General features: G+C 52.8%; 19 non-coding genes across 19 annotated transcripts; all 19 read right to left on the bottom strand.

Moving 5' to 3' along the window:
• Nucleotides 1-2,127: 2,127 nt before the first annotated feature.
• On the bottom strand, nucleotides 2,128-2,220 carry LOC130847123 (small nucleolar RNA SNORD116). Its single transcript, XR_009051915.1, has one exon. It is a non-coding gene; the product is annotated as a small nucleolar RNA SNORD116 (small nucleolar RNA).
• Nucleotides 2,221-4,933: 2,713 nt separating this feature from the next.
• Nucleotides 4,934-5,026, bottom strand: LOC130847121 (small nucleolar RNA SNORD116). Its single transcript, XR_009051913.1, has one exon. It is a non-coding gene; the product is annotated as a small nucleolar RNA SNORD116 (small nucleolar RNA).
• A 2,713-nt stretch (nucleotides 5,027-7,739) lies between these two features.
• On the bottom strand, nucleotides 7,740-7,832 carry LOC130847120 (small nucleolar RNA SNORD116). The gene has a single exon (XR_009051912.1). It is a non-coding gene; the product is annotated as a small nucleolar RNA SNORD116 (small nucleolar RNA).
• A 2,712-nt stretch (nucleotides 7,833-10,544) lies between these two features.
• On the bottom strand, nucleotides 10,545-10,637 carry LOC130847119 (small nucleolar RNA SNORD116). Its single transcript, XR_009051911.1, has one exon. It is a non-coding gene; the product is annotated as a small nucleolar RNA SNORD116 (small nucleolar RNA).
• A 2,711-nt stretch (nucleotides 10,638-13,348) lies between these two features.
• Nucleotides 13,349-13,441, bottom strand: LOC130847118 (small nucleolar RNA SNORD116). The gene has a single exon (XR_009051910.1). It is a non-coding gene; the product is annotated as a small nucleolar RNA SNORD116 (small nucleolar RNA).
• A 2,713-nt stretch (nucleotides 13,442-16,154) lies between these two features.
• LOC130847200 (small nucleolar RNA SNORD116) lies at nucleotides 16,155-16,247 on the bottom strand. The gene has a single exon (XR_009051992.1). It is a non-coding gene; the product is annotated as a small nucleolar RNA SNORD116 (small nucleolar RNA).
• A 2,712-nt stretch (nucleotides 16,248-18,959) lies between these two features.
• Nucleotides 18,960-19,052, bottom strand: LOC130847117 (small nucleolar RNA SNORD116). Its single transcript, XR_009051909.1, has one exon. It is a non-coding gene; the product is annotated as a small nucleolar RNA SNORD116 (small nucleolar RNA).
• A 2,713-nt stretch (nucleotides 19,053-21,765) lies between these two features.
• LOC130847116 (small nucleolar RNA SNORD116) lies at nucleotides 21,766-21,858 on the bottom strand. Its single transcript, XR_009051908.1, has one exon. It is a non-coding gene; the product is annotated as a small nucleolar RNA SNORD116 (small nucleolar RNA).
• Nucleotides 21,859-24,570: 2,712 nt separating this feature from the next.
• LOC130847115 (small nucleolar RNA SNORD116) lies at nucleotides 24,571-24,663 on the bottom strand. The gene has a single exon (XR_009051907.1). It is a non-coding gene; the product is annotated as a small nucleolar RNA SNORD116 (small nucleolar RNA).
• Nucleotides 24,664-27,374: 2,711 nt separating this feature from the next.
• LOC130847114 (small nucleolar RNA SNORD116) lies at nucleotides 27,375-27,467 on the bottom strand. Its single transcript, XR_009051906.1, has one exon. It is a non-coding gene; the product is annotated as a small nucleolar RNA SNORD116 (small nucleolar RNA).
• A 2,713-nt stretch (nucleotides 27,468-30,180) lies between these two features.
• LOC130847113 (small nucleolar RNA SNORD116) lies at nucleotides 30,181-30,273 on the bottom strand. The gene has a single exon (XR_009051905.1). It is a non-coding gene; the product is annotated as a small nucleolar RNA SNORD116 (small nucleolar RNA).
• A 2,712-nt stretch (nucleotides 30,274-32,985) lies between these two features.
• On the bottom strand, nucleotides 32,986-33,078 carry LOC130847112 (small nucleolar RNA SNORD116). Its single transcript, XR_009051904.1, has one exon. It is a non-coding gene; the product is annotated as a small nucleolar RNA SNORD116 (small nucleolar RNA).
• Nucleotides 33,079-35,789: 2,711 nt separating this feature from the next.
• LOC130847110 (small nucleolar RNA SNORD116) lies at nucleotides 35,790-35,882 on the bottom strand. Its single transcript, XR_009051902.1, has one exon. It is a non-coding gene; the product is annotated as a small nucleolar RNA SNORD116 (small nucleolar RNA).
• Nucleotides 35,883-38,595: 2,713 nt separating this feature from the next.
• On the bottom strand, nucleotides 38,596-38,688 carry LOC130847199 (small nucleolar RNA SNORD116). Its single transcript, XR_009051991.1, has one exon. It is a non-coding gene; the product is annotated as a small nucleolar RNA SNORD116 (small nucleolar RNA).
• A 2,713-nt stretch (nucleotides 38,689-41,401) lies between these two features.
• LOC130847109 (small nucleolar RNA SNORD116) lies at nucleotides 41,402-41,494 on the bottom strand. The gene has a single exon (XR_009051901.1). It is a non-coding gene; the product is annotated as a small nucleolar RNA SNORD116 (small nucleolar RNA).
• A 2,712-nt stretch (nucleotides 41,495-44,206) lies between these two features.
• Nucleotides 44,207-44,299, bottom strand: LOC130847198 (small nucleolar RNA SNORD116). Its single transcript, XR_009051990.1, has one exon. It is a non-coding gene; the product is annotated as a small nucleolar RNA SNORD116 (small nucleolar RNA).
• A 2,713-nt stretch (nucleotides 44,300-47,012) lies between these two features.
• Nucleotides 47,013-47,105, bottom strand: LOC130847108 (small nucleolar RNA SNORD116). Its single transcript, XR_009051900.1, has one exon. It is a non-coding gene; the product is annotated as a small nucleolar RNA SNORD116 (small nucleolar RNA).
• Nucleotides 47,106-49,824: 2,719 nt separating this feature from the next.
• LOC130847107 (small nucleolar RNA SNORD116) lies at nucleotides 49,825-49,917 on the bottom strand. The gene has a single exon (XR_009051899.1). It is a non-coding gene; the product is annotated as a small nucleolar RNA SNORD116 (small nucleolar RNA).
• Nucleotides 49,918-63,546: 13,629 nt separating this feature from the next.
• LOC130847276 (small nucleolar RNA SNORD109A) lies at nucleotides 63,547-63,613 on the bottom strand. Its single transcript, XR_009052057.1, has one exon. It is a non-coding gene; the product is annotated as a small nucleolar RNA SNORD109A (small nucleolar RNA).
• Nucleotides 63,614-70,269: the final 6,656 nt, after the last annotated feature.

Here is a 70,269-nt window from a genome sequence, read left to right as displayed (position 1 = left end):
AGTGTGTTAGTCTCTGCGCAAAAGGGCGTCTAAGCGGCTTTCTGCGTGGGGCCCTGTAGGTGTGCCTGGGTCTCTGATTGTCTGTGTGCCCCTCTGCAAAGTCCTTGAACAGGCGAAGGCATGCCTGGAACACAGGGCCCTTGCCTCGGGATCCCCCACAGAATGGCAGAACACCCCTGCCACCTTCAAGAGCCCTCAGGCACACCCTGAACTTGAAGGGCTGCTGCAACCAGCACCGGGCTCCCGATCTCCAACAACCTTGCCTTCTGACCAGAGCACATAGACTCGATGGGGGCCGGCCTCTCACCCATGGGAGTGATGGCCCCAGAGTCGTGGAGACCCCGCCAGCTCCTAGCACACCTGATGTGCCCTTGACAGCCAGAGCCCATGCCACTGGGGACAACGGTACCTCGCACATGAAGGCCTTTGTCTCCGCCCTACACATGGCTACAGGGAAGATGCAGCCTGCCTTCTTCTCAAAGGCACTAAAGGACTTCAAGGCCAGGTGCCTCTTCCAGCCAACTAAGCCAAATTCCTATCCAGAGACGCGTGGGAAAGCTGACTATGGGAAGTGGTGGTCTTCAGACACCATGACCGGGAGTCGAACTCCTCGGACACCAGCCTACAGTCCCGGCCAGGTCCAGGCAGCTCCACGGCCCACCGGATCTACAGCCCTGACCCCCGAAGAAACGCTCAAACGCTCCAGCCCTTGTGCAAAGTTCCCATCTCCTGCCCGCAGGGCGACTCACTCCGACAGCAAACCTCAGACGCGATGCCCACACGGGGCACACTGAGCACCAGGGAAGACAGTCAGCAACCATGGCGGTGGCGACGAAGTCCACCGCATGCCAGGTGACCGCACGCCTCTTCTCCTACATAGCAACACCCCCAAGGACCTCACAGAGATACAAGGTGCCAACCAAGAGGACGAGACACACACTTCAAACAGAAGCCCACTGCCGCGCAAGCAGACCAGGAACCCTGCGCAGGGAGCAAGTGGCTGTCCACGGCAACACACCTGGCACCACAACCACTGCCCCATCTCAGCCACACCTCCGGGCTTCCTCCCGTAAACTGAGGGCCCTGCAAAAGGCCTCGGGGCCACCAAGGACGGCCATGTCGTGCCCTCCGGGAGATACACTTTCGCCTTGCCAACTCCCTGACCAGGGGCCAAAGGGAAGCTTCGCAGATTTCACCTTTCCTTAAGCTGGCCGGCCCCACTACTGAGCACGTAGATCTCTTCGAGGCGCCTGGAAGACATTCTTTGGTGTCATTCCTCTGGCATGGGGCCCCCAGGCCTACACCAAAGGCACCAGCGCAGCGCGTCCACAGGGACCGCCAAAGCCCTCTTCTCCGTAGCCAGCCACAGGCAGCCCTTCAGGGACTAGAGATCTCCTTGAGAAGCCGAGGACAGCGCCTGCAGCACCATGATGACAGCCCGTCCAAGAAGTCACACTGCCCCGGGCCTCGCCATGCCCATACCGTCCTGTCTAGGCCATAGGCCATCTCACAGGATTCAATGTAGCACTCAGTCCTCGGCACAGTCCACAGTATCCCGATCGGCGCCACCACTGTGCCAGCAGTTGCAGTCGAGGACCTGCCAAGGGAACCACCGAGGCCTAATTCCTCAACCCCTCCCACCGCCACCTAACAATCCCGCCTCCCGGTCCCCACCGCCCTGACCCCGATCCCACCCCGTCTGCCACTCAAGAACCTCACCGAGCCAAGTGAGCAAGCGACAGGTGCCTGGCCTCCGGCTCAACTCAGAAACCACCCAAGCTTCCTCTCTTTGGCTTTGAAAAGCACCCTGCTCCCACAAGGGCCCCATCCAATATGGGAACCCGGCAAAAACACACCTCTCCAAGCCTCGAGCTCACTGGGTCTAGGCCAGCACATGCTCCGACTCATACCACCAGCAGGCAGCCTGGCGGCCTCGCCATCCCTCACTGCACCGTCACCAAGCACCTCGCAGTCGTGGATGAGCCAGCCAATGCGTGGACACGGGCCGACCCTCAGCCGCGAGCCTCTCCAATACTGCCGCCCTGTGTGCTGTTTGCATGCGTGTCCACAAGGGGAAGCTGGCCCTCACCCCTGACTATCCCCTAACCCCAGGGGAGGCAACGTGCTGGACCTCAGGTTCGATGAGGAGACGGTAGTGAGTGCTCACTCATTTTGTTCAGATTTTCCAAGGAATGCATATGAGGGGGTCATCATCGATCCGAGCACGTGCTGGGACGCCGCAAGAACCCAACAGCACAGGCTGGGCGGCTGCGAGGAGGAGCCAGTGACCTCGACATCATCCAACAGCATGGAGAATCCACAGCCCCCAGGCCACTCAGCAAGAGAAACAGCCCATCCACTCTGGAGCTCCTCGGCGGGTCCGAGGAACCCCTGGTATGCAATGAATGACACGTGTTGGGCCAGGGGAATGCGTACCATCCGTAGTGATCCCTGGCCAAGCTCAGCACCCTGGGCCCGTCGCACTTCTTCCGGGATTTCCTCGCACATCCAGTCTTCACACCACGCCAAGAAGGTCTGCCCATCTCAGCCGACGGCCAGCCGTGCCTGGCGACTGCACCTGAGAAGTGGGCAGCAATCACAGGCATGCTTTAGAACGCCACCCAGGTACTCAGAGAACAAGACCCAGGCCAACGGTACCCTGGGGGTGGGTAACGTTACCCTGCACCTGCTTCCCAAGGACCTTTGTCCCTTGGAGAAGACTCAATGCGGGCATGACAGACAACTCTTCAAAGGTACACACGTACCAGTGCTTGTGTGCGTCAGGAGGTAAGTGAGTGGGCACCGGAGTGTGTTAGTCTCTGCGCAAAAGGGCGTCAAAGCGGCTTTCTGCGTGGGGCCCTGTAGGTGTGCCTGGGTCTCTGATTGTCTGTGTGCCCCTCTGCAAAGTCCTTGAACAGGCGAAGGCATGCCTGGAACACAGGGCCCTTGCCTCGGGATCCCCCACAGAATGGCAGAACACCCCTGCCACCTTCAAGAGCCCTCAGGCACACCCTGAACTTGAAGGGCTGCTGCAACCAGCACCGGGCTCCCGATCTCCAACAACCTTGCCTTCTGACCAGAGCACATAGACTCGATGGGGGCCGGCCTCTCACCCATGGGAGTGATGGCCCCAGAGTCGTGGAGACCCCGCCAGCTCCTAGCACACCTGATGTGCCCTTGACAGCCAGAGCCCATGCCACTGGGGACAACGGTACCTCGCACATGAAGGCCTTTGTCTCCGCCCTACACACGGCTACAGGGAAGATGCAGCCTGCCTTCTTCTCAAAGGCACTAAAGGACTTCAAGGCCAGGTGCCTCTTCCAGCCAACTAAGCCAAATTCCTATCCAGAGACGCGTGGGAAAGCTGACTATGGGAAGTGGTGGTCTTCAGACACCATGACCGGGAGTCGAACTCCTCGGACACCAGCCTACAGTCCCGGCCAGGTCCAGGCAGCTCCACGGCCCACCGCATCTACAGCCCTGACCCCCGAAGAAACGCTCAAACGCTCCAGCCCTTGTGCAAAGTTCCCATCTCCTGCCCGCAGGGCGACTCACTCCGACAGCAAACCTCAGACGCGATGCCCACACGGGGCACACTGAGCACCAGGGAAGACAGTCAGCAACCATGGCGGTGGCGACGAAGTCCACCGCATGCCAGGTGACCGCACGCCTCTTCTCCTACATAGCAACACCACCAAGGACCTCACAGAGATACAAGGTGCCAACCAAGAGGACGAGACACACACTTCAAACAGAAGCCCACTGCCGCGCAAGCAGACCAGGAACCCTGCCCAGGGAGCAAGTGGCTGTCCACGGCAACACACCTGGCACCACAACCACTGCCCCATCTCAGCCACACCTCCGGGCTTCCTCCCGTAAACTGAGGGCCCTGCAAAAGGCCTCGGGGCCACCAAGGACGGCCATGTCGTGCCCTCCGGGAGATACACTTTCGCCTTGCCAACTCCCTGACCAGGGGCCAAAGGGAAGCTTCGCAGATTTCACCTTTCCTTAAGCTGGCCGGCCCCACTACTGAGCACGTAGATCTCTTCGAGGCGCCTGTAAGACATTCTTTGGTGTCATTCCTCTGGCATGGGGCCCCCACGGCTACACCAAAGGCACCAGCGCAGCGCGTCCACAGGGACCGCCAAAGCCCTCTTCTCCGTAGCCAGCCACAGGCAGCCCTTCAGGGACTAGAGATCTCCTTGAGAAGCCGAGGACAGCGCCTGCAGCACCATGATGACAGCCCGTCCAAGAAGTCACACTGCCCCGGGCCTCGCCGTGCCCATACCTTCCTGTCTAGGCCATGGGCCGTCTCACAGGATTCAATGTAGCACTCAGTCCTCGGCACAGTCCACAGTATCCCGATCGGCGCCACCACTGTGCCAGCAGTTGCAGTCGAGGACCTGCCAAGGGAACCACCGAGGCCTAATTCCTCAACCCCTCCCACCGCCACCTAACAATCCCGCCTCCCGGTCCCCACCGCCCTGACCCCGATCCCACCCCGTCTGCCACTCAAGAACCTCACCGAGCCAAGTGAGCAAGCGACAGGTGCCTGGCCTCCGGCTCAACTCAGAAACCACCCAAGCTTCCTCTCTTTGGCTTTGAAAAGCACCCTGCTCCCACAAGGGCCCCTTCCAATATGGGAACCCGGCAAAAACACACCTCTCCAAGCCTCGAGCTCACTGGGTCTAGGCCAGCACATGCTCCGACTCATACCACCAGCAGGCAGCCTGGCGGCCTCGCCATCCCTCACTGCACAGTCACCAAGCACCTCGCAGTCGTGGATGAGCCAGCCAATGCGTGGACACGGGCCGACCCTCAGCCGCGAGCCTCTCCAATACTGCCGCCCTGTGTGCTGTTTGCATGCGTGTCCACAAGGGGAAGCTGGCCCTCACCCCTGACTATCCCCTAACCCCAGGGGAGGCAACGTGCTGGACCTCAGGTTCGATGAGGAGACGGTAGTGAGTGCTCACTCATTTTGTTCAGATTTTCCAAGGAATGCATATGAGGGGGTCATCATCGATCCGAGCACGTGCTGGGACGCCGCAAGAACCCAACAGCACAGGCTGGGCGGCTGCGAGGAGGAGCCAGTGACCTCGACATCATCCAACAGCATGGAGAATCCACAGCCCCCAGGCCACTCAGCAAGAGAAACAGCCCATCCACTCTGGAGCTCCTCGGCGGGTCCGAGGAACCCCTGGTATGCAATGAATGACACGTGTTGGGCCAGGGAAATGCGTACCATCCGTAGTGATCCCTGGCCAAGCTCAGCACCCTGGGCCCGTCGCACTTCTTCCGGGATTTCCTCGCACATCCAGTCTTCACACCACGCCAAGAAGGTCTGCCCATCTCAGCCGACGGCCAGCCGTGCCTGGCGACTGCACCTGAGAAGTGGGCAGCAATCACAGGCATGCTTTAGAACGCCACCCAGGTACTCAGAGAACAAGACCCAGGCCAACGGTACCCTGGGGGTGGGTAACGTTACCCTGCACCTGCTTCCCAAGGACCTTTGTCCCTTGGAGAAGACTCAATGCGGGCATGACAGACAACTCTTCAAAGGTACGCACGTACCAGCGCTTGTGTGCGTCAGGAGGTAAGTGAGTGGGCACCAGAGTGTATTAGTCTCTGCGCAAAAGGGCGTCAAAGCGACTTTCTGCGTGGGGCCCTGTAGGTGTGCCTGGGTCTCTGATTGTCTGTGTGCCCCTCTGCAAAGTCCTTGAACAGGCGAAGGCATGCCTGGAACACAGGGCCCTTGCCTCGGGATCCCCCACAGAATGGCAGAACACCCCTGCCACCTTCAAGAGCCCTCAGGCACACCCTGAACTTGAAGGGCTGCTGCAACCAGCACCGGGCTCCCGATCTCCAACAACCTTGCCTTCTGACCAGAGCACATAGACTCGATGGGGGCCGGCCTCTCACCCATGGGAGTGATGGCCCCAGAGTCGTGGAGACCCCGCCAGCTCCTAGCACACCTGATGTGCCCTTGACAGCCAGAGCCCATGCCACTGGGGACAACGGTACCTCGCACATGAAGGCCTTTGTCTTCGCCCTACACATGGCTACAGGGAAGATGCAGCCTGCCTTCTTCTCAAAGGCACTAAAGGACTTCAAGGCCAGGTGCCTCTTCCAGCCAACTAAGCCAAATTCCTATCCAGAGACGCGTGGGAAAGCTGACTATGGGAAGTGGTGGTCTTCAGACACCATGACCGGGAGTCGAACTCCTCGGACACCAGCCTACAGTCCCGGCCTGGTCCAGGCAGCTCCACGGCCCACCGGATCTACAGCCCTGACCCCCGAAGAAACGCTCAAACGCTCGAGCCCTTGTGCAAAGTTCCCATCTCCTGCCCGCAGGGCGACTCACTCCGACAGCAAACCTCAGATGCGATGCCCACACGGGGCACACTGAGCACCAGGGAAGACAGTCAGCAACCATGGCGGTGGCGACGAAGTCCACCGCATGCCAGGTGACCGCACGCCTCTTCTCCTACATAGCAACACCACCAAGGACCTCACAGAGATACAAGGTGCCAACCAAGAGGACGAGACACACACTTCAAACAGAAGCCCACTGCCGCGCAAGCAGACCAGGAACCCTGCCCAGGGAGCAAGTGGCTGTCCACGGCAACACACCTGGCACCACAACCACTGCCCCATCTCAGCCACACCTCCGGGCTTCCTCCCGTAAACTGAGGGCCCTGCAAAAGGCCTCGGGGCCACCAAGGACGGCCATGTCGTGCCCTCCGGGAGATACACTTTCGCCTTGCCAACTCCCTGACCAGGGGCCAAAGGGAAGCTTCGCAGATTTCACCTTTCCTTAAGCTGGCCGGCCCCACTACTGAGCACGTAGATCTCTTCGAGGCGCCTGTAAGACATTCTTTGGTGTCATTCCTCTGGCATGGGGCCCCCAGGGCTACACCAAAGGCACCAGCGCAGCGCGTCCACAGGGACCGCCAAAGCCCTCTTCTCCGTAGCCAGCCACAGGCAGCCCTTCAGGGACTAGAGATCTCCTTGAGAAGCCGAGGACAGCGCCTGCAGCACCATGATGACAGCCCGTCCAAGAAGTCACACTGCCCCGGGCCTCGCCATGCCCATACCGTCCTGTCTAGGCCATCGGCCATCTCACAGGATTCAATGTAGCACTCAGTCCTCGGCACAGTCCACAGTATCCCGATCGGCGCCACCACTGTGCCAGCAGTTGCAGTCGAGGACCTGCCAAGGGAACCACCGAGGCCTAATTCCTCAACCCCTCCCACCGCCACCTAACAATCCCGCCTCCCGGTCCCCACCGCCCTGACCCCGATCCCACCCCGTCTGCCACTCAAGAACCTCACCGAGCCAAGTGAGCAAGCGACAGGTGCCTGGCCTCCGGCTCAACTCAGAAACCACCCAAGCTTCCTCTCTTTGGCTTTGAAAAGCACCCTGCTCCCACAAGGGCCCCTTCCAATATGGGAACCCGGCAAAAACACACCTCTCCAAGCCTCGAGCTCACTGGGTCTAGGCCAGCACATGCTCCGACTCATACCACCAGCAGGCAGCCTGGCGGCCTCGCCATCCCTCACTGCACAGTCACCAAGCACCTCGCAGTCGTGGATGAGCCAGCCAATGCGTGGACACGGGCCGACCCTCAGCCGCGAGCCTCTCCAATACTGCCGCCCTGTGTGCTGTTTGCATGCGTGTCCACAAGGGGAAGCTGGCCCTCACCCCTGACTATCCCCTAACCCCAGGGGAGGCAACGTGCTGGACCTCAGGTTCGATGAGGAGACGGTAGTGAGTGCTCACTCATTTTGTTCAGATTTTCCAAGGAATGCATATGAGGGGGTCATCATCGATCCGAGCACGTGCTGGGACGCCGCAAGAACCCAACAGCACAGGCTGGGCGGCTGCGAGGAGGAGCCAGTGACCTCGACATCATCCAACAGCATGGAGAATCCACAGCCCCCAGGCCACTCAGCAAGAGAAACAGCCCATCCACTCTGGAGCTCCTCGGCGGGTCCGAGGAACCCCTGGTATGCAATGAATGACACGTGTTGGGCCAGGGGAATGCGTACCATCCGTAGTGATCCCTGGCCAAGCTCAGCATCCTGGGCCCGTCGCACTTCTTCCGGGATTTCCTCGCACATCCAGTCTTCACACCACGCCAAGAAGGTCTGCCCATCTCAGCCGACGGCCAGCCGTGCCTGGCGACTGCACCTGAGAAGTGGGCAGCAATCACAGGCATGCTTTAGAACGCCACCCAGGTACTCAGAGAACAAGACCCAGGCCAACGGTACCCTGGGGGTGGGTAACGTTACCCTGCACCTGCTTCCCAAGGACCTTTGTCCCTTGGAGAAGACTCAATGCGGGCATGACAGACAACTCTTCAAAGGTACGCACGTACCACTGCTTGTGTGCATCAGGAGGTAAGTGAGTGGGCACCGGAGTGTGTTAGTCTCTGCGCAAAAGGGCGTCTAAGCGGCTTTCTGCGTGGGGCCCTGTAGGTGTGCCTGGGTCTCTGATTGTCTGTGTGCCCCTCTGCAAAGTCCTTGAACAGGCGAAGGCATGCCTGGAACACAGGGCCCTTGCCTCGGGATCCCCCACAGAATGGCAGAACACCCCTGCCACCTTCAAGAGCCCTCAGGCACACCCTGAACTTGAAGGGCTGCTGCAACCAGCACCGGGCTCCCGATCTCCAACAACCTTGCCTTCTGACCAGAGCACATAGACTCGATGGGGGCCGGCCTCTCACCCATGGGAGTGATGGCCCCAGAGTCGTGGAGACCCCGCCAGCTCCTAGCACACCTGATGTGCCCTTGACAGCCAGAGCCCATGCCACTGGGGACAACGGTACCTCGCACATGAAGGCCTTTGTCTTCGCCCTACACATGGCTACAGGGAAGATGCAGCCTGCCTTCTTCTCAAAGGCACTAAAGGACTTCAAGGCCAGGTGCCTCTTCCAGCCAACTAAGCCAAATTCCTATCCAGAGACGCGTGGGAAAGCTGACTATGGGAAGTGGTGGTCTTCAGACACCATGACCGGGAGTCGAACTCCTCGGACACCAGCCTACAGTCCCGGCCAGGTCCAGGCAGCTCCACGGCTCACCGGATCTACAGCCCTGACCCCGAAGAAACGCTCAAACGCTCGAGCCCTTGTGCAAAGTTCCCATCTCCTGCCCGCAGGGCGACTCACTCCGACAGCAAACCTCAGACGCGATGCCCACACGGGGCACACTGAGCACCAGGGAAGACAGTCAGCAACCATGGCGGTGGCGACGAAGTCCACCGCATGCCAGGTGACCGCACGCCTCTTCTCCTACATAGCAACACCACCAAGGACCTCACAGAGATACAAGGTGCCAACCAAGAGGACGAGACACACACTTCAAACAGAAGCCCACTGCCGCGCAAGCAGACCAGGAACCCTGCCCAGGGAGCAAGTGGCTGTCCACGGCAACACACCTGGCACCACAACCACTGCCCCATCTCAGCCACACCTCCGGGCTTCCTCCCGTAAACTGAGGGCCCTGCAAAAGGCCTCGGGGCCACCAAGGACGGCCATGTCGTGCCCTCCGGGAGATACACTTTCGCCTTGCCAACTCCCTGACCAGGGGCCAAAGGGAAGCTTCGCAGATTTCACCTTTCCTTAAGCTGGCCGGCCCCACTACTGAGCACGTAGATCTCTTCGAGGCGCCTGTAAGACATTCTTTGGTGTCATTCCTCTGGCATGGGGCCCCCACGGCTACACCAAAGGCACCAGCGCAGCGCGTCCACAGGGACCGCCAAAGCCCTCTTCTCCGTAGCCAGCCACAGGCAGCCCTTCAGGGACTAGAGATCTCCTTGAGAAGCCGAGGACAGCGCCTGCAGCACCATGATGACAGCTCGTCCAAGAAGTCACACTGCCCCGGGCCTCGCCGTGCCCATACCTTCCTGTCTAGGCCATCGGCCGTCTCACAGGATTCAATGTAGCACTCAGTCCTCGGCACAGTCCACAGTATCCCGATCGGCGCCACCACTGTGCCAGCAGTTGCAGTCGAGGACCTGCCAAGGGAACCACCGAGGCCTAATTCCTCAACCCCTCCCACCGCCACCTAACAATCCCGCCTCCCAGTCCCCACCGCCCTGACCCCGATCCCACCCCGTCTGCCACTCAAGAACCTCACCGAGCCAAGTGAGGAAGCGACAGGTGCCTGGCCTCCGGCTCAACTCAGAAACCACCCAAGCTTCCTCTCTTTGGCTTTGAAAAGCACCCTGCTCCCACAAGGGCCCCTTCCAATATGGGAACCCGGCAAAAACACACCTCTCCAAGCCTCGAGCTCACTGGGTCTAGGCCAGCACATGCTCCGACTCATACCACCAGCAGGCAGCCTGGCGGCCTCGCCATTCCTCACTGCACAGTCACCAAGCACCTCGCAGTCGTGGATGAGCCAGCCAATGCGTGGACACGGGCTGACCCTCAGCCGCGAGCCTCTCCAATACTGCCGCCCTGTGGGCTGTTTGCATGCGTGTCCACGAGGGGAAGCTGGCCCTCACCCCTGACTATCCCCTAACCCCAGGGGAGGCAACGTGCTGGACCTCAGGTTCGATGAGGAGACGGTAGTGAGTGCTCACTCATTTTGTTCAGATTTTCCAAGGAATGCATATGAGGGGGTCATCATCGATCCGAGCACGTGCTGGGACGCCGCAAGAACCCAACAGCACAGGCTGGGCGGCTGCGAGGAGGAGCCAGTGACCTCGACATCATCCAACAGCATGGAGAATCCACAGCCCCCAGGCCACTCAGCAAGAAAAACAGTCCATCCACTCTGGAGCTCCTCGGCTGGTCCGAGGAACCCCTGGTATGCAATGAATGACACGTGTTGGGCCAGGGGAATGCGTACCATCCGTAGTGATCCCTGGCCAAGCTCAGCACCCTGGGCCCGTCGCACTTCTTCCGGGATTTCCTCGCACATCCAGTCTTCACACCACGCCAAGAAGGTCTGCCCATCTCAGCCGACGGCCAGCCATGCCTGGCGACTGCACCTGAAGTGGGCAGCAATCACAGGCATGCTTTAGAACGCCACCCAGGTACTCAGAGAACAAGACCCAGGCCAACGGTACCCTGGGGGTGGGTAACGTTACCCTGCACCTGCTTCCCAAGGACCTTTGTCCCTTGGAGAAGACTCAATGCGGGCATGACAGACAACTCTTCAAAGGTACGCACGTACCACTGCTTGTGTGCGTCAGGAGGTAAGTGAGTGGGCACCGGAGTGTGTTAGTCTCTGCGCAAAAGGGCGTGTAAGCGGCTTTCTGCGTGGGGCCCTGTAGGTGTGCCTGGGTCTCTGATTGTCTGTGTGCCCCTCTGCAAAATCCTTGAACAGGCGAAGGCATGCCTGGAACACAGGGCCCTTGCCTCGGGATCCCCCACAGAATGGCAGAACACCCCTGCCACCTTCAAGAGCCCTCAGGCACACCCTGAACTTGAAGGGCTGCTGCAACCAGCACCGGGCTCCCGATCTCCAACAACCTTGCCTTCTGACCAGAGCACATAGACTCGATGGGGGCCGGCCTCTCACCCATGGGAGTGATGGCCCCAGAGTCGTGGAGACCCCGCCAGCTCCTAGCACACCTGATGTGCCCTTGACAGCCAGAGCCCATGCCACTGGGGACAACGGTACCTCGCACATGAAGGCCTTTGTCTCCGCCCTACACATGGCTACAGGGAAGATGCAGCCTGCCTTCTTCTCAAAGGCACTAAAGGACTTCAAGGCCAGGTGCCTCTTCCAGACAACTAAGCCAAATTCCTATCCAGAGACGCGAGGGAAAGCTGAATATGGGAAGTGGTGGTCTTCAGACACCATGACCGGGAGTCGAACTCCTCGGACACCAGCCTACAGTCCCGGCCAGGTCCAGGCAGCTCCACGGCCCACCGCATCTACAGCCCTGACCCCCGAAGAAACGCTCAAACGCTCGAGCCCTTGTGCAAAGTTCCCATCTCCTGCCCGCAGGGCGACTCACTCCGACAGCAAACCTCAGACGCGATGCCCACACGGGGCACACTGAGCACCAGGGAAGACAGTCAGCAACCATGGCGGTGGCGACGAAGTCCACCGCATGCCAGGTGACCGCACGCCTCTTCTCCTACATAGCAACACCACCAAGGACCTCACAGAGATACAAGGTGCCAACCAAGAGGACGAGACACACACTTCAAACAGAAGCCCACTGCCGCGCAAGCAGACCAGGAACCCTGCCCAGGGAGCAAGTGGCTGTCCACGGCAACACACCTGGCACCACAACCACTGCCCCATCTCAGCCACACCTCCGGGCTTCCTCCCGTAAACTGAGGGCCCTGCAAAAGGCCTCGGGGCCACCAAGGACGGCCATGTCGTGCCCTCCGGGAGATACACTTTCGCCTTGCCAACTCCCTGACCAGGGGCCAAAGGGAAGCTTCGCAGATTTCACCTTTCCTTAAGCTGGCCGGCCCCACTACTGAGCACGTAGATCTCTTCGAGGCGCCTGTAAGACATTCTTTGGTGTCATTCCTCTGGCATGGGGCCCCCAGGGCTACACCAAAGGCACCAGCGCAGCGCGTCCACAGGGACCGCCAAAGCCCTCTTCTCCGTAGCCAGCCACAGGCAGCCCTTCAGGGACTAGAGATCTCCTTGAGAAGCCGAGGACAGCGCCTGCAGCACCATGATGACAGCCCGTCCAAGAAGTCACACTGCCCCGGGCCTCGCCATGCCCATACCGTCCTGTCTAGGCCATCGGCCATCTCACAGGATTCAATGTAGCACTCAGTCCTCGGCACAGTCCACAGTATCCCGATCGGCGCCACCACTGTGCCAGCAGTTGCAGTCGAGGACCTGCCAAGGGAACCACCGAGGCCTAATTCCTCAACCCCTCCCACCGCCACCTAACAATCCCGCCTCCCGGTCCCCACCGCCCTGACCCCGATCTCACCCCGTCTGTCACTCAAGAACCTCACCGAGCCAAGTGAGGAAGCGACAGGTGCCTGGCCTCCGGCTCAACTCAGAAACCACCCAAGCTTCCTCTCTTTGGCTTTGAAAAGCACCCTGCTCCCACAAGGGCCCCTTCCAATATGGGAACCCGGCAAAAACACACCTCTCCAAGCCTCGAGCTCACTGGGTCTAGGCCAGCACATGCAACGACTCATACCACCAGCAGGCAGCCTGGCGGCCTCGCCATCCCTCACTGCACAGTCACCAAGCACCTCGCAGTCGTGGATGAGCCAGCCAATGCGTGGACACGGGCCGACCCTCAGCCGCGAGCCTCTCCAATACTGCCGCCCTGTGTGCTGTTTGCATGCGTGTCCACAAGGGGAAGCTGGCCCTCACCCCTGACTATCCCCTAACCCCAGGGGAGGCAACGTGCTGGACCTCAGGTTCGATGAGGAGACGGTAGTGAGTGCTCACTCATTTTGTTCAGATTTTCCAAGGAATGCATATGAGGGGGTCATCATCGATCCGAGCACGTGCTGGGACGCCGCAAGAACCCAACAGCACAGGCTGGGCGGCTGCGAGGAGGAGCCAGTGACCTCGACATCATCCAACAGCATGGAGAATCCACAGTCCCCAGGCCACTCAGCAAGAGAAACAGTCCATCCACTCTGGAGCTCCTCGGCTGGTCCGAGGAACCCCTGGTATGCAATGAATGACACGTGTTGGGCCAGGGGAATGCGTACCATCCGTAGTGATCCCTGGCCAAGCTCAGCACCCTGGGCCCGTCGCACTTCTTCCGGGATTTCCTCGCACATCCAGTCTTCACACCACGCCAAGAAGGTCTGCCCATCTCAGCCGACGGCCAGCCGTGCCTGGCGACTGCACCTGAGAAGAGGGCAGCAATCACAGGCATGCTTTAGAACGCCACCCAGGTACTCAGAGAACAAGACCCAGGCCAACGGTACCCTGGGGGGGGGTAACGTTACCCTGCACCTGCTTCCCAAGGACCTTTGTCCCTTGGAGAAGACTCAATGCGGGCATGACAGACAACTCTTCAAAGGTACGCACGTACCACTGCTTGTGTGCATCAGGAGGTAAGTGAGTGGGCACCGGAGTGTGTTAGTCTCTGCGCAAAAGGGCGTCTAAGCGGCTTTCTGCGTGGGGCCCTGTAGGTGTGCCTGGGTCTCTGATTGTCTGTGTGCCCCTCTGCAAAGTCCTTGAACAGGCGAAGGCATGCCTGGAACACAGGGCCCTTGCCTCGGGATCCCCCACAGAATGGCAGAACACCCCTGCCACCTTCAAGAGCCCTCAGGCACACCCTGAACTTGAAGGGCTGCTGCAACCAGCACCGGGCTCCCGATCTCCAACAACCTTGCCTTCTGACCAGAGCACATAGACTCGATGGGGGCCGGCCTCTCACCCATGGGAGTGATGGCCCCAGAGTCGTGGAGACCCCGCCAGCTCCTAGCACACCTGATGTGCCCTTGACAGCCAGAGCCCATGCCACTGGGGACAACGGTACCTCGCACATGAAGGCCTTTGTCTCCGCCCTACACATGGCTACAGGGAAGATGCAGCCTGCCTTCTTCTCAAAGGCACTAAAGGACTTCAAGGCCAGGTGCCTCTTCCAGCCAACTAAGCCAAATTCCTATCCAGAGACGCGTGGGAAAGCTGACTATGGGAAGTGGTGGTCTTCAGACACCATGACCGGGAGTCGAACTCCTCGGACACCAGCCTACTGTCCCGGCCTGGTCCAGGCAGCTCCACGGCCCACCGCATCTACAGCCCTGACCCCCGAAGAAACGCTCAAACGCTCGAGCCCTTGTGCAAAGTTCCCATCTCCTGCCCGCAGGGCGACTCACTCCGACAGCAAACCTCAGACGCGATGCCCACACGGGGCACACTGAGCACCAGGGAAGACAGTCAGCAACCATGGCGGTGGCGACGAACTCCACCGCATGCCAGGTGACCGCACGCCTCTTCTCCTACATAGCAACACCACCAAGGACCTCACAGAGATACAAGGTGCCAACCAAGAGGACGAGACACACACTTCAAACAGAAGCCCACTGCCGCGCAAGCAGACCAGGAACCCTGCCCAGGGAGCAAGTGGCTTTCCACGGCAACACACCTGGCACCACAACCACTGCCCCATCTCAGCCACACCTCCGGGCTTCCTCCCGTAAACTGAGGGCCCTGCAAAAGGCCTCGGGGCCACCAAGGACGGCCATGTCGTGCCCTCCGGGAGATACACTTTCGCCTTGCCAACTCCCTGACCAGGGGCCAAAGGGAAGCTTCGCAGATTTCACCTTTCCTTAAGCTGGCCGGCCCCACTACTGAGCACGTAGATCTCTTCGAGGCGCCTGTAAGACATTCTTTGGTGTCATTCCTCTGGCATGGGGCCCCCACGGCTACACCAAAGGCACCAGCGCAGCGCGTCCACAGGGACCGCCAAAGCCCTCTTCTCCGTAGCCAGCCACAGGCAGCCCTTCAGGGACTAGAGATCTCCTTGAGAAGCCGAGGACAGCGCCTGCAGCACCATGATGACAGCCCGTCCAAGAAGTCACACTGCCCCGGGCCTCGCCATGCCCATACCGTCCTGTCTAGGCCATCGGCCATCTCACAGGATTCAATGTAGCACTCAGTCCTCGGCACAGTCCACAGTATCCCGATCGGCGCCACCACTGTGCCAGCAGTTGCAGTCGAGGACCCGCCAAGTGAACCACCGAGGCCTAATTCCTCAACCCCTCCCACCGCCACCTAACAATCCCGCCTCCCGGTCCCCACCGCCCTGACCCCGATCCCACCCCGTCTGCCACTCAAGAACCTCACCGAGCCAAGTGAGGAAGCGACAGGTGCCTGGCCTCCGGCTCAACTCAGAAACCACCCAAGCTTCCTCTCTTTGGCTTTGAAAAGCACCCTGCTCCCACAAGGGCCCCTTCCAATATGGGAACCCGGCAAAAACACACCTCTCCAAGCCTCGAGCTCACTGGGTCTAGGCCAGCACATGCTCCGACTCATACCACCAGCAGGCAGCCTGGCGGCCTCGCCATCCCTCACTGCACAGTCACCAAGCACCTCGCAGTCGTGGATGAGCCAGCCAATGCGTGGACACGGGCCGACCCTCAGCCGCGAGCCTCTCCAATACTGCCGCCCTGTGTGCTGTTTGCATGCGTGTCCACAAGGGGAAGCTGGCCCTCACCCCTGACTATCCCCTAACCCCAGGGGAGGCAACGTGCTGGACCTCAGGTTCGATGAGGAGACGGTAGTGAGTGCTCACTCATTTTGTTCAGATTTTCCAAGGAATGCATACGAGGGGGTCATCATCGATCCGAGCACGTGCTGGGACGCCGCAAGAACCCAACAGCACAGGCTGGGCGGCTGCGAGGAGGAGCCAGTGACCTCGACATCATCCAACAGCATGGAGAATCCACAGCCCCCAGGCCACTCAGCAAGAGAAACAGTCCATCCACTCTGGAGGTCCTCGGCGGGTCCGAGGAACCCCTGGTATGCAATGAATGACACGTGTTGGGCCAGGGGAATGCGTACCATCCGTAGTGATCCCTGGCCAAGCTCAGCACCCTGGGCCCGTCGCACTTCTTCCGGGATTTCCTCGCACATCCAGTCTTCACACCACGCCAAGAAGGTCTGCCCATCTCAGCCGACGGCCAGCCGTGCCTGGCGACTGCACCTGAGAAGTGGGCAGCAATCACAGGCATGCTTTAGAACGCCACCCAGGTACTCAGAGAACAAGACCCAGGCCAACGGTACCCTGGGGGTGGGTAACGTTACCCTGCACCTGCTTCCCAAGGACCTTTGTCCCTTGGAGAAGACTCAATGCGGGCATGACAGACAACTCTTCAAAGGTACGCACGTACCAGTGCTTGTGTGCGTCAGGAGGTAAGTGAGTGGGCACCGGAGTGTGTTAGTCTCTGCGCAAAAGGGCGTCTAAGCGGCTTTCTGCGTGGGGCCCTGTAGGTGTGCCTGGGTCTCTGATTGTCTGTGTGCCCCTCTGCAAAGTCCTTGAACAGGCGAAGGCATGCCTGGAACACAGGGCCCTTGCCTCGGGATCCCCCACAGAATGGCAGAACACCCCTGCCACCTTCAAGAGCCCTCAGGCACACCCTGAACTTGAAGGGCTGCTGCAACCAGCACCGGGCTCCCGATCTCCAACAACCTTGCCTTCTGACCAGAGCACATAGACTCGATGGGGGCCGGCCTCTCACCCATGGGAGTGATGGCCCCAGAGTCGTGGAGACCCCGCCAGCTCCTAGCACACCTGATGTGCCCTTGACAGCCAGAGCCCATGCCACTGGGGACAACGGTACCTCGCACATGAAGGCCTTTGTCTCCGCCCTACACATGGCTACAGGGAAGATGCAGCCTGCCTTCTTCTCAAAGGCACTAAAGGACTTCAAGGCCAGGTGCCTCTTCCAGCCAACTAAGCCAAATTCCTATCCAGAGACGCGTGGGAAAGCTGACTATGGGAAGTGGTGGTCTTCAGACACCATGACTGGCAGTCGAACTCCTCGGACACCAGCCTACACTCCCGGCCAGGTCCAGGCAGCTCCACGGCCCACCGCATCTACAGCCCTGACCCCCGAAGAAACGCTCAAACGCTCGAGCCCTTGTGCAAAGTTCCCATCTCCTGCCCGCAGGGCGACTCACTCGACAGCAAACCTCAGACGCGATGCCCACACGGGGCACACTGAGCACCAGGGAAGACAGTCAGCAACCATGGCGGTGGCGACGAAGTCCACCGCATGCCAGGTGACCGCACGCCTCTTCTCCTACATAGCAACACCACCAAGGACCTCACAGAGATACAAGGTGCCAACCAAGAGGACGAGACACACACTTCAAACAGAAGCCCACTGCCGCGCAAGCAGACCAGGAACCCTGCCCAGGGAGCAAGTGGCTGTCCACGGCAACACACCTGGCACCACAACCACTGCCCCATCTCAGCCACACCTCCGGGCTTCCTCCCGTAAACTGAGGGCCCTGCAAAAGGCCTCGGGGCCACCAAAGACGGCCATGTCGTGCCCTCCGGGAGATACACTTTCGCCTTGCCAACTCCCTGACCAGGGGCCAAAGGGAAGCTTCGCAGATTTCACCTTTCCTTAAGCTGGCCGGCCCCACTACTGAGCACGTAGATCTCTTCGAGGCGCCTGTAAGACATTCTTTGGTGTCATTCCTCTGGCATGGGGCCCCCAGGGCTACACCAAAGGCACCAGCGCAGCGCGTCCACAGGGACCGCCAAAGCCCTCTTCTCCGTAGCCAGCCACAGGCAGCCCTTCAGGGACTAGAGATCTCCTTGAGAAGCCGAGGACAGCGCCTGCAGCACCATGATGACAGCCCGTCCAAGAAGTCACACTGCCCCGGGCCTCGCCATGCCCATACCGTCCTGTCTAGGCCATCGGCCATCTCACAGGATTCAATGTAGCACTCAGTCCTCGGCACAGTCCACAGTATCCCGATCGGCGCCACCACTGTGCCAGCAGTTGCAGTCGAGGACCTGCCAAGGGAACCACCGAGGCCTAATTCCTCAACCCCTCCCACCGCCACCTAACAATCCCGCCTCCCGGTCCCCACCGCCCTGACCCCGATCCCACCCCGTCTGCCACTCAAAAACCTCACCGAGCCAAGTGAGGAAGCGACAGGTGCCTGGCCTCGGGCTCAACTCAGAAACCACCCAAGCTTCCTCTCTTTGGCTTTGAAAAGCACCCTGCTCCCACAAGGGCCCCTTCCAATATGGGAACCCGGCAAAAACACACCTCTCCAAGCCTCGAGCTCACTGGGTCTAGGCCAGCACATGCTCCGACTCATACCACCAGCAGGCAGCCTGGCGGCCTCGCCATCCCTCACTACACAGTCACCAGGCACCTCGCAGTCCTGGATGAGCCAGCCAATGCGTGGACACGGGCCGACCCTCAGCCGCGAGCCTCTCCAATACTGCCGCCCTGTGTGCTGTTTGCATGCGTGTCCACAAGGGGAAGCTGGCCCTCACCCCTGACTATCCCCTAACCCCAGGGGAGGCAACGTGCTGGACCTCAGGTTCGATGAGGAGACGGTAGTGAGTGCTCACTCATTTTGTTCAGATTTTCCAAGGAATGCATATGAGGGGGTCATCATCGATCCGAGCACGTGCTGGGACGCCGCAAGAACCCAACAGCACAGGCTGGGCGGCTGCGAGGAGGAGCCAGTGACCTCGACATCATCCAACAGCATGGAGAATCCACAGCCCCCAGGCCACTCAGCAAGAGAAACAGTCCATCCACTCTGGAGCTCCTCGGCTGGTCCGAGGAACCCCTGGTATGCAATGAATGACACGTGTTGGGCCAGGGGAATGCGTACCATCCGTAGTGATCCCTGGCCAAGCTCAGCATCCTGGGCCCGTCGCACTTCTTCCGGGATTTCCTCGCACATCCAGTCTTCACACCACGCCAAGAAGGTCTGCCCATCTCAGCCGACGGCCAGCCGTGCCTGGCGACTGCACCTGAGAAGTGGGCAGCAATCACAGGCATGCTTTAGAACGCCACCCAGGTACTCAGAGAACAAGACCCAGGCCAACGGTACCCTGGGGGTGGGTAACGTTACCCTGCACCTGCTTCCCAAGGACCTTTGTCCCTTGGAGAAGACTCAATGCGGGCATGACAGACAACTCTTCAAAGGTACGCACGTACCACTGCTTGTGTGCATCAGGAGGTAAGTGAGTGGGCACCGGAGTGTGTTAGTCTCTGCGCAAAAGGGCGTCTAAGCGGCTTTCTGCGTGGGGCCCTGTAGGTGTGCCTGGGTCTCTGATTGTCTGTGTGCCCCTCTGCAAAGTCCTTGAACAGGCGAAGGCATGCCTGGAACACAGGGCCCTTGCCTCGGGATCCCCCACAGAATGGCAGAACACCCCTGCCACCTTCAAGAGCCCTCAGGCACACCCTGAACTTGAAGGGCTGCTGCAACCAGCACCGGGCTCCCGATCTCCAACAACCTTGCCTTCTGACCAGAGCACATAGACTCGATGGGGGCCGGCCTCTCACCCATGGGAGTGATGGCCCCAGAGTCGTGGAGACCCCGCCAGCTCCTAGCACACCTGATGTGCCCTTGACAGCCAGAGCCCATGCCACTGGGGACAACGGTACCTCGCACATGAAGGCCTTTGTCTTCGCCCTACACATGGCTACAGGGAAGATGCAGCCTGCCTTCTTCTCAAAGGCACTAAAGGACTTCAAGGCCAGGTGCCTCTTCCAGCCAACTAAGCCAAATTCCTATCCAGAGACGCGTGGGAAAGCTGACTATGGGAAGTGGTGGTCTTCAGACACCATGACCGGGAGTCGAACTCCTCGGACACCAGCCTACAGTCCCGGCCTGGTCCAGGCAGCTCCACGGCCCACCGGATCTACAGCCCTGACCCCCGAAGAAACGCTCAAACGCTCGAGCCCTTGTGCAAAGTTCCCATCTCCTGCCCGCAGGGCGACTCACTCCGACAGCAAACCTCAGATGCGATGCCCACACGGGGCACACTGAGCACCAGGGAAGACAGTCAGCAACCATGGCGGTGGCGACGAAGTCCACCGCATGCCAGGTGACCGCACGCCTCTTCTCCTACATAGCAACACCACCAAGGACCTCACAGAGATACAAGGTGCCAACCAAGAGGACGAGACACACACTTCAAACAGAAGCCCACTGCCGCGCAAGCAGACCAGGAATCCTGCCCAGGGAGCAAGTGGCTGTCCACGGCAACACACCTGGCACCACAACCACTGCCCCATCTCAGCCACACCTCCGGGCTTCCTCCCGTAAACTGAGGGCCCTGCAAAAGGCCTCGGGGCCACCAAGGACGGCCATGTCGTGCCCTCCGGGAGATACACTTTCGCCTTGCCAACTCCCTGACCAGGGGCCAAAGGGAAGCTTCGCAGATTTCACCTTTCCTTAAGCTGGCCGGCCCCACTACTGAGCACGTAGATCTCTTCGAGGCGCCTGTAAGACATTCTTTGGTGTCATTCCTCTGGCATGGGGCCCCCAGGGCTACACCAAAGGCACCAGCGCAGCGCGTCCACAGGGACCGCCAAAGCCCTCTTCTCCGTAGCCAGCCACAGGCAGCCCTTCAGGGACTAGAGATCTCCTTGAGAAGCCGAGGACAGCGCCTGCAGCACCATGATGACAGCCCGTCCAAGAAGTCACACTGCCCCGGGCCTCGCCATGCCCATACCGTCCTGTCTAGGCCATCGGCCATCTCACAGGATTCAATGTAGCACTCAGTCCTCGGCACAGTCCACAGTATCCCGATCGGCGCCACCACTGTGCCAGCAGTTGCAGTCGAGGACCTGCCAAGGGAACCACCGAGGCCTAATTCCTCAACCCCTCCCACCGCCACCTAACAATCCCGCCTCCCGGTCCCCACCGCCCTGACCCCGATCCCACCCCGTCTGCCACTCAAGAACCTCACCGAGCCAAGTGAGCAAGCGACAGGTGCCTGGCCTCCGGCTCAACTCAGAAACCACCCAAGCTTCCTCTCTTTGGCTTTGAAAAGCACCCTGCTCCCACAAGGGCCCCTTCCAATATGGGAACCCGGCAAAAACACACCTCTCCAAGCCTCGAGCTCACTGGGTCTAGGCCAGCACATGCTCCGACTCATACCACCAGCAGGCAGCCTGGCGGCCTCGCCATCCCTCACTGCACAGTCACCAAGCACCTCGCAGTCGTGGATGAGCCAGCCAATGCGTGGACACGGGCCGACCCTCAGCCGCGAGCCTCTCCAATACTGCCGCCCTGTGTGCTGTTTGCATGCGTGTCCACAAGGGGAAGCTGGCCCTCACCCCTGACTATCCCCTAACCCCAGGGGAGGCAACGTGCTGGACCTCAGGTTCGATGAGGAGACGGTAGTGAGTGCTCACTCATTTTGTTCAGATTTTCCAAGGAATGCATATGAGGGGGTCATCATCGATCCGAGCACGTGCTGGGACGCCGCAAGAACCCAACAGCACAGGCTGGGCGGCTGCGAGGAGGAGCCAGTGACCTCGACATCATCCAACAGCATGGAGAATCCACAGCCCCCAGGCCACTCAGCAAGAGAAACAGTCCATCCACTCTGGAGCTCCTCGGCGGGTCCGAGGAACCCCTGGTATGCAATGAATGACACGTGTTGGGCCAGGGGAATGCGTACCATCCGTAGTGATCCCTGGCCAAGCTCAGCACCCTGGGCCCGTCGCACTTCTTCCGGGATTTCCTCGCACATCCAGTCTTCACACCACGCCAAGAAGGTCTGCCCATCTCAGCCGACGGCCAGCCGTGCCTGGCGACTGCACCTGAGAAGTGGGCAGCAATCACAGGCATGCTTTAGAACGCCACCCAGGTACTCAGAGAACAAGACCCAGGCCAACGGTACCCTGGGGGTGGGTAACGTTACCCTGCACCTGCTTCCCAAGGACCTTTGTCCCTTGGAGAAGACTCAATGCGGGCATGACAGACAACTCTTCAAAGGTACGCACGTACCACTGCTTGTGTGCATCAGGAGGTAAGTGAGTGGGCACCGGAGTGTGTTAGTCTCTGCGCAAAAGGGCGTCTAAGCGGCTTTCTGCGTGGGGCCCTGTAGGTGTGCCTGGGTCTCTGATTGTCTGTGTGCCCCTCTGCAAAGTCCTTGAACAGGCGAAGGCATGCCTGGAACACAGGGCCCTTGCCTCGGGATCCCCCACAGAATGGCAGAACACCCCTGCCACCTTCAAGAGCCCTCAGGCACACCCTGAACTTGAAGGGCTGCTGCAACCAGCACCGGGCTCCCGATCTCCAACAACCTTGCCTTCTGACCAGAGCACATAGACTCGATGGGGGCCGGCCTCTCACCCATGGGAGTGATGGCCCCAGAGTCGTGGAGACCCCGCCAGCTCCTAGCACACCTGATGTGCCCTTGACAGCCAGAGCCCATGCCACTGGGGACAACGGTACCTCGCACATGAAGGCCTTTGTCTTCGCCCTACACATGGCTACAGGGAAGATGCAGCCTGCCTTCTTCTCAAAGGCACTAAAGGACTTCAAGGCCAGGTGCCTCTTCCAGCCAACTAAGCCAAATTCCTATCCAGAGACGCGTGGGAAAGCTGACTATGGGAAGTGGTGGTCTTCAGACACCATGACCGGGAGTCGAACTCCTCGGACACCAGCCTACAGTCCCGGCCAGGTCCAGGCAGCTCCACGGCTCACCGGATCTACAGCCCTGACCCCGAAGAAACGCTCAAACGCTCGAGCCCTTGTGCAAAGTTCCCATCTCCTGCCCGCAGGGCGACTCACTCCGACAGCAAACCTCAGACGCGATGCCCACACGGGGCACACTGAGCACCAGGGAAGACAGTCAGCAACCATGGCGGTGGCGACGAAGTCCACCGCATGCCAGGTGACCGCACGCCTCTTCTCCTACATAGCAACACCACCAAGGACCTCACAGAGATACAAGGTGCCAACCAAGAGGACGAGACACACACTTCAAACAGAAGCCCACTGCCGCGCAAGCAGACCAGGAACCCTGCCCAGGGAGCAAGTGGCTGTCCACGGCAACACACCTGGCACCACAACCACTGCCCCATCTCAGCCACACCTCCGGGCTTCCTCCCGTAAACTGAGGGCCCTGCAAAAGGCCTCGGGGCCACCAAGGACGGCCATGTCGTGCCCTCCGGGAGATACACTTTCGCCTTGCCAACTCCCTGACCAGGGGCCAAAGGGAAGCTTCGCAGATTTCACCTTTCCTTAAGCTGGCCGGCCCCACTACTGAGCACGTAGATCTCTTCGAGGCGCCTGGAAGACATTCTTTGGTGTCATTCCTCTGGCATGGGGCCCCCACGGCTACACCAAAGGCACCAGCGCAGCGCGTCCACAGGGACCGCCAAAGCCCTCTTCTCCGTAGCCAGCCACAGGCAGCCCTTCAGGGACTAGAGATCTCCTTGAGAAGCCGAGGACAGCGCCTGCAGCACCATGATGACAGCTCGTCCAAGAAGTCACACTGCCCCGGGCCTCGCCGTGCCCATACCTTCCTGTCTAGGCCATCGGCCGTCTCACAGGATTCAATGTAGCACTCAGTCCTCGGCACAGTCCACAGTATCCCGATCGGCGCCACCACTGTGCCAGCAGTTGCAGTCGAGGACCTGCCAAGGGAACCACCGAGGCCTAATTCCTCAACCCCTCCCACCGCCACCTAACAATCCCGCCTCCCAGTCCCCACCGCCCTGACCCCGATCCCACCCCGTCTGCCACTCAAGAACCTCACCGAGCCAAGTGAGGAAGCGACAGGTGCCTGGCCTCCGGCTCAACTCAGAAACCACCCAAGCTTCCTCTCTTTGGCTTTGAAAAGCACCCTGCTCCCACAAGGGCCCCTTCCAATATGGGAACCCGGCAAAAACACACCTCTCCAAGCCTCGAGCTCACTGGGTCTAGGCCAGCACATGCTCCGACTCATACCACCAGCAGGCAGCCTGGCGGCCTCGCCATTCCTCACTGCACAGTCACCAAGCACCTCGCAGTCGTGGATGAGCCAGCCAATGCGTGGACACGGGCTGACCCTCAGCCGCGAGCCTCTCCAATACTGCCGCCCTGTGGGCTGTTTGCATGCGTGTCCACGAGGGGAAGCTGGCCCTCACCCCTGACTATCCCCTAACCCCAGGGGAGGCAACGTGCTGGACCTCAGGTTCGATGAGGAGACGGTAGTGAGTGCTCACTCATTTTGTTCAGATTTTCCAAGGAATGCATATGAGGGGGTCATCATCGATCCGAGCACGTGCTGGGACGCCGCAAGAACCCAACAGCACAGGCTGGGCGGCTGCGAGGAGGAGCCAGTGACCTCGACATCATCCAACAGCATGGAGAATCCACAGCCCCCAGGCCACTCAGCAAGAAAAACAGTCCATCCACTCTGGAGCTCCTCGGCTGGTCCGAGGAACCCCTGGTATGCAATGAATGACACGTGTTGGGCCAGGGGAATGCGTACCATCCGTAGTGATCCCTGGCCAAGCTCAGCACCCTGGGCCCGTCGCACTTCTTCCGGGATTTCCTCGCACATCCAGTCTTCACACCACGCCAAGAAGGTCTGCCCATCTCAGCCGACGGCCAGTCATGCCTGGCGACTGCACCTGAAGTGGGCAGCAATCACAGGCATGCTTTAGAACGCCACCCAGGTACTCAGAGAACAAGACCCAGGCCAACGGTACCCTGGGGGTGGGTAACGTTACCCTGCACCTGCTTCCCAAGGACCTTTGTCCCTTGGAGAAGACTCAATGCGGGCATGACAGACAACTCTTCAAAGGTACGCACGTACCACTGCTTGTGTGCGTCAGGAGGTAAGTGAGTGGGCACCGGAGTGTGTTAGTCTCTGCGCAAAAGGGCGTGTAAGCGGCTTTCTGCGTGGGGCCCTGTAGGTGTGCCTGGGTCTCTGATTGTCTGTGTGCCCCTCTGCAAAATCCTTGAACAGGCGAAGGCATGCCTGGAACACAGGGCCCTTGCCTCGGGATCCCCCACAGAATGGCAGAACACCCCTGCCACCTTCAAGAGCCCTCAGGCACACCCTGAACTTGAAGGGCTGCTGCAACCAGCACCGGGCTCCCGATCTCCAACAACCTTGCCTTCTGACCAGAGCACATAGACTCGATGGGGGCCGGCCTCTCACCCATGGGAGTGATGGCCCCAGAGTCGTGGAGACCCCGCCAGCTCCTAGCACACCTGATGTGCCCTTGACAGCCAGAGCCCATGCCACTGGGGACAACGGTACCTCGCACATGAAGGCCTTTGTCTCCGCCCTACACATGGCTACAGGGAAGATGCAGCCTGCCTTCTTCTCAAAGGCACTAAAGGACTTCAAGGCCAGGTGCCTCTTCCAGACAACTAAGCCAAATTCCTATCCAGAGACGCGAGGGAAAGCTGAATATGGGAAGTGGTGGTCTTCAGACACCATGACCGGGAGTCGAACTCCTCGGACACCAGCCTACAGTCCCGGCCAGGTCCAGGCAGCTCCACGGCCCACCGCATCTACAGCCCTGACCCCCGAAGAAACGCTCAAACGCTCGAGCCCTTGTGCAAAGTTCCCATCTCCTGCCCGCAGGGCGACTCACTCCGACAGCAAACCTCAGACGCGATGCCCACACGGGGCACACTGAGCACCAGGGAAGACAGTCAGCAACCATGGCGGTGGCGACGAAGTCCACCGCATGCCAGGTGACCGCACGCCTCTTCTCCTACATAGCAACACCACCAAGGACCTCACAGAGATACAAGGTGCCAACCAAGAGGACGAGACACACACTTCAAACAGAAGCCCACTGCCGCGCAAGCAGACCAGGAACCCTGCCCAGGGAGCAAGTGGCTGTCCACGGCAACACACCTGGCACCACAACCACTGCCCCATCTCAGCCACACCTCCGGGCTTCCTCCCGTAAACTGAGGGCCCTGCAAAAGGCCTCGGGGCCACCAAGGACGGCCATGTCGTGCCCTCCGGGAGATACACTTTCGCCTTGCCAACTCCCTAACCAGGGGCCAAAGGGAAGCTTCGCAGATTTCACCTTTCCTTAAGCTGGCCGGCCCCACTACTGAGCACGTAGATCTCTTCGAGGCGCCTGTAAGACATTCTTTGGTGTCATTCCTCTGGCATGGGGCCCCCAGGGCTACACCAAAGGCACCAGCGCAGCGCGTCCACAGGGACCGCCAAAGCCCTCTTCTCCGTAGCCAGCCACAGGCAGCCCTTCAGGGACTAGAGATCTCCTTGAGAAGCCGAGGACAGCGCCTGCAGCACCATGATGACAGCCCGTCCAAGAAGTCACACTGCCCCGGGCCTCGCCATGCCCATACCGTCCTGTCTAGGCCATCGGCCATCTCACAGGATTCAATGTAGCACTCAGTCCTCGGCACAGTCCACAGTATCCCGATCGGCGCCACCACTGTGCCAGCAGTTGCAGTCGAGGACCTGCCAAGGGAACCACCGAGGCCTAATTCCTCAACCCCTCCCACCGCCACCTAACAATCCCGCCTCCCGGTCCCCACCGCCCTGACCCCGATCTCACCCCGTCTGTCACTCAAGAACCTCACCGAGCCAAGTGAGGAAGCGACAGGTGCCTGGCCTCCGGCTCAACTCAGAAACCACCCAAGCTTCCTCTCTTTGGCTTTGAAAAGCACCCTGCTCCCACAAGGGCCCCTTCCAATATGGGAACCCGGCAAAAACACACCTCTCCAAGCCTCGAGCTCACTGGGTCTAGGCCAGCACATGCAACGACTCATACCACCAGCAGGCAGCCTGGCGGCCTCGCCATCCCTCACTGCACAGTCACCAAGCACCTCGCAGTCGTGGATGAGCCAGCCAATGCGTGGACACGGGCCGACCCTCAGCCGCGAGCCTCTCCAATACTGCCGCCCTGTGTGCTGTTTGCATGCGTGTCCACAAGGGGAAGCTGGCCCTCACCCCTGACTATCCCCTAACCCCAGGGGAGGCAACGTGCTGGACCTCAGGTTCGATGAGGAGACGGTAGTGAGTGCTCACTCATTTTGTTCAGATTTTCCAAGGAATGCATATGAGGGGGTCATCATCGATCCGAGCACGTGCTGGGACGCCGCAAGAACCCAACAGCACAGGCTGGGCGGCTGCGAGGAGGAGCCAGTGACCTCGACATCATCCAACAGCATGGAGAATCCACAGTCCCCAGGCCACTCAGCAAGAGAAACAGTCCATCCACTCTGGAGCTCCTCGGCTGGTCCGAGGAACCCCTGGTATGCAATGAATGACACGTGTTGGGCCAGGGGAATGCGTACCATCCGTAGTGATCCCTGGCCAAGCTCAGCACCCTGGGCCCGTCGCACTTCTTCCGGGATTTCCTCGCACATCCAGTCTTCACACCACGCCAAGAAGGTCTGCCCATCTCAGCCGACGGCCAGCCGTGCCTGGCGACTGCACCTGAGAAGAGGGCAGCAATCACAGGCATGCTTTAGAACGCCACCCAGGTACTCAGAGAACAAGACCCAGGCCAACGGTACCCTGGGGGTGGGTAACGTTACCCTGCACCTGCTTCCCAAGGACCTTTGTCCCTTGGAGAAGACTCAATGCGGGCATGACAGACAACTCTTCAAAGGTACGCACGTACCACTGCTTGTGTGCATCAGGAGGTAAGTGAGTGGGCACCGGAGTGTGTTAGTCTCTGCGCAAAAGGGCGTCTAAGCGGCTTTCTGCGTGGGGCCCTGTAGGTGTGCCTGGGTCTCTGATTGTCTGTGTGCCCCTCTGCAAAGTCCTTGAACAGGCGAAGGCATGCCTGGAACACAGGGCCCTTGCCTCGGGATCCCCCACAGAATGGCAGAACACCCCTGCCACCTTCAAGAGCCCTCAGGCACACCCTGAACTTGAAGGGCTGCTGCAACCAGCACCGGGCTCCCGATCTCCAACAACCTTGCCTTCTGACCAGAGCACATAGACTCGATGGGGGCCGGCCTCTCACCCATGGGAGTGATGGCCCCAGAGTCGTGGAGACCCCGCCAGCTCCTAGCACACCTGATGTGCCCTTGACAGCCAGAGCCCATGCCACTGGGGACAACGGTACCTCGCACATGAAGGCCTTTGTCTCCGCCCTACACATGGCTACAGGGAAGATGCAGCCTGCCTTCTTCTCAAAGGCACTAAAGGACTTCAAGGCCAGGTGCCTCTTCCAGCCAACTAAGCCAAATTCCTATCCAGAGACGCGTGGGAAAGCTGACTATGGGAAGTGGTGGTCTTCAGACACCATGACCGGGAGTCGAACTCCTCGGACACCAGCCTACAGTCCCGGCCTGGTCCAGGCAGCTCCACGGCCCACCGCATCTACAGCCCTGACCCCCGAAGAAACGCTCAAACGCTCGAGCCCTTGTGCAAAGTTCCCATCTCCTGCCCGCAGGGCGACTCACTCCGACAGCAAACCTCAGACGCGATGCCCACACGGGGCACACTGAGCACCAGGGAAGACAGTCAGCAACCATGGCGGTGGCGACGAACTCCACCGCATGCCAGGTGACCGCACGCCTCTTCTCCTACATAGCAACACCACCAAGGACCTCACAGAGATACAAGGTGCCAACCAAGAGGACGAGACACACACTTCAAACAGAAGCCCACTGCCGCGCAAGCAGACCAGGAACCCTGCCCAGGGAGCAAGTGGCTTTCCACGGCAACACACCTGGCACCACAACCACTGCCCCATCTCAGCCACACCTCCGGGCTTCCTCCCGTAAACTGAGGGCCCTGCAAAAGGCCTCGGGGCCACCAAGGACGGCCATGTCGTGCCCTCCGGGAGATACACTTTCGCCTTGCCAACTCCCTGACCAGGGGCCAAAGGGAAGCTTCGCAGATTTCACCTTTCCTTAAGCTGGCCGGCCCCACTACTGAGCACGTAGATCTCTTCGAGGCGCCTGTAAGACATTCTTTGGTGTCATTCCTCTGGCATGGGGCCCCCACGGCTACACCAAAGGCACCAGCGCAGCGCGTCCACAGGGACCGCCAAAGCCCTCTTCTCCGTAGCCAGCCACAGGCAGCCCTTCAGGGACTAGAGATCTCCTTGAGAAGCCGAGGACAGCGCCTGCAGCACCATGATGACAGCCCGTCCAAGAAGTCACACTGCCCCGGGCCTCGCCATGCCCATACCGTCCTGTCTAGGCCATCGGCCATCTCACAGGATTCAATGTAGCACTCAGTCCTCGGCACAGTCCACAGTATCCCGATCGGCGCCACCACTGTGCCAGCAGTTGCAGTCGAGGACCCGCCAAGTGAACCACCGAGGCCTAATTCCTCAACCCCTCCCACCGCCACCTAACAATCCCGCCTCCCGGTCCCCACCGCCCTGACCCCGATCCCACCCCGTCTGCCACTCAAGAACCTCACCGAGCCAAGTGAGGAAGCGACAGGTGCCTGGCCTCCGGCTCAACTCAGAAACCACCCAAGCTTCCTCTCTTTGGCTTTGAAAAGCACCCTGCTCCCACAAGGGCCCCTTCCAATATGGGAACCCGGCAAAAACACACCTCTCCAAGCCTCGAGCTCACTGGGTCTAGGCCAGCACATGCTCCGACTCATACCACCAGCAGGCAGCCTGGCGGCCTCGCCATCCCTCACTGCACAGTCACCAAGCACCTCGCAGTCGTGGATGAGCCAGCCAATGCGTGGACACGGGCCGACCCTCAGCCGCGAGCCTCTCCAATACTGCCGCCCTGTGTGCTGTTTGCATGCGTGTCCACAAGGGGAAGCTGGCCCTCACCCCTGACTATCCCCTAACCCCAGGGGAGGCAACGTGCTGGACCTCAGGTTCGATGAGGAGACGGTAGTGAGTGCTCACTCATTTTGTTCAGATTTTCCAAGGAATGCATATGAGGGGGTCATCATCGATCCGAGCACGTGCTGGGACGCCGCAAGAACCCAACAGCACAGGCTGGGCGGCTGCGAGGAGGAGCCAGTGACCTCGACATCATCCAACAGCATGGAGAATCCACAGCCCCCAGGCCACTCAGCAAGAGAAACAGCCCATCCACTCTGGAGCTCCTCGGCGGGTCCGAGGAACCCCTGGTATGCAATGAATGACACGTGTTGGGCCAGGGGAATGCGTACCATCCGTAGTGATCCCTGGCCAAGCTCAGCATCCTGGGCCCGTCGCACTTCTTCCGGGATTTCCTCGCACATCCAGTCTTCACACCACGCCAAGAAGGTCTGCCCATCTCAGCCGACGGCCAGCCGTGCCTGGCGACTGCACCTGAGAAGTGGGCAGCAATCACAGGCATGCTTTAGAACGCCACCCAGGTACTCAGAGAACAAGACCCAGGCCAACGGTACCCTGGGGGTGGGTAACGTTACCCTGCACCTGCTTCCCAAGGACCTTTGTCCCTTGGAGAAGACTCAATGCGGGCATGACAGACAACTCTTCAAAGGTACGCACGTACCACTGCTTGTGTGCATCAGGAGGTAAGTGAGTGGGCACCGGAGTGTGTTAGTCTCTGCGCAAAAGGGCGTCTAAGCGGCTTTCTGCGTGGGGCCCTGTAGGTGTGCCTGGGTCTCTGATTGTCTGTGTGCCCCTCTGCAAAGTCCTTGAACAGGCGAAGGCATGCCTGGAACACAGGGCCCTTGCCTCGGGATCCCCCACAGAATGGCAGAACACCCCTGCCACCTTCAAGAGCCCTCAGGCACACCCTGAACTTGAAGGGCTGCTGCAACCAGCACCGGGCTCCCGATCTCCAACAACCTTGCCTTCTGACCAGAGCACATAGACTCGATGGGGGCCGGCCTCTCACCCATGGGAGTGATGGCCCCAGAGTCGTGGAGACCCCGCCAGCTCCTAGCACACCTGATGTGCCCTTGACAGCCAGAGCCCATGCCACTGGGGACAACGGTACCTCGCACATGAAGGCCTTTGTCTTCGCCCTACACATGGCTACAGGGAAGATGCAGCCTGCCTTCTTCTCAAAGGCACTAAAGGACTTCAAGGCCAGGTGCCTCTTCCAGCCAACTAAGCCAAATTCCTATCCAGAGACGCGTGGGAAAGCTGACTATGGGAAGTGGTGGTCTTCAGACACCATGACCGGGAGTCGAACTCCTCGGACACCAGCCTACAGTCCCGGCCAGGTCCAGGCAGCTCCACGGCTCACCGGATCTACAGCCCTGACCCCGAAGAAACGCTCAAACGCTCGAGCCCTTGTGCAAAGTTCCCATCTCCTGCCCGCAGGGCGACTCACTCCGACAGCAAACCTCAGACGCGATGCCCACACGGGGCACACTGAGCACCAGGGAAGACAGTCAGCAACCATGGCGGTGGCGACGAAGTCCACCGCATGCCAGGTGACCGCACGCCTCTTCTCCTACATAGCAACACCACCAAGGACCTCACAGAGATACAAGGTGCCAACCAAGAGGACGAGACACACACTTCAAACAGAAGCCCACTGCCGCGCAAGCAGACCAGGAACCCTGCCCAGGGAGCAAGTGGCTGTCCACGGCAACACACCTGGCACCACAACCACTGCCCCATCTCAGCCACACCTCCGGGCTTCCTCCCGTAAACTGAGGGCCCTGCAAAAGGCCTCGGGGCCACCAAGGACGGCCATGTCGTGCCCTCCGGGAGATACACTTTCGCCTTGCCAACTCCCTGACCAGGGGCCAAAGGGAAGCTTCGCAGATTTCACCTTTCCTTAAGCTGGCCGGCCCCACTACTGAGCACGTAGATCTCTTCGAGGCGCCTGTAAGACATTCTTTGGTGTCATTCCTCTGGCATGGGGCCCCCACGGCTACACCAAAGGCACCAGCGCAGCGCGTCCACAGGGACCGCCAAAGCCCTCTTCTCCGTAGCCAGCCACAGGCAGCCCTTCAGGGACTAGAGATCTCCTTGAGAAGCCGAGGACAGCGCCTGCAGCACCATGATGACAGCTCGTCCAAGAAGTCACACTGCCCCGGGCCTCGCCGTGCCCATACCTTCCTGTCTAGGCCATCGGCCGTCTCACAGGATTCAATGTAGCACTCAGTCCTCGGCACAGTCCACAGTATCCCGATCGGCGCCACCACTGTGCCAGCAGTTGCAGTCGAGGACCTGCCAAGGGAACCACCGAGGCCTAATTCCTCAACCCCTCCCACCGCCACCTAACAATCCCGCCTCCCGGTCCCCACCGCCCTGACCCCGATCCCACCCCGTCTGCCACTCAAGAACCTCACCGAGCCAAGTGAGGAAGCGACAGGTGCCTGGCCTCCGGCTCAACTCAGAAACCACCCAAGCTTCCTCTCTTTGGCTTTGAAAAGCACCCTGCTCCCACAAGGGCCCCTTCCAATATGGGAACCCGGCAAAAACACACCTCTCCAAGCCTCGAGCTCACTGGGTCTAGGCCAGCACATGCTCCGACTCATACCACCAGCAGGCAGCCTGGCGGCCTCGCCATTCCTCACTGCACAGTCACCAAGCACCTCGCAGTCGTGGATGAGCCAGCCAATGCGTGGACACGGGCTGACCCTCAGCCGCGAGCCTCTCCAATACTGCCGCCCTGTGGGCTGTTTGCATGCGTGTCCACGAGGGGAAGCTGGCCCTCACCCCTGACTATCCCCTAACCCCAGGGGAGGCAACGTGCTGGACCTCAGGTTCGATGAGGAGACGGTAGTGAGTGCTCACTCATTTTGTTCAGATTTTCCAAGGAATGCATATGAGGGGGTCATCATCGATCCGAGCACGTGCTGGGACGCCGCAAGAACCCAACAGCACAGGCTGGGCGGCTGCGAGGAGGAGCCAGTGACCTCGACATCATCCAACAGCATGGAGAATCCACAGCCCCCAGGCCACTCAGCAAGAAAAACAGTCCATCCACTCTGGAGCTCCTCGGCTGGTCCGAGGAACCCCTGGTATGCAATGAATGACACGTGTTGGGCCAGGGGAATGCGTACCATCCGTAGTGATCCCTGGCCAAGCTCAGCACCCTGGGCCCGTCGCACTTCTTCCGGGATTTCCTCGCACATCCAGTCTTCACACCACGCCAAGAAGGTCTGCCCATCTCAGCCGACGGCCAGCCATGCCTGGCGACTGCACCTGAAGTGGGCAGCAATCACAGGCATGCTTTAGAACGCCACCCAGGTACTCAGAGAACAAGACCCAGGCCAACGGTACCCTGGGGGTGGGTAACGTTACCCTGCACCTGCTTCCCAAGGACCTTTGTCCCTTGGAGAAGACTCAATGCGGGCATGACAGACAACTCTTCAAAGGTACGCACGTACCACTGCTTGTGTGCGTCAGGAGGTAAGTGAGTGGGCACCGGAGTGTGTTAGTCTCTGCGCAAAAGGGCGTGTAAGCGGCTTTCTGCGTGGGGCCCTGTAGGTGTGCCTGGGTCTCTGATTGTCTGTGTGCCCCTCTGCAAAATCCTTGAACAGGCGAAGGCATGCCTGGAACACAGGGCCCTTGCCTCGGGATCCCCCACAGAATGGCAGAACACCCCTGCCACCTTCAAGAGCCCTCAGGCACACCCTGAACTTGAAGGGCTGCTGCAACCAGCACCGGGCTCCCGATCTCCAACAACCTTGCCTTCTGACCAGAGCACATAGACTCGATGGGGGCCGGCCTCTCACCCATGGGAGTGATGGCCCCAGAGTCGTGGAGACCCCGCCAGCTCCTAGCACACCTGATGTGCCCTTGACAGCCAGAGCCCATGCCACTGGGGACAACGGTACCTCGCACATGAAGGCCTTTGTCTCCGCCCTACACATGGCTACAGGGAAGATGCAGCCTGCCTTCTTCTCAAAGGCACTAAAGGACTTCAAGGCCAGGTGCCTCTTCCAGACAACTAAGCCAAATTCCTATCCAGAGACGCGAGGGAAAGCTGAATATGGGAAGTGGTGGTCTTCAGACACCATGACCGGGAGTCGAACTCCTCGGACACCAGCCTACAGTCCCGGCCAGGTCCAGGCAGCTCCACGGCCCACCGCATCTACAGCCCTGACCCCCGAAGAAACGCTCAAACGCTCGAGCCCTTGTGCAAAGTTCCCATCTCCTGCCCGCAGGGCGACTCACTCCGACAGCAAACCTCAGACGCGATGCCCACACGGGGCACACTGAGCACCAGGGAAGACAGTCAGCAACCATGGCGGTGGCGACGAAGTCCACCGCATGCCAGGTGACCGCACGCCTCTTCTCCTACATAGCAACACCACCAAGGACCTCACAGAGATACAAGGTGCCAACCAAGAGGACGAGACACACACTTCAAACAGAAGCCCACTGCCGCGCAAGCAGACCAGGAACCCTGCCCAGGGAGCAAGTGGCTGTCCACGGCAACACACCTGGCACCACAACCACTGCCCCATCTCAGCCACACCTCCGGGCTTCCTCCCGTAAACTGAGGGCCCTGCAAAAGGCCTCGGGGCCACCAAGGACGGCCATGTCGTGCCCTCCGGGAGATACACTTTCGCCTTGCCAACTCCCTGACCAGGGGCCAAAGGGAAGCTTCGCAGATTTCACCTTTCCTTAAGCTGGCCGGCCCCACTACTGAGCACGTAGATCTCTTCGAGGCGCCTGTAAGACATTCTTTGGTGTCATTCCTCTGGCATGGGGCCCCCAGGGCTACACCAAAGGCACCAGCGCAGCGCGTCCACAGGGACCGCCAAAGCCCTCTTCTCCGTAGCCAGCCACAGGCAGCCCTTCAGGGACTAGAGATCTCCTTGAGAAGCCGAGGACAGCGCCTGCAGCACCATGATGACAGCCCGTCCAAGAAGTCACACTGCCCCGGGCCTCGCCATGCCCATACCGTCCTGTCTAGGCCATCGGCCATCTCACAGGATTCAATGTAGCACTCAGTCCTCGGCACAGTCCACAGTATCCCGATCGGCGCCACCACTGTGCCAGCAGTTGCAGTCGAGGACCTGCCAAGGGAACCACCGAGGCCTAATTCCTCAACCCCTCCCACCGCCACCTAACAATCCCGCCTCCCGGTCCCCACCGCCCTGACCCCGATCTCACCCCGTCTGTCACTCAAGAACCTCACCGAGCCAAGTGAGGAAGCGACAGGTGCCTGGCCTCCGGCTCAACTCAGAAACCACCCAAGCTTCCTCTCTTTGGCTTTGAAAAGCACCCTGCTCCCACAAGGGCCCCTTCCAATATGGGAACCCGGCAAAAACACACCTCTCCAAGCCTCGAGCTCACTGGGTCTAGGCCAGCACATGCAACGACTCATACCACCAGCAGGCAGCCTGGCGGCCTCGCCATCCCTCACTGCACAGTCACCAAGCACCTCGCAGTCGTGGATGAGCCAGCCAATGCGTGGACACGGGCCGACCCTCAGCCGCGAGCCTCTCCAATACTGCCGCCCTGTGTGCTGTTTGCATGCGTGTCCACAAGGGGAAGCTGGCCCTCACCCCTGACTATCCCCTAACCCCAGGGGAGGCAACGTGCTGGACCTCAGGTTCGATGAGGAGACGGTAGTGAGTGCTCACTCATTTTGTTCAGATTTTCCAAGGAATGCATATGAGGGGGTCATCATCGATCCGAGCACGTGCTGGGACGCCGCAAGAACCCAACAGCACAGGCTGGGCGGCTGCGAGGAGGAGCCAGTGACCTCGACATCATCCAACAGCATGGAGAATCCACAGTCCCCAGGCCACTCAGCAAGAGAAACAGTCCATCCACTCTGGAGCTCCTCGGCTGGTCCGAGGAACCCCTGGTATGCAATGAATGACACGTGTTGGGCCAGGGGAATGCGTACCATCCGTAGTGATCCCTGGCCAAGCTCAGCACCCTGGGCCCGTCGCACTTCTTCCGGGATTTCCTCGCACATCCAGTCTTCACACCACGCCAAGAAGGTCTGCCCATCTCAGCCGACGGCCAGCCGTGCCTGGCGACTGCACCTGAGAAGAGGGCAGCAATCACAGGCATGCTTTAGAACGCCACCCAGGTACTCAGAGAACAAGACCCAGGCCAACGGTACCCTGGGGGTGGGTAACGTTACCCTGCACCTGCTTCCCAAGGACCTTTGTCCCTTGGAGAAGACTCAATGCGGGCATGACAGACAACTCTTCAAAGGTACGCACGTACCACTGCTTGTGTGCATCAGGAGGTAAGTGAGTGGGCACCGGAGTGTGTTAGTCTCTGCGCAAAAGGGCGTCTAAGCGGCTTTCTGCGTGGGGCCCTGTAGGTGTGCCTGGGTCTCTGATTGTCTGTGTGCCCCTCTGCAAAGTCCTTGAACAGGCGAAGGCATGCCTGGAACACAGGGCCCTTGCCTCGGGATCCCCCACAGAATGGCAGAACACCCCTGCCACCTTCAAGAGCCCTCAGGCACACCCTGAACTTGAAGGGCTGCTGCAACCAGCACCGGGCTCCCGATCTCCAACAACCTTGCCTTCTGACCAGAGCACATAGACTCGATGGGGGCCGGCCTCTCACCCATGGGAGTGATGGCCCCAGAGTCGTGGAGACCCCGCCAGCTCCTAGCACACCTGATGTGCCCTTGACAGCCAGAGCCCATGCCACTGGGGACAACGGTACCTCGCACATGAAGGCCTTTGTCTCCGCCCTACACATGGCTACAGGGAAGATGCAGCCTGCCTTCTTCTCAAAGGCACTAAAGGACTTCAAGGCCAGGTGCCTCTTCCAGCCAACTAAGCCAAATTCCTATCCAGAGACGCGTGGGAAAGCTGACTATGGGAAGTGGTGGTCTTCAGACACCATGACCGGGAGTCGAACTCCTCGGACACCAGCCTACAGTCCCGGCCTGGTCCAGGCAGCTCCACGGCCCACCGCATCTACAGCCCTGACCCCCGAAGAAACGCTCAAACGCTCGAGCCCTTGTGCAAAGTTCCCATCTCCTGCCCGCAGGGCGACTCACTCCGACAGCAAACCTCAGACGCGATGCCCACACGGGGCACACTGAGCACCAGGGAAGACAGTCAGCAACCATGGCGGTGGCGACGAACTCCACCGCATGCCAGGTGACCGCACGCCTCTTCTCCTACATAGCAACACCACCAAGGACCTCACAGAGATACAAGGTGCCAACCAAGAGGACGAGACACACACTTCAAACAGAAGCCCACTGCCGCGCAAGCAGACCAGGAACCCTGCCCAGGGAGCAAGTGGCTTTCCACGGCAACACACCTGGCACCACAACCACTGCCCCATCTCAGCCACACCTCCGGGCTTCCTCCCGTAAACTGAGGGCCCTGCAAAAGGCCTCGGGGCCACCAAGGACGGCCATGTCGTGCCCTCCGGGAGATACACTTTCGCCTTGCCAACTCCCTGACCAGGGGCCAAAGGGAAGCTTCGCAGATTTCACCTTTCCTTAAGCTGGCCGGCCCCACTACTGAGCACGTAGATCTCTTCGAGGCGCCTGTAAGACATTCTTTGGTGTCATTCCTCTGGCATGGGGCCCCCACGGCTACACCAAAGGCACCAGCGCAGCGCGTCCACAGGGACCGCCAAAGCCCTCTTCTCCGTAGCCAGCCACAGGCAGCCCTTCAGGGACTAGAGATCTCCTTGAGAAGCCGAGGACAGCGCCTGCAGCACCATGATGACAGCCCGTCCAAGAAGTCACACTGCCCCGGGCCTCGCCATGCCCATACCGTCCTGTCTAGGCCATCGGCCATCTCACAGGATTCAATGTAGCACTCAGTCCTCGGCACAGTCCACAGTATCCCGATCGGCGCCACCACTGTGCCAGCAGTTGCAGTCGAGGACCCGCCAAGTGAACCACCGAGGCCTAATTCCTCAACCCCTCCCACCGCCACCTAACAATCCCGCCTCCCGGTCCCCACCGCCCTGACCCCGATCCCACCCCGTCTGCCACTCAAGAACCTCACCGAGCCAAGTGAGGAAGCGACAGGTGCCTGGCCTCCGGCTCAACTCAGAAACCACCCAAGCTTCCTCTCTTTGGCTTTGAAAAGCACCCTGCTCCCACAAGGGCCCCTTCCAATATGGGAACCCGGCAAAAACACACCTCTCCAAGCCTCGAGCTCACTGGGTCTAGGCCAGCACATGCTCCGACTCATACCACCAGCAGGCAGCCTGGCGGCCTCGCCATCCCTCACTGCACAGTCACCAAGCACCTCGCAGTCGTGGATGAGCCAGCCAATGCGTGGACACGGGCCGACCCTCAGCCGCGAGCCTCTCCAATACTGCCGCCCTGTGTGCTGTTTGCATGCGTGTCCACAAGGGGAAGCTGGCCCTCACCCCTGACTATCCCCTAACCCCAGGGGAGGCAACGTGCTGGACCTCAGGTTCGATGAGGAGACGGTAGTGAGTGCTCACTCATTTTGTTCAGATTTTCCAAGGAATGCATACGAGGGGGTCATCATCGATCCGAGCACGTGCTGGGACGCCGCAAGAACCCAACAGCACAGGCTGGGCGGCTGCGAGGAGGAGCCAGTGACCTCGACATCATCCAACAGCATGGAGAATCCACAGCCCCCAGGCCACTCAGCAAGAGAAACAGTCCATCCACTCTGGAGGTCCTCGGCGGGTCCGAGGAACCCCTGGTATGCAATGAATGACACGTGTTGGGCCAGGGGAATGCGTACCATCCGTAGTGATCCCTGGCCAAGCTCAGCACCCTGGGCCCGTCGCACTTCTTCCGGGATTTCCTCGCACATCCAGTCTTCACACCACGCCAAGAAGGTCTGCCCATCTCAGCCGACGGCCAGCCGTGCCTGGCGACTGCACCTGAGAAGTGGGCAGCAATCACAGGCATGCTTTAGAACGCCACCCAGGTACTCAGAGAACAAGACCCAGGCCAACGGTACCCTGGGGGTGGGTAACGTTACCCTGCACCTGCTTCCCAAGGACCTTTGTCCCTTGGAGAAGACTCAATGCGGGCATGACAGACAACTCTTCAAAGGTACGCACGTACCAGTGCTTGTGTGCGTCAGGAGGTAAGTGAGTGGGCACCGGAGTGTGTTAGTCTCTGCGCAAAAGGGCGTCTAAGCGGCTTTCTGCGTGGGGCCCTGTAGGTGTGCCTGGGTCTCTGATTGTCTGTGTGCCCCTCTGCAAAGTCCTTGAACAGGCGAAGGCATGCCTGGAACACAGGGCCCTTGCCTCGGGATCCCCCACAGAATGGCAGAACACCCCTGCCACCTTCAAGAGCCCTCAGGCACACCCTGAACTTGAAGGGCTGCTGCAACCAGCACCGGGCTCCCGATCTCCAACAACCTTGCCTTCTGACCAGAGCACATAGACTCGATGGGGGCCGGCCTCTCACCCATGGGAGTGATGGCCCCAGAGTCGTGGAGACCCCGCCAGCTCCTAGCACACCTGATGTGCCCTTGACAGCCAGAGCCCATGCCACTGGGGACAACGGTACCTCGCACATGAAGGCCTTTGTCTCCGCCCTACACATGGCTACAGGGAAGATGCAGCCTGCCTTCTTCTCAAAGGCACTAAAGGACTTCAAGGCCAGGTGCCTCTTCCAGCCAACTAAGCCAAATTCCTATCCAGAGACGCGTGGGAAAGCTGACTATGGGAAGTGGTGGTCTTCAGACACCATGACTGGCAGTCGAACTCCTCGGACACCAGCCTACACTCCCGGCCAGGTCCAGGCAGCTCCACGGCCCACCGCATCTACAGCCCTGACCCCCGAAGAAACGCTCAAACGCTCGAGCCCTTGTGCAAAGTTCCCATCTCCTGCCCGCAGGGCGACTCACTCCGACAGCAAACCTCAGACGCGATGCCCACACGGGGCACACTGAGCACCAGGGAAGACAGTCAGCAACCATGGCGGTGGCGACGAACTCCACCGCATGCCAGGTGACCGCACGCCTCTTCTCCTACATAGCAACACCACCAAGGACCTCACAAAGACACAAGGAGCCAACCAAGAGGACGAGACACACACTTCAAACAGAAGCCCACTGCCGCGCAAGCAGACCAGGAACCCTGCCCAGGGAGCAAGTGGCTGTCCACGGCAACACACCTGGCACCACAACCACTGCCCCATCTCAGCCACACCTCCGGGCTTCCTCCCGTAAACTGAGGGCCCTGCAAAAGGCCTCGGGGCCACCAAGGACGGCCATGTCGTGCCCTCCAGGAGATACACTTTCGCCTTGCCAACTCCCTGACCAGGGGCCAAAGGGAAGCTTCGCAGATTTCACCTTTCCTTAAGCTGGCCGGCCCCACTACTGAGCACGTAGATCTCTTCGAGGCGCCTGGAAGACATTCTTTGGTGTCATTCCTCTGGCATGGGGCCCCCACGGCTACACCAAAGGCACCAGCGCAGCGCGTCCACAGGGACCGCCAAAGCCCTCTTCTCCGTAGCCAGCCACAGGCAGCCCTTCAGGGACTAGAGATCTCCTTGAGAAGCCGAGGACAGCGCCTGCAGCACCATGATGACAGCCCGTCCAAGAAGTCACACTGCCCCGGGCCTCGCCATGCCCATACCGTCCTGTCTAGGCCATCGGCCATCTCACAGGATTCAATGTAGCACTCAGTCCTCGGCACAGTCCACAGTATCCCGATCGGCGCCACCACTGTGCCAGCAGTTGCAGTCGAGGACCTGCCAAGGGAACCACCGAGGCCTAATTCCTCAACCCCTCCCACCGCCACCTAACAATCCCGCCTCCCGGTCCCCACCGCCCTGACCCCGATCCCACCCCGTCTGCCACTCAAGAACCGCACCGAGCCAAGTGAGGAAGCGACAGGTGCCTGGCCTCCGGCTCAACTCAGAAACCACCCAAGCTTCCTCTCTTTGGCTTTGAAAAGCACCCTGCTCCCACAAGGGCCCCTTCCAATATGGGAACCCGGCAAAAACACACCTCTCCAAGCCTCGAGCTCACTGGGTCTAGGCCAGCACATGCTCCGACTCATACCACCAGCAGGCAGCCTGGCGGCCTCGCCATCCCTCACTGCACCGTCACCAAGCACCTCGCAGTCCTGGATGAGCCAGCCAATGCGTGGACACGGGCCGACCCTCAGCCGCGAGCCTCTCCAATACTGCCGCCCTGTGTGCTGTTTGCATGCGTGTCCACAAGGGGAAGCTGGCCCTCACCCCTGACTATCCCCTAACCCCAGGGGAGGCAACGTGCTGGACCTCAGGTTCGATGAGGAGACGGTAGTGAGTGCTCACTCATTTTGTTCAGATTTTCCAAGGAATGCATATGAGGGGGTCATCATCGATCCGAGCACGTGCTGGGACGCCGCAAGAACCCAACAGCACAGGCTGGGTGGCTGCGAGGAGGAGCCAGTGACCTCGACATCATCCAACAGCATGGAGAATCCACAGCCCCCAGGCCACTCAGCAAGAGAAACAGTCCATCCACTCTGGAGCTCCTCGGCGGGTCCGAGGAACCCCTGGTATGCAATGAATGACACGTGTTGGGCCAGGGGAATGCGTACCATCCGTAGTGATCCCTGGCCAAGCTCAGCACCCTGGGCCCGTCGCACTTCTTCCGGGATTTCCTCGCACATCCAGTCTTCACACCACGCCAAGAAGGTCTGCCCATCTCAGCCGACGGCCAGCCGTGCCTGGCGACTGCACCTGAGAAGTGGGCAGCAATCACAGCCATGCTTTAGAACGCCACCCAGGTACTCAGAGAACAAGACCCAGGCCAACGGTACCCTGGGGGTGGGTAACGTTACCCTGCACCTGCTTCCCAAGGACCTTTGTCCCTTGGAGAAGACTCAATGTGGGCATGACAGACAACTCTTCAAAGGTACGCACGTACCAGTGCTTGTGTGCGTCAGGAGGTAAGTGAGTGGGCACCGGAGTGTGTTAGTCTCTGCGCAAAAGGGCGTGTAAGCGGCTTTCTGCGTGGGGCCCTGTAGGTGTGCCTGGGTCTCTGATTGTCTGTGTGCCCCTCTGCAAAGTCCTTGAACAGGCGAAGGCATGCCTGGAACACAGGGCCCTTGCCTCGGGATCCCCCACAGAATGCAGAACACCCCTGCCACCTTCAAGAGCCCTCAGGCACACCCTGAACTTGAAGGGCTGCTGCAACCAGCACCGGGCTCCCGATCTCCAACAACCTTGCCTTCTGACCAGAGCACATAGACTCGATGGGGGCCGGCCTCTCACCCATGGGAGTGATGGCCCCAGAGTCGTGGAGACCCCGCCAGCTCCTAGCACACCTGATGTGCCCTTGACAGCCAGAGCCCATGCCACTGGGGACAACGGTACCTCGCACATGAAGGCCTTTGTCTTCGCCCTACACATGGCTACAGGGAAGATGCAGCCTGCCTTCTTCTCAAAGGCACTAAAGGACTTCAAGGCCAGGTGCCTCTTCCAGACAACTAAGCCAAATTCCTATCCAGAGACGCGTGGGAAAGCTGACTATGGGAAGTGGTGGTCTTCAGACACCATGACCGGGAGTCGAACTCCTCGGACACCAGCCTACAGTCCCGGCCAGGTCCAGGCAGCTCCACGGCCCACCGCATCTACAGCCCTGACCCCCGAAGAAACGCTCAAACGCTCCAGCCCTTGTGCAAAGTTCCCATCTCCTGCCCGCAGGGCGACTCACTCTGACAGCAAACCTCAGACGCGATGCCCACACGGGGCACACTGAGCACCAGGGAAGACAGTCAGCAACCATGGCAGTGGCGACGAAGTCCACCGCATGCCAGGTGACCGCACGCCTCTTCTCCTACATAGCAACACCACCAAGGACCTCACAGAGATACAAGGTGCCAACCAAGAGGACGAGACACACACTTCAAACAGAAGCCCACTGCCGCACAAGCAGACCAGGAACCCTGCCCAGGGAGCAAGTGGCTGTCCACGGCAACACACCTGGCACCACAACCACTGCCCCATCTCAGCCACACCTCCGGGCTTCCTCCCGTAAACTGAGGGCCCTGCAAAAGGCCTCGGGGCCACCAAGGATGGCCATGTCGTGCCCTCCGGGAGATACACTTTCGCCTTGCCAACTCCCTAACCAGGGGCCAAAGGGAAGCTTCGCAGATTTCACCTTTCCTTAAGCTGGCCGGCCCCACTACTGAGCACGTAGATCTCTTCGAGGCGCCTGTAAGACATTCTTTGGTGTCATTCCTCTGGCATGGGGCCCCCACGGCTACACCAAAGGCACCAGCGCAGCGCGTCCACAGGGACCGCCAAAGCCCTCTTCTCCGTAGCCAGCCACAGGCAGCCCTTCAGGGACTAGAGATCTCCTTGAGAAGCCGAGGACAGCGCCTGCAGCACCATGATGACAGCTCGTCCAAGAAGTCACACTGCCCCGGGCCTCGCCGTGCCCGTACCGTCCTGTCTAGGCCATCGGCCGTCTCACAGGATTCAATGTAGCACTCAGTCCTCGGCACAGTCCACAGTATCCCGATCGGCGCCACCACTGTGCCAGCAGTTGCAGTCGAGGACCTGCCAAGGGAACCACCGAGGCCTAATTCCTCAACCCCTCCCACCGCCACCTAACAATCCCGCCTCCCGGTCCCCACCGCCCTGACCCCGATCCCACCCCGTCTGCCACTCAAGAACCTCACCGAGCCAAGTGAGGAAGCGACAGGTGCCTGGCCTCGGGCTCAACTCAGAAACCACCCAAGCTTCCTCTCTTTGGCTTTGAAAAGCACCCTGCTCCCACAAGGGCCCCTTCCAATATGGGAACCCGGCAAAAACACACCTCTCCAAGCCTCGAGCTCACTGGGTCTAGGCCAGCACATGCAACGACTCATACCACCAGCAGGCAGCCTGGCGGCCTCGCCATCCCTCACTGCACAGTCACCAGGCACCTCGCAGTCCTGGATGAGCCAGCCAATGCGTGGACACGGGCCGACCCTCAGCCGCGAGCCTCTCCAATACTGCCGCCCTGTGTGCTGTTTGCATGCGTGTCCACAAGGGGAAGCTGGCCCTCACCCCTGACTATCCCCTAACCCCAGGGGAGGCAACGTGCTGGACCTCAGGTTCGATGAGGAGACGGTAGTGAGTGCTCACTCATTTTGTTCAGATTTTCCAAGGAATGCATACGAGGGGGTCATCATCGATCCGAGCACGTGCTGGGACGCCGCAAGAACCCAACAGCACAGGCTGGGCGGCTGCGAGGAGGAGCCAGTGACCTCGACATCATCCAACAGCATGGAGAATCCACAGCCCCCAGGCCACTCAGCAAGAGAAACAGTCCATCCACTCTGGAGCTCCTCGGCGGGTCCGAGGAAACCCTGGTATGCAATGAATGACACGTGTTGGGCCAGGGGAATGCATACCATCCGTAGTGATCCCTGGCCAAGCTCAGCACCCTGGGCCCGTCGCACTTCTTCCGGGATTTCCTCGCACATCCAGTCTTCACACCACGCCAAGAAGGTCTGCCCATCTCAGCCGACGGCCAGCCGTGCCTGGCGACTGCACCTGAGAAGTGGGCAGCAATCACAGGCATGCTTTAGAACGCCACCCAGGTACTCAGAGAACAAGACCCAGGCCAACGGTACCCTGCGGGTGGGTAACGTTACCCTGCACCTGCTTCCCAAGGACCTTTGTCCCTTGGAGAAGACTCAATGCGGGCATGACAGACAACTCTTCAAAGGTACGCACGTACCAGTGCTTGTGTGCGTCAGGAGGTAAGTGAGTGGGCACCGGAGTGTGTTAGTCTCTGCGCAAAAGGGCGTCTAAGCGGCTTTCTGCGTGGGGCCCTGTAGGTGTGCCTGGGTCTCTGATTGTCTGTGTGCCCCTCTGCAAAGTCCTTGAACAGGCGAAGGCATGCCTGGAACACAGGGCCCTTGCCTCGGGATCCCCCACAGAATGGCAGAACACCCCTGCCACCTTCAAGAGCCCTCAGGCACACCCTGAACTTGAAGGGCTGCTGCAACCAGCACCGGGCTCCCGATCTCCAACAACCTTGCCTTCTGACCAGAGCACATAGACTCGATGGGGGCCGGCCTCTCACCCATGGGAGTGATGGCCCCAGAGTCGTGGAGACCCCGCCAGCTCCTAGCACACCTGATGTGCCCTTGACAGCCAGAGCCCATGCCACTGGGGACAACGGTACCTCGCACATGAAGGCCTTTGTCTCCGCCCTACACATGGCTACAGGGAAGATGCAGCCTGCCTTCTTCTCAAAGGCACTAAAGGACTTCAAGGCCAGGTGCCTCTTCCAGCCAACTAAGCCAAATTCCTATCCAGAGACGCGTGGGAAAGCTGACTATGGGAAGTGGTGGTCTTCAGACACCATGACCGGGAGTCGAACTCCTCGGACACCAGCCTACAGTCCCGGCCAGGTCCAGGCAGCTCCACGGCCCACCGCATCTACAGCCCTGACCCCCGAAGAAACGCTCAAACGCTCGAGCCCTTGTGCAAAGTTCCCATCTCCTGCCCGCAGGGCGACTCACTCCGACAGCAAACCTCAGACGCGATGCCCACACGGGGCACACTGAGCACCAGGGAAGACAGTCAGCAACCATGGCGGTGGCGACGAAGTCCACCGCATGCCAGGTGACCGCACGCCTCTTCTCCTACATAGCAACACCACCAAGGACCTCACAGAGATACAAGGTGCCAACCAAGAGGACGAGACACACACTTCAAACAGAAGCCCACTGCCGCGCAAGCAGACCAGGAACCCTGCCCAGGGAGCAAGTGGCTGTCCACGGCAACACACCTGGCACCACAACCACTGCCCCATCTCAGCCACACCTCCGGGCTTCCTCCCGTAAACTGAGGGCCCTGCAAAAGGCCTCAGGGCCACCAAGGACGGCCATGTCGTGCCCTCCGGGAGATACACTTTCGCCTTGCCAACTCCCTGACCAGGGGCCAAAGGGAAGCTTCGCAGATTTCACCTTTCCTTGAGCTGGCCGGCCCCACTACTGAGCACGTAGATCTCTTCGAGGCGCCTGTAAGACATTCTTTGGTGTCATTCCTCTGGCATGGGGCCCCCAGGGCTACACCAAAGGCACCAGCGCAGCGCGTCCACAGGGACCGCCAAAGCCCTCTTCTCCGTAGCCAGCCACAGGCAGCCCTTCAGGGACTAGAGATCTCCTTGAGAAGCCGAGGACAGCGCCTGCAGCACCATGATGACAGCCCGTCCAAGAAGTCACACTGCACCCGGCCTCGCCGTGCCCATACCGTCCTGTCTAGGCCATCGGCCATCTCACAGGATTCAATGTAGCACTCAGTCCTCGGCACAGTCCACAGTATCCCGATCGGCGCCACCACTGTGCCAGCAGTTGCAGTCGAGGACCTGCCAAGGGAACCACCGAGGCCTAATTCCTCAACCCCTCCCACCGCCACCTAACAATCCCGCCTCCCGGTCCCCACCGCCCTGACCCCGATCCCACCCCGTCTGCCACTCAAGAACCTCACCGAGCCAAGTGAGGAAGCGACAGGTGCCTGGCCTCTGGCTCAACTCAGAAACCACCCAAGCTTCCTCTCTTTGGCTTTGAAAAGCACCCTGCTCCCACAAGGGCCCCGTCCAATATGGGAACCAGGCAAAAACACACCTCTCCAAGCCTCGAGCTCACTGGGTCTAGGCCAGCACATGCTCCGACTCATACCACCAGCAGGCAGCCTGGCGGCCTCGCCATCCCTCACTGCACCGTCACCAAGCACCTCGCAGTCCTGGATGAGCCAGCCAATGCATGGACACGGGCCGACCCTCAGCCGCGAGCCTCTCCAATACTGCCGCCCTGTGTGCTGTTTGCATGCGTGTCCACAAGGGGAAGCTGGCCCTCACCCCTGACTATCCCCTAACCCCAGGGGAGGCAACGTGCAGGACCTCAGGTTCGATGAGGAGACGGTAGTGAGTGCTCACTCATTTTGTTCAGATTTTCCAAGGAATGCATATGAGGGGGTCATCATCGATCCGAGCACGTGCTGGGACGCCGCAAGAACCCAACAGCACAGGCTGGGCGGCTGCGAGGAGGAGCCAGTGACCTCGACATCATCCAACAGCATGGAGAATCCACAGCCCCCAGGCCACTCAGCAAGAGAAACAGTCCATCCACTCTGGAGCTCCTCGGCGGGTCCGAGGAACCCCTGGTATGCAATGAATGACACGTGTTGGGCCAGGGGAATGCGTACCATCCGTAGTGATCCCCGGCCAAGCTCAGCACCCTGGGCCCGTCGCACTTCTTCCGGTATTTCCTCGCACATCCAGTCTTCACACCACGCCAAGAAGGTCTGCCCATCTCAGCCGACGGCCAGCCGTGCCTGGCGACTGCACCTGAGAAGTGGGCAGCAATCACAGCCATGCTTTAGAACGCCACCCAGTTACTCAGAGAACAAGACCCAGGCCAACGGTACCCTGGGGGTGGGTAACGTTACCCTGCACCTGCTTCCCAAGGACCTTTGTCCCTTGGAGAAGAGTCAATGCGGGTATGACAGACAACTGCACGAAGGTATGCAGGTTCTAGTGCTTGTGTGAGTCATGGGGTAAGTGTATGGGCACCTGATTGTGTTAGTCTGTGTGCACAAGTGCGCATAAGCGGCTTTCTGCGTGGGCCCCTGTAGGTGCGCCTTGGTCTCTGAATGTCCATGTGTCCCTCTGCAAAGTCCTCGAACAGGAGAAAGCACACCTGGAACACAGGGCCCTTGCCTCGGGAACCCCACAGAATGGCACAACCCCCCTGCCACCTTCAAGAGCCCTCAGGCAAACCCTGACTCTGAGGGGCTGCTGCAAACGGCTACAGGCTCCCTATCCCCAACAGCCATGCCTTTTGATCAGCGCACACAGACTCGACGGGTGCCGGCATCCCGCCCATTGTAGTGAAGTCCCCAGAGACGTGGAGACCCTGACAGCTCTTAGCACAGCTGATGTGCCTTTGGCAGCCAGTCCCCATGCCACCGGGAACAACGGTACCTCGCACATGAAGGCTGGTGTCACCACCCTACACATGGCTACAGGGAAGATGCAGCCTGTCTTCCTCTCAAAGGGGCCAAAGTACTTCAAAGCCAGGGCCCTATCTAGCCAACTAAGCCAAATCCTTTCCAGAGACGTGCGGAAGCCCGATGTCAGGTGTGGTGGTCTATAGACACCATGACCGGGAGTCAAACTCCTCGGACAGCAGCCGACCGTTCCGGCCAGGTCCTGGCAGCTCCACATCCCACAGGATTTGGCGCCCTGACCCCCAATGAAACGCTCAAATGCTCGACCGCTTGTCCAAAGTTCCCATCTCCTGCCCGCAGGGCGACATGTATAGACAGCAAGCCTCAGACGCTATGCCCACATGGGGGACCCTGAGCACCAGGGAAGACAGTCAGCAACCATGGCGGTGGTGACGAAGTCCACCACATGCCAGGTGACCGCATGCCTCTTCTCCTACATAGCAACACCATCAAGGACCTCACAGAGATACAAGGTGCCAACCAAGAGGACGAGACAAACACTTCAAACAGAAGCCCACTGCTGTGCAAGCAGACCAGGAACCCTGCCCAGGGAGCAAGTGGCTGTCCACAGCAACATACCTGGCACCACAACCACTGCCCCATCTCAGCCACACCTCCGGGATTCCTCCCATAAACTGCGGGCCCTGAGAAAGGCCTCAGGGCCACTAAGGACGGCCATGTCACGACCTCCGGGAGATACACTTTCACCTTGCCAATTCCCTGACCAGGGGCCAAAGGGCATCTTAGCACAACTCACCTTCCCCTAGGCTGTCCAGCCCCACTACTGAGGACGTAGATCTCTTCAAGGCGCCTGTTAGACAATCTTTGGGCATCATTCCTCCAGCATGAGGCCCCCAAGAGCTACACCAAAATCACCAACGCAGTGCATCAACATGGAACGCCAGAGCTCTCTTCTCCGAAGGCAGCCGCAGGCAGCCCTTCAGGGACCAGAGGCCTCCTTGGGTAGCCCAGGACAGCTCCTGCAGCACAATGATGACAGCCTGTCCCATAAAGTCACACTGCACCTGGCCTCGCTGTGCCCATCCCTTCCTATCCAGGCCATTGGCCATCCCACAGGATTCAATGTAGCACTCGGTCCTTGGCACGTCCCACAGTGTCCCGCTCCTCGCCACCACTGTGCCAGGAGTTGCAATTGAGGAGCTGCCAAGGGCACCACCGAGACCTAATTCCTCAGGCCCCTCCACCGCCGCCTCACAATCTCGCCTCCTGGCCCCCGCTGCCCTGACCCTGATCCCATCCCGTCTGCCACTCAGGAACCTCACCGAGCCAAGAGGCAACAAGAGGAAGTGACACATGCCTGGCCTCAGACTCTACTCAGAAGCCACCCAAGCTTCTTCTCTTTGGCTTTGAAAAACACCCTGGCCCCGTGAGGGTCCCACCCAATACGGGGACCGGGCCAAAACACACCTCTCCAAGCCTCAAGCTCACTGGGTCTAGGCCAGCACATGCTCCGACTCATACCACCAGCAGGCAGCCTGGCGGCCTCGCCATCCCTCACTGCACCGTCACCAAGCACCTCGCAGTCGTGGATGAGACAGCCAATGCGAGGACACGGGCCGACCCTCAGCCGCGAGCCTCTCCAATACTGCCGCCCTGTGTGCTGTTTGCATGCGTGTCCACAAGGGGAAGCTGGCCCTCACCCCTGACTATCCCCTAACCCCAGGGGAGGCAACGTGCTGGACCTCAGGTTCGATGAGGAGACGGTAGTGAGTGCTCACTCATTTTGTTCAGATTTTCCAAGGAATGCATATGAGGGGGTCATCATCGATCCGAGCACGTGCTGGGACGCCGCAAGAACCCAACAGCACAGGCTGGGCGGCTGCGAGGAGGAGCCAGTGACCTCGACATCATCCAACAGCATGGAGAATCCACAGCCCCCAGGCCACTCAGCAAGAGAAACAGTCCATCCACTCTGGAGCTCCTCGGCGGGTCCGAGGATCCCCTGGTATGCAATGAATGACAGGTCTTGGGCCAGGGGAATGCGTACCGTCCGCAGCGATCCACGGGCAGGCTCAGCTCCCTGGGCCCGCCCCAGTTCTTCCAGGACTCCCTCACACCTCCAGTCTTCAGACCATGCCAAAAAGGTCTGCTCATCTCAGTCTATGGCCAGCCGTGTCTGGCAACTGCACCTGAGAAGTAGACAGAAATCACAGACATGATTTAGAATTGCACCCAGTTCCTCAGAGATCAAGATCCATGCCAGTGGGGTTAATCCTTCACCTGCTTCCGAAGTACCTCTGTCCTTCATCAGGACTCAATGCAGGTCTGACAGCACAAGCGTAACAAAACAGGCACGTACATTTTGCTTTATTTTTATTTGTGTTTTTGCATTTTTTGTGTGTTTGTAGTGTTAATGTGTCTTCTACACGTTTACATGTCCTGTGCTTCGTAAAGTGGAATGAATTCCCATGCACACTAGGATGGGTGCTCATGGTAGGCCCGTATATCTAAGTCAAAATCTCCCTATTTTTTTCTACACTTTTTTGTTTTTATTCTTCTTGTCCATGCTACATCCTCCCATGAACAAGTCTTACTGCCCTTTGCAACCCCTAATTTCTACCTCTCTCCTGATACTACTGGACTTTTAAAATTCCTTAATGTATCTCCCTCACAGAGTTCCATTTATAAAATTTTATCGCTTTTCGTGAACATAAGCCCTTGTTGAAATAATCTCAAATATCATGTGCTCGTTTTCCAGGTATTTTAAAGAGCATATTCATAAACCTTTCATTTTTTATCAATCACCATATGTGAAGCTACATAGTATATATTCCATTTCATGTTATTCATAAAACGTAAACTATCCTTTTCACAGAATGCAGACAGAATAACAATAAAATTTCTCTTTAATAAAAAGATAAATAAAAAATTTGCATACACTTCTCATTCAGTAGTACTGTATTTTGTGATGTAAGAATATAATTTTATAGATAAACTGCAAGCACTAGAACCATGGTAGGTTATATTCAAATTATATTTATGATAAAAATTTTTCTTCCATAGCCTATAATCAACTCTTTCAACTGAAGAGTGAAACAAATAACTCAATTAAAAAGTTTTCAAATTATTTTAAGACATTTCTGAAAATAAGATATGTAAGTGATTATAATCCTTTCAAGATACCACAAACTTTATTACACACTGGCAAAATCAAAAAGGAAATGAGAAGTGACAGCACCAAAACTGTTACATGAGGAACTCCAACACCTGTCCCTTCAAAAAGAGTAATAAAAAAGTGGCATATGCTTGCATTATCAACTTTTTGCAAATCTACAAATTCACCAAGAATTAGCTACCACTAGGTTCTCTTAATCAAGAAACATAGCTCAATGTCTAAAATCTGGAAACTTTGAGCTATTTAACTAAAACCAGTCCCATGTCTTATTCCCCACTCAGTGTTATTATTGAAAATAACAGCCACATTCCTCGTACTGGTAAAAGAAAGAGTCGGACTGACCTCATATCAAAGGATTATAATTTCTTCTTTTAATTTATGATTTATTTTGGCCCCCAAAACACTGGTTCAAAGACTTGCTTTCATTTCTTCTAATTCAGAACTCATTTTATCCTATAGTAGCTGGATTGGTAGTAATTTACATTGTTTGTCACTGCTGCCTAATGCAATGGATTACAGTTGTAACAAATAATAAATTAACCCAAAACCTTATGATGAAAGTTCAGGAATGAATTTTTTGTTTGTTTGGAGTAATGACTATCAGATAATTCCATGTGTTCCTCAGAATCTATAAGGGCAGCACAGATGTAGATACATGCTCATTTAGGGAAGACTTGAGAAGGTCTAAGGTCTCCTCTGTGGATGTACTTGAGGCTTGTGGCAAACAAAAAATGAGGCCAAGGGAAAGTTTAAAATGCCTGGCTAAGTGTGAAAGGCATATACTAACATACACAGAGAGAGTTCTGCAAAGACAGGGAATTTTTTTGTTTTCAAGGTTTTTTAAGGAAATTTTTGTCCAATTTTTCACTGACCCCTAGTCTAATGAACCAGAGTCTTCAGTGAACACATACCAGAAACAACTTCAATAACAGAAAGAAACAACAAATACAGGGAAGGCAAATGATCTGATTTGCAGTGTTGCCACATCATGATATTCATAATGTCCAATTTTCAACATAAATGTACCAGGCATTCAAAGAAACAATAAAGTATATCCCACACACACAGACAAAAAATAAGAACAAGTAATAGACTCTCCCTGAAAAGCCAATACTTTGGACTCAAAGACAAATATTTTAAATCAGTTACTTTATGTATGTTGAAAGAGCTAATGGAAAACATATTTAAGAACTAGCCGAACCCCACAAACACTGTATCATGAAATAGGTATATTAATAAAGAGAAAGTTTTCAAACAAAATCAAGTAGAAATTCTGGAGTTGAAAAGTACAATAGCAAAGGTTTAAAAACTCACAAAAAGGGATCCAAGACAAATTTGAGCTGACAAAAAAAAAATAAAACTAACTTGAAGATGTCAATCGAAATTATACAGTTATAGGAAGAGAACATTTATTTTTAATGAACATAGCCTAAAAGTCACATAAGGCTACCATCCAGCATACCAACATATGCATACTGAGAGTCACAAAAGAAGAAAAGAAGGAACAGAAAGTATATTACAAGTAATAATGGACAAAACTGCCCAAAGTTGATGAAAAATAATAAACTACCTATACAAGCAATCTAGCGAACTCTATGTAGGATAAATTGAAACCGATTCATACCAAGACACATCATTATGAAACTGTTCAAATAGAAATACAAAGAGAGAACCTTTAAAGCAGCAATCGAGAAGGGACTCATCACATAGACGTGAACTTCAATAAAATAAGTGATTTTTCATCACACAACATGGGGTCAGAAGGCAGTAAGATAACACTTTCAAAGTGCTGAAACAAAAAGACATTCAACTAGGAATTCTTGATCTGACAATAATGCCCTACAAAAATGAAGGAAAGATTAAGACATTCTCAGAGCAACAAAAACTGAGAATGTTCTTTGACAGCAGACTTGCCCTACAACAAATGTCAAAGGGAGTGAAGCAGAAATGAATGAACAATATAAAATAATCTGAATCCACATGAAGAAATAAATAACATCGGTAAAGGCAACTACATATGCAAATACAAAAGCCAGCATTAATGTATTTTTCACTCATCTCTTTTCCTATTATATGCTTGAATAACTGCATAAAACAAAAATTATCAGTTTGTGGGGATGAGTACATAAGTATAGACATAATTTGTGACAATGACAACATACAGGGGAAATGGAGCAATATGGAAGCAAAGATTTTAAATACCATTGAAATTAAATTGGTATTAATCAGAATGTTTGTTATAAATTAAGAAGTTAATTGTTTCCCCTAGGGCAACCAGTAAGAAAATAGCTTAAAAATATATAGTAAAAACAACAAGGAAATAAAGAATTTTAAATAGTATACTCAATAGTATCTACCTAATATAAAAAAAGCAATAGTGAAGACCAAAAAATATGACACACAGAAAAAAAAAATGAATAGCAAAATGGCATTAGTCTTCCTTTATTAGTAATTGCATTAAACAGAAATAGTTTAAGATGTGTAAGTGAAAGGCAGAGATTGGCAAAATGGATTTAAAAACATGATCCAATTATTTGTTATCTGCAAGAGAGGCACTTCAGATTCAAAGACACCAACTGGTTTAAATTAAAGCATGAAATAAATATTTCATATAAATTGTAACCAAAACAGAGCTAGAGTGACTATACTAATATCAGACAAAATTTGTTTTCAAGCAAAAATTGTTTCATGGGTCAATTAAACTGATGAAAGAGTCAATCGATTAAGAAGATACAGCAATCATAAACACACCTAACAACAGAGTCCCAAAATACTTGAAGAAAAATTGCACAGATTTGAAGAGAGAAACAGACAACTCTGCAATATTTGGATACTTCGATGTCCTAATTTTAATAACCAATAGAACAATTAGAAAGAAGATCATTATGACAGTGGAGTGCCTGAACAACACCATAAACAAATTACATCTAATGGACTTAAGCAGAATACTCCACCTAAAAGCAGAAGATCACACATTTTTCTCAAGTGCATATTCTGAACATTCTCCAGAATAGACCAGATATAACACCCAAAATAAGTTTAAATAAATGTTAAAGCTTTGAAATCACACAAAGTATGTTCACTGATCACAATGGAATTAAATTAGAAATCAGTAACAGAAGGAATTTTAGAAGATTCACACATAAGTGGAGATTAAAAAACACATTCCTAACAAACAATGAAGCAAATAAGATTCTCTCATTCTCAAGGCAAATTATTAAATTGATATGAATAAATATTAACACACAATATTCCAAAACTTATGAGATGCCTAAAGCAGTACTCGAGGGGAAATTTTTATAGCTGTTAAAACTTACATTAAAAAAAGAAGAAAGATTTCAATCAATAATATAACCTTATACCTTAAGAAGCTGGAAAAAGAAGAGAAACCTAAACATTAAGCAAGAAAACTAAGATTAGCATAGAAAATAATAAAGATTAAAGATTGATCAATTGAATAAAAAATAAAAATCAATGAAACCAAAAACTGATTCTTTGAAAAATTCAACAAAATTCAGAAAGTTTTAGCTAAACTGACCAGAGGAAAAGAGAGAAGATTCAACTTACTAATGTCACAAATGGACACAGGGACAATTACTATTGATTTCAAAGAAATGAAAAGCATTATAAACAATACTATGAACAAGTATATACCAACAAATTAAACAATCTAGATGTAATGGACTAATTCTAAAAAACATAAAAACTTTCAAATGTAACTCAAGAAGAAATTGAAAATCCTGAGAGACCTTAAAATGGTCTGAATGTTTTCCCCCCGAAATACATATCTTAAAATCCCAACCCCCGAGGCTTTGCTTGTTGTCCGGAGGACGCAGGTGAGGAGGGCTGCCAGAGAAAGGATTTGGGTTTGTGCGTAAGAAGCCACAGTCCGAGGCTGGAACAGACCCAGTGAGCTGGCGACTTCCAGGAGGTGGTGAAGCAGGATCACCGTGGGGAAATGCGAGTAGAGAAAAAGATGGCGGCGAAGTAGAGAGACGTGGAGTGCATCCCTCTCCACAGATGCATTGGGAATGCACGGAAGGACACAGTCATTCCCACAGAGAACCAGCTGAACACCAGCAGACGGCCTCGGACACCGGAAAGGGCTGCGGAGAACCTGACATAGCCGACTGAATATTCGTCTAATCCAATACTTGGACATTAGTCTGAGGCTTGGACAGTCTTCTATAAACACCTCTATCACCAGGACAAGCAACCCCAAAAGCTTGGACAACCATGAGGAAACAAAGAAACACCATGCAGGCAAAGGAGCAGGAAAAAAACCCACAAGACCAAATAAATGAGGAGGAAATAGGAAAAATGCCTGAAAAAGAATTTAGAGTAATGATAGTAAAAATGATACAAAATCTCGATAACAAATTAGAGAAAGTACAAGAAACAGTTCATAAGAACTCAGAAAAACAAACAGCAATGGATAACAAAATAACTGAAATTAAAAATACTCTAGATGCTCTAACCAGCAGAATGACTGAGGCAGAAGAACGAATAAGTGAGTTGGAAGATAGAATGGAAGAAATAAACGCCACAGAGCAGGAAAAAGATAAAAAAATAAAAAGACTAGAAGACAGCCTCAGAGACCTCAGTGATAACCTTAAACGTACCAACATTCGAATTATAGGCATCCCAGAAGAAGAAGAAAACAAGAAAGGGTCTGTGAAAATATTTGAAGAGGTTCTAGTGGAAAAATTCCCCAACATGGGAAAGGAAATAATTAACCAAGTCCAAGAAGCACAGAGAGTCCCATACAGAATAAACCCAAGGAGAAATACACCAAGGCACATATTAATCAAACTAATGACAATTCAACACAAAGAAAAAATATTAAAAGCAGCAAGAGAAAAGCAACAAACAACATATAAGGGAAAACCCATCAGGATAACAGCTGACCTTTCTACAGAAACTCTGCAGACCAGAAGGGAATGGCAGGATATACTGAAAGTCCTGAAAGAGAGAAACCTACAGCCAAGAATACTTTACCCAGCAAGAATCTCATTCAGATTTGAGGGAGAAATCAAAAGCTTTCCAGACAAGCAAAAGTTAAGAGAATTCAGCACCACCAAACCAGCCTTACAACAAGTGCTAAAGGAACTTCTCTAAGTAGGAAACACAAGAAAAGGAAAACACCTACAAATACAAACCCAAAACAATTCAGAAAATGGTAATTGGAACACACATGTCAATAATCACTTTAAATGTAAATGGATTAAATGCTCCAACAAAAAGACACAGACTGGCTGAATGGATACAAAAACAAGACCCTTCTATATGCTGCCTACAAGAAACCCACTTCAGACCAAGGGATACATATAGACTGAAAGTGAAGGGATGGAAAAAGATATTCCATGCAAATGGAAGTCAAAAGAAAGCTGGAGTAGCAATACTCATATCAGACAAATTAGACTTGAAAGTAAAGACTATTAAAAGAGACAAGGAAGGACACTACATAATGATCAAGGGATCCATCCAAGAAGAACATATCACAATGGTAAATATCTATGCCCCCAATATAGGAGCACCTCAATACATAAGGCAAATGCTAACAGCTATAAAAGGGGACATCGACAGTAACACAATTATAGTGGGAGACTTGAACACCCCACTTACATCAATGGACAGATCATCCAAACAGAAAATAAATAAAGACACACAAGCTTTAAATGACACATTAGACCATCTCGACTTAATTGATATTTATAGGACATTCCATCCAAAAATGACAGACTACACTTTCTTCTCAAGTGCACACGGAACATTTTCCAGGATAGATCACATCTTGGGTCACAAATCAAACCTCAGCAAATTCAAGAAAATTGAAATCATATCAAGCATCTTCTCAGACCACAATGCCATGAGACTAGATATCAATTACAGGAAAAAAACTGCAAAAAATACAAACACATGGAGGCTAAACAATTCACTCTTAAACAACCAAGGAATCACTACAGAAATCAAAGAGGAAATCAAAAAGTATCTAGAAACAAATGACAACGAAAACACAACAACCCAAAACCTATGGGACGCAGCAAAAGCAGTTCTAAGAGGGAAGTTTATAGCAATACAGTCCTACCTTAAGAAACAAGAAAATGATCGAATAAACAACCTAACCTTACACCTCAAACAACTAGAGAAAGAAGAACAAAGAAACCCCAAAGTGAGCAGAAGGAAAGAAATCGTAAAGATCAGAGCAGAAATAAATGAAAAAGAAAGGAAAGAAACCATAAGAAAAATAAATAAAACTAAAAGCTGGTTCTTTGAGAAGATTAACAAAATTGATAAACCATTAGCCAGACTCATCAAGAAAAAAAGGGAGAAGATGCAAATCAACAGAATTAGAAATGAAAAAGGAGAAGTCACAACGGACACCTCAGAAATACAAAACATCATGAGAGACTACTACAAGCAACTATATGCCAATCAATTGGATAACCTGGAAGAAATGGATACATTCTTAGAAAAATACAATCTTCCAAGACTGAACCAGGAAGAAATAGAAACCATGAACAGACCAATCACAAGTACAGAAATTGAGGCAGTGATTAAAAATCTCCCAACACACAAAAGCCCAGGACCAGATGGATTCACAGGCGAATTCTATCAAACATTTCGAGAAGAGTTAACACCTATCCTTCTCAAACTCTTCCAAAATATTGCAGAAGGTGGAGCACTCCCAAACTCATTCTATGAGGCTACCATCACCCTGATACCAAAACCAGGCAAAGATGTCACAAAAAAAGAAAACTACAGACCAATATCACTGATGAATATAGATGCAAAAATCCTCAACAAAATACTAGCTAACAGACTGCAACAGCACATTAAAAAAATCATACACCACGATCAAGTGGGGTTTATCCCTGGGATGCAAGGATTCTTCAATATACGCAAATCAATCAACGTGATACATCATATCAACAAATTGAAGGATAAAAACCATATGATCATTTCAATAGATGCAGAAAAAGCTTTTGACAAAGTTCAACATCCATTTATGATAAAAGCTCTCCAGAAAATGGGCATAGAAGGAAATTACCTCAACATCATAAAAGCCATATATGACAAACCAAAAGCCAACATTGTTCTCAATGGAGAAAAACTGGAAGAATTCCCTCTAAGAACAGGAACAAGACAAGGGTGTCCACTCTCACCACTGTTATTCAACATAGTTTTGGAAGTGTTAGCCACAGCAATCAGAGAAGAAAAAGAAATTAAAGGAATCCAAATTGGAAAAGAAGAAGTAAAATTATCACTCTTTGCAGATGACATGATACTATATATAGAAAACCCTAAAGACTCTACCAGAAAACTGCTAGCACTCATTGATGAGTTTAGTAAAGTAGCAGGATACAAAATTAATGCACAGAAATCTCTTGCATTCCTATACACTAACAACGGAAGAGCAGAAAGAGAAATTAAGGAAACTCTCCCATTCACCATTGCAACCAAAAGAATCAAATACCTAGGAATAAACCTGCCTAAGGAGGCAAAAGATCTGTATGCAGAAAACTTTAAGACATTGATGAAAGAAATCAAAGATGACATAAACAGATGGAGGGATATACCATGTTCCTGGATTGGAAGAATCAACATCGTGAAAATGACTGTACTACCCAAAGCAATTTACAGATTTAATGCAATCCCGATCAGATTACCAATGGCATTTTTCACAGAACTAGAGCAAGAAATCTTACAATTTGTATGGAAACGCAAAAGACCCCGAATAGCCAAAGCAATCTTGAGAAGGAAAAATGGAGTTGGTGGAATCAGGCTTCCTGACTTCAAACTATACTACAAGGCCATAGTGATCAAGACAGTATGGTACTGGCACAAAAATAGAAAGGAAGATCAATGGAACAGAATAGAGAACTCAGAAGTAAGCCCAAACACATATGGGCACCTTATCTTTGACAAAGGAGGCACGAGTATACAATGGAAAAAAGACAGCCTCTTCAATAAGTGGTGCTGGGAAAATTGGACAGCAACATGTAAAAGAATGAAATTAGAACACTTCCTAACACCATACACAAAAATAAACTCAAAATGGATTAAAGACCTACATATAAGGCCAGACACTATCAAACTCCTAGAGGAAAACATAGGCAGAACACTCTTTGACATACATCAAAGCAACATCCTTTTTGACCCACCTCCTAGAATCATGGAAATAAAATCAAGAATAAATGAATGGGACCTCATGAAACTTAAAAGCTTTTGCACAGCAAAAGAAACCATAAACAAGACTAAAAGGCAACCCTCAGAATGGGAAAAAATAATTGCCTATGAAACAACGGACAAAGGATTAACCTCCAAAATATACAAGCAGCTCATGCAGCTTCATACCAAAAAAGCAAATAACCCAATCCACAAATGGGCAGAAGACCTAAATAGACATTTCTCCAAAGAAGACATCCAGATGGCCAACAAACACATGAAAAGATGCTCAACATCACTCATCATCAGAGAAATGCAAGTCAAAGCCACAATGAGGTATCACCTCACACCAGTCAGAATGGCCATCATCACAAAGTCTGGAAACAACAAATGTTGGAGAGGGTGTGGAGAAAAGGGAACTCTCCTGCACTGTTGGTGGGACTGTAAGTTGGTACAGCCACTATGGAAAACAACTTGGAGGTTCCTTAAAAAACTACAAATAGAACTACCATATGATCCAGTCATCCCACTCCTGGGCATATACCCAAAGAAAACCATAATCCCAAAAGAAACTTGTACCATAATGTTTATTGCAGCACTCTTTACAATAGCCAGGACATGGAAGCAACCGAAATGCCCATCAACAAATGAATGGATACAGAAGGTGTGGCATATATATACAATGGAATATTACTCAGCTATAAAAAGGGATGAGATGGAGCTATATATAATGAGGTGGATAGAACTACAATCTGTCATACAGAGTGAAGTAAGTCAGAAAGAGAAAGACAAATATTGTATGCTAACTCACATATACGGAATCTAAAAATGGTACTGATGAACTCAGTGACAAGAACAGGGAAGCAGATACAGGGAATGGACTGGAGAACTCGAGGTATGGGAGGGGGCGGGGGATGAAGGGGAAACTGAGAAGAAGCGGGAGAGTAGTACAGACATATATATACTACCAACTGTAAAATAGTCAGTGGGAAGTTGTTGTATAACAAAGGGAGTCCAACTCGAGGATGGAAGATGCCTTAGAGGACTGGGGCAGGGAGGGTGGGGGGGAATCGGGGGGGGGCGTCAAGGAAGGGAGGGAATATGGGGATATGTGTATAAAAACAGTTGATTGAACCTGGTGTACCCCCCAAAAAATAAAATAAAATAATAATAAAAAAAAAAAATCCCAACCCCCAAAAGTTAAGGTATTAGTAGGTACGACACTTGGGAAGTGCTCAGACCATGATGGTGGAGACCCAGTGAATGAGATTCACTTCTTATGAAAGAGACCTCCACTAAATTCTCTTATCCCATCCCCCATTTGAAGATACAAAAAGTCTTCAACTCAAAAGAGGGCCCTTACCCAAGCATCCCAGCCCCCTGGTTTCAACCATGCTGGTATTCCAGCATCCAAAACTGTGAAAAATAAATTTTCGTTATTTATATGCTACCTCATCAGTGGCGTCTTGTTATGATGGCCCAAATGGGCTATGACAGATTAATAAAAAAGTGATTGAAAAAAAAAGTGGGGGGAAGGGGAAGCTGGGACAAAGTGAGACATATAGACATATATATGCTACCAAATGTAACATAGATAGCTAGTGGGAAGCAGCTGCATAACACAGGGAAATCAACTTGATGCTTAGTGATGGCCTAGAGGGGTGAGATAGGGAGGGTGGCAGGGAGGAGATATGGGGATATAGGTGTAAATACAGCTGATTCACTTTGTTGTACAGTGGAAACTGCACAACATTGTAAAACAATTATACTCCAATAAAGATCTGAGGGGAAAAAAAGTGACTGAGTCAGAAATTAAAAAAAAAAAAAAGAAAGAAAGAAAGAAAGAAAAAAAGAAACTACCAGCAAAGAAAAGCCTAGGACCGTATGGCTTCACTGGTGAGTTCTACCAAACATTTAAGGAAGAATTGACACCAATATTTCTCAAACTCTTCCAAAAAAAGAAGAGAAAGACACACTTCCTAACTCATACTATGAGGCCAATGTAACAGTGATACCAAAGCCAGATAAGGACATCACAAGGACCTCACAGACTAGTGGATGTAACAAAAAAGAAGTAGACTCACAGCTATAGAGAACAAAGTAGTGGTTACCACTGGGGAGAGAGAAGGAAGGGGATGAATTAGGGGTAGGGAATTAAGAGGTACAAACTATTAGGTATAAAATAAGCTGCAAGGATATATTGTACAACACAGGAAATACAACAAATGTTTTATAATAATTACAAATGGAGTATAACCTTTAAAAATCATGAATCACTATAAGTTTATAATCTTATACATCAACTATACTTCAATTAAAAAAAACAAAGTGATGAGACAGGACATCATTGTCTTGTTACCAAACCTAGAAGAAAGTACTTTTTTTTTTAAAAACACTGTGGGTTGTACTTTTTTAATACTTGCCATTTATAGCATAAATATTATATGTCAATATAATTTTACACATTAAGACAGCAACCATGCACTACAAATCTACTTACACACTAACATGGATGAATAAAAAATTATGTATTTTTAGAATCATATTTATTACACCAAAATATGTTCCAGTGTTCCTGTCATTGATAATTATACTCAAAATGCTTTTTAATGATAAGAGTTTCTACAGTTCATGTTAGTATCTGGTAGAGCTCTTTTCCTCCCTAATATTACAATTATTAATGTTCATGGCTATTTTATTAATTGTCATTGAGTTCATTTGAATAACCATGCTAGGTTCTGGAGACGTGAATACATATATTACAATACATAAATAAAGTATAAAAATAATAAAAACAATTATTACTTTAAAGAATTTGTGACAAGAACTTTGTCAAGAGAAAAACAGTTTACCTATTTCTAAAGTATTAAACACCATGCCCTAGGTAACACAAAACCTGTGTAATCATGCCAAAGAATATGCAGACTATTTTTCTTATTGATGTATGTTATAATTTTAACAACAAATAATGATTAATTATTTAATATATGAAATTTCACTATCTCTACACTTGATTAACCCAAACGAATACCTTTCGTGAGATTAATGCAGCATGGAAAATTGAATTTTTTTGTGTCTTATAAAAATGAAGTACTTCCTGGTTCTTTTTCATTTAAAATCTTCATGGCCTTAGAAGGACCTCAGAAAGTTTAATATATAATTTTTCACATCAAAAAATGAAAAAAACCTAAAGTCACATTCAACACTGAGAAGAGTAGCAATAATTATGCATAATGATCTTACAGATCTGACCAAAATGATCTACCTATGATGATCTCAGTCATGGGGTCAACATTCTGAAACCGTAATTTGTTAGGGAAAATCCCAAGCACAGCTTAATTTCACCAAAGGATAATTAACAACAGTAAGAAAAAAATTTTAAAAAAACAACAATTTTCCAAGATTCTGTATTTGTCAGTCCACCCAAAACTCCAGTAAAATAAAATTTACAATTTGGAAATGAGGGTAGAGGCAATCACCAAAGATAAGGACACATCATGAAAATATTATCCATAAACCATTTAACAGATGAACACAGAGACTTCAGGGTGTGGCATACAGCACATGACATATGAATTTTAAAGGACCCTGATATAGTTACTCACCCCTATTTTCTGAAGTGGAGGCCCTCATTTCAGCCCTTCTACCTCAGAAAACCATAACAGAAAAAAAAAGAAGAAAACAAAGATATAGTCTCAAAAAATACTCAACAGTAAAAATAACAAAGCACAAATATTGACTCCATTGTCAATACTTATTATAGGGATGCAGTGTTCCCTTCTTTTAGTCCAACACTAATGAGGCTTTCAGTACCCACCACAGTTGCTTGACCCCTTCTTAATTCAACATTTCTTTTGTTTCCTCATCTATTACTCAAGAACATTTCCTTTAAACAAATTCTTTCTACAACTCTGTTCAAAGTGAGCAAAATCAAGCAAGTCTTAGGTCACTTAGCATATCTACAGTGAATATTGCCTCATAAGATAGGATGCTAATGCCTTGCTCTGGAAGAAGGAAAAGCCATCCTCACAGAAGTATTATGCTGTCAATAAGGGGGTCACCAAATAAAGTCAGGCTATGAGGGTCTTATTTGTCCTATTAGAGGGGCATTCATCTGGACCTCAGATTGACATCTGGAATGAGTCCCTCAGCATCCTCAGACAGTTTTTCTCATCATTGATCCAGACAAGCACCCTCCCAACAAGTAAGTGTTTCCATAGAGAGGCTTATCTGCTGCGTTATGAATAAAAATCAGTATGTATACTGTAGACATTTTGTTTAGTAGTTAAATGGAACCCACATCTACATAGCACAAAAGGCACATAACCATGGATTTTCTATTAAATAAAATCTATTGGGAAAATAGAAAAACACTGTCAACTAAAATTTCAAGGAGCAGTGGGGTAACTTCTGTAAATGAGGTAGCAAATAAGGTTTGATTATGGTAGAAATATGAGTAGAAACATCTAAATTGTGAAATGCTAGTAATAAGATAAATATTTTAGCACATTTAAATTTCATTAAAATTATTTTTATACATAATAGTATAAAAGGTAAACCTATCAGTGATTCTTAAATGTTAACCAAGTTACTTCAAAAAGACACTTTTATTTAATAAAGGAAAGAAACAAAAATGAAGATTCCCTTAACAAAGTAGGCATGCACATGGGGAAAATAATCTATCATAAAAATATACTCCCTGAGCACCTGAAAGAATGAGCCCACAGAAACTGAATTTCTGACATCACTGGCCACAACACAGATCAACAATTTTGATAGCACCTGAGTAGCTGCTCACCTTTCCTCCCTGAAGTATGATAACTTGTTCTAGCCTTTGACCTGCAGCAAAACATCACAAATATAAATCAGATCAGAAAATACTTGAAATTCATTTAAAAATCAAGGACAATTGGTTCTGTAGTAATTATTTATTGTACAGGCATCCCTGCATGTTTAGTCCTTGTCACACAAATCACAGTTCCTTGGTCCTTTATCACTGTTGTCATTTCATTTCTTCACTTATTTCCTCTCTGAATTCTTCACTCTGCAAATAGTCAATAATCCTCTCTACCCTGCTTTGCAAATTAGTGGCATAACAACTTTCTTTTTAAGTGAGAAATTCTAAAGTTGTATTCCACCAAATAAAGTCTTTGTGAAAATGCTTTGTGATGGGTCAAATGAAAAGCACATGATAAGGGTGTTGTGACACCTGTATTCTGGAAGTAAGATAAGAACTCTGAAAATCTATTACAAACAACATACAGAAACAAATGGAGCAATGGCAAGAATAGAAATATATCAATAGATATAAGACAAATGGAAATTATAAAACAGAACCAAATGGAAAAAGACATTAGAAGGATAAGACATAAGTGGAATTAAGATGGAGTAAGATTGGCCTGTCTTTTCTCTACACAGAATGCAATTAAGAATCCTAGGAGGAGTACACTGATAACCTAGCAGAGGTCTCTGAAGGATGAAGGCCGGCAAGTAAACTGGGGAACTCAAAGTGCTAGGTAAAAGAAGCTAGACCCTAGATGGTAAATAATGTTTGATTCCGTTTAAATGACATTTGGTAAAAGGTAAAACTATAGAAACAGTGATTTCAGGGGCTTCCCTGGTGGTGCAGTGGTTAAGAAGCCACCTGCCAATTTAGGGAACACAGGTTCGAGCCTTGGTCTGGGAAGATCCCACATGCCACAGAGCAACTAAGCCCACACGCCATAACTACTGAGCCTGAGCTCTAGAGCCCGCGAGCCACAACTACTGAGCCCATGTGATGCAACAACTGAAGCCCATGCACCTAGAGCCTGTGCTCCGTACCAAGAGAAGCCACTGCACTGAGAATCCTGCACACCGCAACGAAGAGTAGCCCCCACTTGCCACAACTAGAGAAAGACTGCATGTAGCAACGAAGACCCAATGCAAAAATAAATTAAAAATAAATAAAAATAAATTTTTTAAAAAAAGTGATTGCAAGAGATTGTGGAGTAGAAGGAGGGTTTGACTATAAGGAAGAAACACAAGTGGAATTTAGGGATAATGGAACCCTTCCACATCATGACGGTGGTGCTGGATATACTATTCTATACCTTTGTCAAAACCCACAGAACTATACACGACAAAGGGTATATTTTACTGTACCTAAAATAAAAATTATATGAGGTACAATGTAAAATTGAAGTATAAAATATAAAATTGAAAAAAGGCTGGGACAGAAAACTGGGCCTAGTGTTCACGTACCCACTCCACACTCTCATGTACTGAGCCTATATATTTGTTAGCAGCCACAAACTCAAAGGAATACAATTTTATAAGGAACCAGATACTCAGATATCAAATGCTGAACATGCAGAACTGGTAGCATTCAAAGCTACCCAAACTGTGACATAACACTAAAATGAGTAATCTAAAGTCTTCCCTCACTTACTTAGAATAGAAATACAGTACTGGGGACTTCCCTAGTGGTGCAGTTGGTAAGACCCCATGCTCCCAGTGCAGGGGCTTGGGTTCGATCCTTGGTCAAGGAACCAGATCCCGCATGCATGCCACAACTAAGACATGGCATAGCCAAAATAAATTAATAAAAAATCTATATTTTTTTAAAAAATAAGAAATACAGTACTGTTCAACAACAGTGATTTTTGTCTCTCATTTTCTTCAGATTTTTCACAATGTATGAACATATGATCCAGACACATTCATTCAAAAGGGCACCTTTTGCTGGCTGCCTGTGAGAAAGTACAGACCCTGAAGACATCCAAGAAATAACACAGGCACCACTTTATTTACATGTGAAGAGTGGAGCTGATAATGAATAAAGGAGACTACACCAGCTATTAAACAAATAAGAAAAAGTTTTTCATTTCAGTTCTTCATGAACATTATGAGTAAAATCAATACATTTCTGTGGCAAAAGTCTACTGATGCGAATGATCCTATTATCCTTGAATAATATTTAATTCACTTATTCAAGATAGCCTTTCTTCATTGTAATTAATGTTGTAAGACAAGGAAATGCTTTGTATGCAAACCAACATTGATTCCACAACATTTAAAACAAGAGTATGAGAGCAAAAATGCACAATAATAAGAAATATATATACCCGTTGAATCAACCAGATATGAGGCAATGGGCTTCCATTGTATTTATATTGGTTTTTCAATTTACTTATTTCTACAATAAGAGTTTCCATCAATATTCAACAGAATATTCACTGTGCACAGACTTGTACACCTTCAAACGAAGCAAGTATGATTTTAAAGTCTTGGTCAGAAAACTCCTCAAAATGTTAAACATAGAGTTATATTCTCACCCCTAAAAGAACTAAAAATATATGTATACACAAAAATCTCTACACAGATATTTATAGAAAGATTATTCAAAATAGCCAAAGAGTAGAAATGACCCAAATAGCCACTAACTGATGAATGAATAAGCAAAATGTGATATATCTATAAATGGAATATTACTCATCCATAAAAAGAAATGGAGTTCTGATAACATGCTATAACATGGCTGAACCTTGAAAACATTATGAATTGTGGGTAAAAAGACTTGTTCTATTGGAAATGGTTCAAATGCCGATACAGATAAGACCCAATGGTATGGTAGTATCCATGCACTTATTCCACCTTCATTTTTCGTTAGCATATGTACACACCTGAAGCCATGCACTTCAAGATACTATTGTTTTACATATTTTTTATACTATTATTTTGACCTAATTTCAGACTTAAAGTCTTACAGCTGTAAATCAACTATACTTCAATAAAATTTTTCAAAAGAATATTTTAAAAAGTATCCTGTTTCTCTTCAAATTTTCTCCAGTAAGTTTTAGCACCTTTGATGTTCCTGGTTGAAACAATTATTGAATATTATGATTACTGCCGAATGTTGAGTTTTTATATCCTGTCATTCTTATGTTTATTACAGCTTTCTGTAGTAAAGAACTTTTCTGTCTACCGTATTGTTATTCACATTAGTTTAACAATATAAACATCTTACCATCATTAATCATTTTTATCACCCTTAAAGAGATTTACCAGGTCCAAATATCCCCAAACTGTACCAGTCAAAACCAGAGGCTGAGCAACTCAGTGTCCAGCAGTCCTCTTTGACAGATGCAGCCTTACCCATCTATGACTGGTTTTTTCCTTCTGTTAATTATCTTCCTCCTTCAGTATTCTCAACGTTACAGAGCCCCAACTGTGAGTTATCTTATGTAGGTCCATTTCCCCTCAAGATAATAGAAGATAAAAAGGCAAAGTTAGAATAGCATAGCACATTCCTTACTATAAATCAGTAAAATTTTTAAAGGTACCTTAGCCACTGCTATGGCACAGTCAGGCAAAACTTAAGTCACAATTCACTCTGTTTATCATTCTGGCCAACGTTTTAGCTACTAGCTGAGAATTACTAATGAACTGCACTTGCAAGACACAAAGTGTTGTCTCTAGAAAAGTGTTAAAATGAACATAGATAACTGGAGAAAAGTGAATTGATTATGGAACAAATATTCCTATGAGGTAGATAGCTTATAATGCAGACCATATGGTTATAAAGTACAACTCAAAAAATATTCCAGTAGGAAATCATGACATTTGATTCTGTATCAGTTGGGGATTGTTTCTTCACTCCAAGATCCTCATTGGTCCTTTCCCTGCTATCTATAGTACAGTATTTGTCTTTGTATTGCTTGTCACCAAGTAGATCCAAAGTTGATTTCTTCCATTTAGTGATAACTCCTCTTATTGGCCATCTCTCTTTGGAATTTGATCTATGTCCCCATGGCATCCCAGTCTCGATCTATAAGATGGTTTCTGCTGAGAAACACTGTCCCATCTCCTAAGCACTGGCAGCCCATATTTCTAGAGGTCATTCTTTGTAGATTTATAACAAGGAATTTTCCACAAATCAACTTCCTGTTCATCTTTTTCTCCTATCCCTGCAATATCTCAACACTTACACTTCGTAGCCTAAAGAACTAAACTTGAGAATTCTTACGGCTCTGACCTTAACAACACTGAGAAAATAAATATGACCTTAGAAATGTTCATCTTTCCCCCAAACATGGACAGATTTAGAAAATATACATATTTTTAATTATCATTTTCCAAAGACTGTGACACTGTGTGTGTTTTTTAAAGTTGTAAATAACAGAATGAATTGCACAAATTTTGTTTCAAACTCAGCCTCTATCTTATCTTAAAAAAAGGAACGAATATCCTACTCTGTATGGTTATTATTAGCATTAGATGAGATAATCAAAGAAAATGTATTTATTTCAGCATGTGATACACATACTAAGAATTCATTAATACTATACATATTTGAAATATATATATTTGAAACACACACACACACACACAAACAGTAAAATAATGACCCAAACTCACCATCAACATTTTCTGAACACTCTTCCTATAAAATTGGTTTATTGACCATATCCAAACAAGCACATACACATATCATTTTATGAATGAAATACAATATTAATGTCTCACAGTTGATACTCAGTAACTGATGGACAAATGAACTTTTGAAAAACCTAGATTTTCATATCAGTTAATTTCAATATACATTACCATATGTAACTGAATACAATTCAATTGGATAAATGCATCATCATTTATTTCCCTAGCATTATTAGTTGATAAACAGATTACTTATAATTTTACAAGTATAACTAAGGCTGTCATGAGTACCCTTGAGTTTACATACACTTTTAAACATTCCCTATTATATCTTACAGGTAAATTTCTAAAAATAAATTTCTTAGTCAAAATATTCTAATTTCCATCTAATACATATTTTACAGTGTCATTTGGAGAGATTGTAACACACAAGTAGTCCCAAATTCTCCACACTTTGTTACCAAATGTGCCTGCTAATCTAATAGTTGAAAAAAGTAATTGTTGACTTATTGTGTACATTTCTGTCTGTGTGTTTAAACACACACATATTTATTTCATTATATATTTATAACAACTGATAATTATTTAATATATATTTATTTCATTATAAAGATTGACATGGTTGAGTATATTTTTATGTGTTCTTGGCCATTTGCAATACTTTCCTTTTATGAAATGCTCATTTATCTGTTTTCCCACTTTTGTACTGGGATGCTCATCTTTTTCTAATTGATTTGGGTGAGCCTTTCCTAGAATATTAACACTAAACTGGTCATATTAAGTTTCAAGTAAACATACAGGTATATTTTCAATTGACTGCAGAATAAGCAATAGCCCAAATTAAATTTTAAGTTAGCGGGTTTAGATACCCTTTTCCTCTCCTCTAAACACTCCAACACAGATAACATGGAGAAAACTTGGAAAACACAGTTTAACTGGATTAAAGAGTGTATCCATTAGCTATTTATACTATTGAATCTTTCCCATTTTTACAAACTAGGGTACATAATAGCTTTGGAATATATGAATCCTATTCTGAGATGTTGAAACAATTACAAAAACTGCTCAGATGAAGTCAAAATAGACTGACGTAAATGCCTAAGGAGACTGGATACCACCAAGGAACCTGAGAAACAACACTTTGCCTTGAAATGTGCTGAGGGGGAAAAGAAGGCAGGCAAAATCTTGGACACAATCTTTCGGGACTTTATAAATGGAATGTGGGAGAAACATGCTCAATTTAAAAATATAATTTTATTGGTTATAACTGGAAAGGGGTTCATATCACTCCAGTCACTTATACAGTGCTGATTTTACATTGTTTAGGTTATGATGGCATGTAGTATTCATTTATAGCACTCTCATAAATTTTATGAATAATATTTAGCAGAGGAACTAAAATAATTTTCATGAAAATAAAAT

The sequence above is a fragment of the Hippopotamus amphibius genome, chromosome 2 (assembly GCF_030028045.1).
Source record: "Hippopotamus amphibius kiboko isolate mHipAmp2 chromosome 2, mHipAmp2.hap2, whole genome shotgun sequence".
In the NCBI taxonomy this organism is placed as follows: domain Eukaryota; kingdom Metazoa; phylum Chordata; class Mammalia; order Artiodactyla; family Hippopotamidae; genus Hippopotamus; species Hippopotamus amphibius.
This window is presented reverse-complemented; position numbering and strand designations above follow the sequence as displayed.